The 72089-nt window shown below is 43.1% G+C and overlaps 2 protein-coding genes across 2 annotated transcripts; one reads left to right on the top strand and one right to left on the bottom strand.

Moving 5' to 3' along the window:
• Positions 1-16945: 16945 nt before the first annotated feature.
• FAM181A (family with sequence similarity 181 member A) lies at positions 16946-17818 on the top strand. The gene has a single exon (XM_008492529.2). It carries the CDS (start codon positions 16946-16948, stop codon positions 17816-17818), a length of 873 nt encoding a protein of 290 aa, XP_008490751.1.
• Positions 17819-23698: 5880 nt separating this feature from the next.
• Positions 23699-51483, bottom strand: ASB2 (ankyrin repeat and SOCS box containing 2). The gene is made up of 10 exons (XM_008492959.2): positions 51200-51483; positions 44950-45216; positions 43289-43393; positions 38116-38282; positions 37322-37477; positions 35383-35628; positions 33679-33850; positions 28051-28612; positions 25074-25227; positions 23699-24225 (listed from the first exon to the last, which is right to left on the bottom strand). The coding sequence occupies exons 2-10, from the start codon at positions 45192-45194 to the stop codon at positions 24089-24091; spliced, it is 1944 nt and encodes a 647-aa protein (XP_008491181.1). The 5' UTR covers positions 45195-45216; positions 51200-51483; the 3' UTR covers positions 23699-24088.
• Between the last annotated feature and the right edge of the window lie 20606 nt (positions 51484-72089).

The following is a 72089-nucleotide window of genomic DNA, read 5'->3' on the forward strand; positions in this document are numbered from 1 at the left end:
TGAGTGCCAGCAGCCCCAGGATGTATTCCAGCAGATTTTTGCCCCAGAAATAGGTAGAAACTGAACATGATCCAGGGCACCAGGGGCATAGAGGCCTGAGGAAGAGATAAAGATGCTCTAACACCTTTTACCTCATCAGGCAGTCCAAAATTGCAGCTACACACCAGTATGTGGCTGCTGAGCATACCCAGTGTGTAGAGGGCAGAGAGCTTTAAGCAGATTTCAGTCAAGTACTCAGGATGATCTTTGCTGACTTTCTTTTTGCTTATCTATTACGAACTTTAATTCCTAATCTTCATGAGTATAGTCACTTTCTTCCCTTCACCTGGGGAAAGAAATGAATCATGAGCCACTGAATGTGGTCTTTACTGAGTTTTTCGAGTGAAACTTTGCAGCATTCTCAGTGAGATGTTCTTGAACTTTTTGCATTTTCCAGGCATTTAAAGACCCTGTGAATTACTATGTAATTGAAAAATGAGCCTGTTTCTTAGAAATGAAGTGTAACCAATAGCCCCGGTCTGCTGACTTAATAGAGAAGCTTAACATTGTTATATCTGTATTAATAACCAGACCAGTCAGTCATTAGCAAGAGTTCATTCACTGCATCTCTCTGATGCTTTCCAGCTTGCTTTTTCATGGTAAATGAGCGTTGCTTGAGCTCATTTTCTATTCATATAATTCCCATTAGCTAGATAAACATACGGGTTAAAGACCCTACTTTCCTCTACTTCTAAATAAGAACTGTTAGCAAGGTGATGATAGAAACTATATCAATCTATGACAGAGAAAAAAATAAAGGGAATAAGGACCCATAGACAAAGCAGTGTTGGTGCAGCAGAGCAGAGGAGGATGAGGAGGAGGGACCTGGAGCCCTGACCCAGCGCAGTTCAAGCCTTTCTAGCAGGTCACTCCAAGCTGAAAGAGTCTCACTAATGGAAAGCAGTACTGAAGGGCCTGGGACACAGAGACAGACAGCTGGACTCACTGCATGCTCATTGTGTTTAGTTTTACAGCAAGTTTCTAACTGAATCAATATTAGCCACAAATATTCCCACTGGTCTTTCATTCTGCCCCACAATCTTGTTTTGAACAAACATCTCAGCCTTTGAGAGACATGTCAGACAGCTTGGATGTATTTCATTGACCAGATGCACTTAATATAATCTGCTTAATATAACACTGTGAAGGAGTTGTTCCATTTTCCTTGTCACTGGCAGGTAATAGCAAACAATAATACTCAATAGGTTAGCTCACCTACTTAAAAAAAAAATCACAGCTCTGCTTGAGACTAGGTATTACCAACTCAGCAAAGACATCAGTTTTGTGGTATATAATAATCTCTTCTCCCAAAGGTTAACAGCTAACCCGCTCTGAAGTTAGCTGTTACTCTCAGGGCTGCAGGTTTTGTTGTGCCTCCTCTTGCTTGACTCCTGTTCCATGGGCACCAACCAGCTTTTGCTCAAAGTCACCCAATGCAGTTGTTTAATCAATTACCTCAATTAAATTAAACACAGCTTGAAGCTCGATGCCTGCTTCAGACCTAAAGAATGATCTCTGTGTTTAAAAGCTTACCTGCTTTTCCCAACTGTATCAGTTGCACAGTTAAAATTAATTTCTGCAGCCTTTTGCCTTGCTTCCATCTGCCTGAAGCAGAGCTCTGTGAAATCTGACAAATGGCAGTTTTTAAGGGAAAGCTATTCAGCTTCCGATGTGTAAAATGCAGATGAAACTAAATAAAGTGCAGCCCTGTTTTGTGTTAAATTCACATCAATAAGAATTTATTTTTTCTACAAGCCTTCCTGGAAATGAATTATCTAAATCTTCTCCCTGAAAATCAATATTCCCTCTACTAAGCAATCTCTCCAGAGTCAACAAGTATTCAGACTCCTAATGCTCACCACAATTGCTAAACACCAGGCTGATTCAACATTGGTACTGATGATTAGGGCTGCCTGCACACTGCAAACTGATCTTGTAAAGAGTACTGCTTGATTCATCCATGTTTCTGATACACATACAAGTTACTTCTTAGATAATTCATAGAGAAATTTCCCCTTTTCTCCTTTATGATTGCTGGAGAGATAGATTTTCATGGCTGAAGGTCAGTCTGTACAGAAGACTAAAGCAAAAGGCAGTGAGGTCCCGGTATGTTAAGGCTTCTTTGTACTACAGCTGCAAAAATAGTGCTGAATGGTTGATGTTCATGAAAATACAAAACCTCAATGTTCAATTGTTCAATTTAAAATTGTTTTAATGAGTTTTTCTTTATTTTTACCCATTTTTTAGTAACACAGCTTCCTGGGAAAGGCATTCACATAATATAATTAGATTCATTCCAGAGGCTTTAGAAAGTGTCTGTTAAATAAAAACATCCAGATAATAGTGCTGATCATTTTATAGGGCCAGATAGGGTTTTCTCCTTCAAAAGCTTTGTAAAAGTGGGATGTTTCATTCAGAATACTTGGACAACATCTGCAATGACATTTTCAAACTCCACTTACTCCCTGTGCATTCAGCCCATGGTGTCTGGCTGGACTGGCCTGGATGTAATCTTGTTTGCATAGTCAGCCACACACAAAACCAAGAATTACTCTGCTGTATGAACAGGGTATTCATTACTTGCTACATCCCCTTTTAAAGATTTCTTTCACCCAACCCAGAGACAAAAATGACACAATGTGACCTAGCTGAACTGACATAAAATGAATTAAAGGATGAGCTGGAACCTGGTTTACCTAAATGGTCAAGAAAACCCTAACTGGATAATTAATGGCTAATTCTTAGAAAGACAAGGAACTTTATTTTAGTCTCAAGGAGTTTCTGACTGGTGTGCTTGCATAACTATGAACTAAAGAAACAGCAAAAAGAGAAGAAAGAGACAAGTGCAGTAAGGCTACGATGCCAGATACCATTGGTAGTACTCTACAGAGCCTGTCCTAAAGGTGGCACAGAAAGTTAAACAACAAAAGCTGTCCAGGGACAGTTTTGTTTCTAGGTATTCTGGGATCACACCATGATTATTGATCACGACCATGCCATTTAGAAGCGTCCCCAGTTTAGTTCATAGAGTTGCTTGCACTGATAGAGACCCTCCACAGCAAAGAGGGCCTCCAAGGTATGGCACACAAGGCCACCCCTATTTGAAGGAATACTGCCTCGGGAAAGAGATGGGGCACTCTGGTATTCGTGCTGTTTTTCTTAGCAGGTATCTGGATACACTGGCTACTAGGTTGCACAAAATAAAAGGTGTGTTCAAAATCTTGCAGCAACCTTCTCTGTCAGAAATCCTTTTGTCAGCTTTGGTTTGTGAGGGACACTGCAGAATGACAGTCTTTTTTAACGTGTTGTCGGTTCTGAAAACAGTAGGTCAAAAATAGAAAATCCCTACAAACCACAAGTAAATCAAATTCCTGAAGATGAGGGAAAATTCAATGGAAAGGAAAGATTGTGCTGAAAGAATATTTCCATCTGTAGACTGCTTTTACCATGCCCTGGCTACTCATGCTAATAATCAACTCTGGTATCTCCTCGACACTTCCATACTTGAAAGAATGGTTAACAAGATTCTGCCTGCTGTGCCATAGTCTTCAAAATCTAAATCTTAGAGATGTACATGGGTTCATTAATATTACTTATTTATTTATGTCTCTATTTAAATCTTTTTAGTGAAATTTGTATCACTGCATAGCCATTCCTCTCCCTTGAGGTATTTGTTTTGAGATTGCCAAAGTCCAGCTGCAAGAAAAGGTGCATTTGTGAAGGGGAATGTGTGTTTGGAAGATCTGATAGCTTGTGAGTTATCAAGGCTGAAAAGCTGATGATTGGTTTCTAATGTCTGAAATTAATATTGCTGAAAGGAATATTGCTGGTTTCATTACCAAATAAATCTTCAGAAGTGGTCTGGGGACCAATGGGCTACTTCCTTTTGTGGACAATATTCCTCTTGCTTTCTTTGTCTTTCATTATTTATACCTGCCTGATACTGTACCCCTGATGTTGCTGGTATTCATTCATTAGAAAACAGTGAGAGATTACTTTCAATAATAGCTTTCTCATGTTGCATAAGGTAAAGTGCAAAATGTCTGCTTTTTTGGCTGGAGGGAAAAAAAGAAAAAAAACTCTCTTGTCAGAAATCACTTTCTGCATTTTATGATACTATATATCTCTCAACGCAGCTGCAGTTTAGTGTAGGGATTGCCTCTCTTCAGCAATATGGATGAGTTCTTAAACAGCTGGAGATAAGCACATTCAGAGCCTTACAAGAACACACCATCGCATTTCCATAGCTAATGAGCAAAATGTCTATAGTACTTTCCATCTGAAATGGGCTTTACTGTAAGCTAAAGATACTACTAACCAAGAAAAAATATCATGTCAGGTGGGCAGTGGTTTCCTGAAAGCACAGTGCATCTTGTCCTTACACACTGGTGATCGAATTCATCCTTACAATATCTGCATTAGACACAGATGCTTACTTGCACCTACAAGGGAAGTTTTTCCCATTCCTGGAGTTATAATAAAGATAATTTTGAACCAGAGGAAGGTGTAAGACTGTAAACAGCGGGGGTACTATATGATATGGAGATATAAGAATTACATCTTGTTTTCTCAAGTTCTGTTTCCAGTGTTTATGTGGCAGCTTTTGTCAAGGACTGCCTGAGACAATGTGCTGTGCAGTAGTCTGCATGTGTGTAGGATGTGTTTGCTGTTTCTGCAATAGGATCAGGACTCATGGCACTATGGATCCAAAGGTCTCCCTAAATCACTGAGTTTCTGAGCTGTTCTGTCAGGGCACATACAGGGTCCTATGGTTGGCTGGGGTATAGAGTTCCTGTTTTGGGCAGAGAAAGAGGAGTCTCTTTGGTGACTGCTGGGCTGCCAACACAAGTAAAGCAGGTTGGGTTTGAACCTCCAGGGATAAAGAAAAGACCCCATGCTCTCCAGCCCCAAATGTACTCTTTATGCAGGAGTTAAGAAAGGAAGGAAAACATGACCAGGGCACCATTGTGCTCCCCTGATCCTCATCTTTATTTCCCACTGGCTACAGTAATGTTGGTAGCAGCCAAACAGCCAGCTGAACATACAGTGATGGCTCCTACCACTTCCTTGCTCCTACAACCTCTGACACAGAAACAGGGCAGGCTGAGTGGAGTAGGGACAACATTGCTGAGTCAAGACCCCACCAGTAATTCTTACTAATTCTTCTTCCTGTAATTCTTACAATTCTTCTCTTGCATGAGACATCTTTCTACCTAATTTTTTTTGATGAAGCAATACAAACTACCCTCCACTCAGTCCCTTTTGTAAACATACCTGTGGTATTTGGCTCACTGAGACATACGAAGTGGTCCTACAGCCAAACTTTGGGCTACCCAGACAACTCTCACAAATGTTACTGGCTATTTTTCCTTTGTGAGCACTGCAGCACTGGGCACAGGCTGTGGGCTGACCACACTCTCTGGATTCTCCAGGTCAGCTGATGCAGGAAAATCCACCATTAGCCTCCTACCTCAGCAACAAAGTTCCTCAATCCTTGCACTGTGGGATCAACCTCCTCTGAAATGTGCAACAGAAGTTGAAACCAGGTCCCTGAGTGAATTCTTTGTTTCCTTTTTTGTGTCAAACTGCCCTGGGTGCCCCACTGTCCCGAGGAGGAGGAAGAGGAGAGGAACTCTGCAGTGGAAAGGAGACAGGTTGATGGCACATTTTTTTATTCATGAACCTCACAAGCTAAAATGGGAAATAATAAATCTGTATCTGGATTTACATGAACAAGCAACCTATTGAAACACTTCAGCATTTTCAAAAATCATGATTAAAAATTTGGACTTCACTTCTAGCTCCAAGCAGGCAAGAACTGTAAATAAGACATTGCTGCTCTCCTCTCACTCTTCTATCAGGAGAATTTTACATAAATTAAAATTAATGTATTTTTTCAACTAGGTCAATGGAATGTAAATGTTCTGTTCCAGAGAGGATTATACATTGTAACTTAGTTAAGGGACACACAGCACAGATCAGTCCTGCTGCATTTATCAAAGCTGAGCTGTTTGGAACAGAAAGCAACCAACATTTTCTTACCAAACACTTCACTGCAGTATCTGGATGCTCATGGGGCTAAGGATGGGTATTTGTCTAGCTACTGGGAGATTGCAAAATGGGTGGCATTTGTCCATGTATCAAATGTGTCCTCAAATGGGGTAACGAAATCTGTGTGAATAAAATGGGGCAGCTGAAACAGCCCCATCCCATTGCTTTCTAGCTGTAGTGGGAACAAGTCTCCCCTGTGTGTTGCAACCAGGCAAAGTAGCGAGAGACTCAGCCGCCAGTTGGGTAAACTCGAATTTGTGCTGCCCCATGAACATGGAGCTTGGCTGCTCCTGTGACCAGGACAGCATCAAGCTGCTGCCAGCTGTGTGATGCCCTCAGCACCTGCCTACTTTGTTTATGCCTTGGACCCCATAGTCAGACCTGGATGTAGATGCTGTACCACTCACCTACTGCATCTTAACCCTTGATGGGGTCTGCAAACCAGCAAACGAGAGTGTGGTTTTATGTCTCCCTCTCTGGCTTGAATTTCCTCCTGGGACTCAAATCTGCAAGCATGTACCAAAACACAATCTTCTTGAAAAAAATAACATTTTTAATGATGGATGACACCTTGAATTATATAAGCTACCCTTAGAGCAACCTCGTCTTTCTTCTAAAAAAAGCATCAAAGGTAAATCTTTCTGAGTTGCTGACTTCCCTTTCTGAGCATAAAAAAAAAATAATGAAATGCTATGAATGCAGAATAGCCTCAAACAAACCTGCAAATGGTTAGTGGAAGGAAATATGACTTCGTTTTTCACACATTTCTATTAAATCCTTTCCATGTCTTGCACTGCACAATCATACCTACGATGGATTTCCCCTTTCCTGCTCTAGTGAATGAGATAAAATATCTCCCTAACTAATATCCCACCTCAGATGACAGCTTACATGGATACTTAAGAAAGGACAGAAGGATAGGGAATGTAGACAGTGACCCATACCTGATGTCCTCTTCTGGCTTTTGACAATCCACAGTTCCAGGAATCCCTGGAACTTCAATCCCATGATTGAAGGTTGATGTTTCAGCTTAATAATAGCCCTATATAACATGACTTTATCTAAGTCTTTTTTGAACTTATTTATACTTTGGCAACAAGTCCCATGGTTTAATGCATCATGAGGAAAATTCTTCCCTCATGGTTAAGACCTATGGGTTGTCTCATTCAGCAGTTCCAACTATCCTGTTTGCCTTTGTTGCAGGGCAATGAGTGATGTTTTCAGAAACCTCATACCTTCATTTCAGTTACTCAAGATGTTTCTTGAGTGTTACTATTTAGAGCCTGTCACTACAGATGTGTAAGTACAGTTATTTTTTTCCCCAAGTGCCTCACTTTGCACTTGTCTATACAGAATTTCATCTGGCACTTCACTGTCAGTTTGTGTTATGAGCTCCTTCTGCAACAGTCAGCTTTAACTTTGATTCCTATGAATAATTTTGTATCATCTTAAAATGTTGTCAGTGTTCACCTGCTTTCACATGCTGCATACAGAGATGGTGAACAGCACTGATCCCAGCGTTGGGGAACTCCTCTGGGAAGCCTGCCTTCAGTCCAGAGGAAACATTGCTTTATTTATTCTGTTATTCCTGCCACTACCTATCATATTACTCACTTCTCTTTCTTAGAATGAAGACTGATGCAATCTCTTCTTGGTAACTCCCTGCTTGGTAGCTCAGCAATTTCATATTTGAGCTCTTGTAGCACACTGTGTTGAATGCCATCTCATCCTCTTGGTTTGATCCAGGGCAATTTATCCAAAAGAGCATAATTGCCTGATGCTGTCTGTACTTCTGTTTGAACAAAAACATTTCATGTTGCCATCAAAGCTCCAGCTCTGGGAATAATGCAAGTGTAACAACTTATTTATATGAAAATGTGAATCTTCTGCATCTTCCGGCAAAACTAATCTATAAAAGAAGGTTCTTGTACACACTGGTTATAGATGATGACTCTTAGAAGATGATTTCTCCACCAGCTCAGGCCCGGGGAATTCTTCAGTATCTGAAATTTAGGTTTTATCAGTTACAACTGGATACCTGTTTAAATATATTGCATTGCAAACCTGGAGTGCTAGAATTAGCATTCTGTTGAACACAACACAGAGTAGTAATGTCTTGCTGAGAACCATTGATAAAAGGAGATGGGAGGAACTGACTGCTGCTATTCAAATGTTTACTCAGTAGGGTCCACCTAAGTCTGTGCTGGCATATGCAGAGTTGTGAATAAGCTTGTGCTCATGTGTTCTCCTGTACTGGGATCTGTAGCAACACACATATATGGCTGTACCCTTCTTGTAGAGGAAGGAGACTCCTAGCAGGCCAGGAAGCTGTGTTTTCACACTTCCCATTTACCTTCAGTACAGGCAGCAAAATAGTCTGCAGATCATTCTCTGATAAACAAATGCAGAGCTTCCTTTCAGCCATGCTGGCAACCTAGTCAAGGCCCTGGCTTCTTCTAGTTTACTTTTACTACATCCCTCTGTGCTAGAATAAATGACAGTCCCTAAGCTGGGGATCACCAAAGCTGAGACAAATTACTGTTCGTGCTCCTGTCTTGAAGGATCGATCCACACAACAGTGCAGGCACTGCTATCTTTGCAGCCTGTTTCCACAATGCAGTCCACAAAGAAAATAATGCAAAACCTGACCAAGTATTGTAGTTATAAAAGACTCCTCAGATATAGAAGTCTGTTAGATTTTGTTGTGAAGGTACAAATCACACTGCAAGGGATAGACATTTAAGCTGCTATTAGAAATAGCTGCAAACACTTCATTCACTGTGGGCTGCTTATTATAGAATTTTGTGAGAGAAGTGCTACTTCAAACCATCATCTACCTGAAATGATTTTCGTGGTTCCCATAATGGATCAGACTGGGCTCCCCAATAGCAGTCTCCCCTGTGGAGCTCTGCACGTGCCCAGCACTGCTGCTTGTTGCACTGATCTGGCTTGTGCAACAGTGACAGAGTTTCATACGTAACAGATCCACTGTGGCAGAAAGAAGGAAGACAAATGATTAGATTTGGCAGCAGACTTAGAAAAATCGGTTTGGCCTCCCAATTTGGATGAGATAGTCTTATTGCTATTTGTCATAAACAAATGCAATATTCAATTTGCTTCTTTATTAATGCACCTTCTGCAATAACTCATAAAATCATAGAATAGTTTGGGTTGAAGGGATCTTAAAAGGTCATCTATTCCAGCCCTCTTGCAGTGGATATGTCTAGCTGACATCTTCAACTAGATGAGGTTAGTTAGAGCCCCATCCAACCTCACCTTGAATGTTTCCAGGGATGGGGAAGCTACCACCTCCCTGGGCCACCTGTGCCAGTGTTTTACCACTCTCATTGTAAAAAGTTGCTTGGAGCTTGGAGTGCCGGTGTTGCCCTGAGGTGCTCAGAGCAAGGGTGCACACCTGGGTACCATGGTGGCAGTGAGGATGACAGCAACCAGCAAAGCAGAAAACTGGCTATTTCTCCTGTCAGTGTGATAAGCTCTCCTGGGGAAGTTTCTCCATCTGCACACCCTGCAGAAAAGTGGCACCTGCAAGGCTCATTGTCCCCAGGTTTCTTGGCGAGTGCAGTGTGCTGTACACATTTCTCAGAACTCACCTTCCAGGATCCCTTCTCTTCAACTCCCTTGATCAGCAGCTCCAGCCCTCATCACCTTTCCACGCTCCTATCAAGAATAAGGACAACTTTGGAGACAGGCATTTCCAAAACTGGAATTTCTTATTTTGTTTTTCAAAAAAGAGAAACTAAAATAGTAGTTAGGGGGTATTTTTTATTCTCTATATCAATGTTACATATGAAATACCTCAAACAACTGTGGGTTCAAGGGCAATTTATGCTGCACAAATTCAACCTGAGCCAGAGAAACACCGTATACTACAGCCACACTGATGCCATGCTGGGCATCAATGTGAGAAGAGGAAGGAGCTCAGACACCATTTTTACCCAGACACCCCCTTGCCTAGCTCCCATGGAAATGGGAAAGGCAAAGCTTCAGCTCAAAGCTTCAGACTCTGAATTCCTTCTGTACTGAGCAATGCACCCACAGGTCTGCTCACCCACCAGCCAAACCAAAGCTCTTGGCATGCACTGCATGCACTCTGCAGGCTGTTTGAACAGCACTGATAGACAGACACCATGTCTGGAAGTGCAATGAGAGAGGCAGGCAGATGGAAACGTCAGGGGTAAAACCCCACAGTGGTGCCTTGCTAGGTAGCTGCCATCCTGCAGCCCCATTGCCAGCCTCTGCAGAGGGACAGCTCAATGCCAGCTGCCTGGGGCTGCCTGCACCAGCCCAACCACACAGGGCTGCCCTGCTGCCTGAGCAGCCCCAGCTGGGCTGTGGGGCAGGGGCATGCTCCCTATCAAGGAAATGGAGGTGCAGGAGTGTTTGTCTGGCTGCACCTGAGCTGGAGGGTCTGGTACTGATTTCACTACAGAGGCACCCATGTGGAGAAACAGCATCCCAGAGAGTGAAGCAGGGAACAGGGCTGTCAGCCCGGCCAAAACATGCAGGAGGAACACTACCCTTCTGGTCTTGTATGTCTTTTCTGTACCATAGGCTTGAGATCCAGGCTCTTCTTCTGCCCAGAGCTCACTGTTCATTTCTCTTTTGGCAGCCTTTAAGAGAAGGTCTTCAACTGTTTGCAAGCTTGTATTCATGTCTGTATTTTTAAAATATGATTTGCAGCCCTGTTATTTGTCAATGAACTTGTCACTGATATTGAAATAATAATTTATTCCAAAATTATGTGAAGAAACCTATATTTGGCCCTGCTGCTGCTTCTTAGTGCATACTTGCTGTGTAGGGAGGAAGGATTGAAGCCTCCAGAGGGACTAAACCAAGGCCAGACTAATTTTTAAACATTATTTAATTTACCAGAAAGAGAGGGAGTGAAAGGCAGGCTGGGCTTTGATCATGCCTAATTATGGAATGTAATATTGCCTACATGGACACAATATTGCTATGGGTGGGGTTTTTTCTGCCCAGAAAAACAAAATTTTCCTTAAAGAAACAGCTGTGTCTTGCCTGCAGCCTGCAGAAGAATGGCATTAGTCATGTGCAGTCCAACACGTAGCACAATTGTAAAGTTCACTCTATGAAACTGACAGGAGCTATTCACATCAGCCCCCTCCACCATCTGCCTGAATGGCAGGCGGCTGGGTAGCAGCAGCCCCCCCTCCCTGCCTCTGCGTGGCCTCAGGACTTAGTGCATGCTCAAAGTCTGTCCCCAAGTGCAGAAAATGGGGGATTGAAAGCAAAGAGAGGATGTCGCTCAGATCAAATCAGATTGTCAAGAGGACAAAAAAAAAAAAAAAAAAAAAAAAAAGAAGGGTGGAGAAAGAGTCAAAGTTTCATCTGGTGCAAGAGCCAGGTTACTTCTGGGAGCAGAGCTGTTGGCTCAAACAAGTAGATGAGGACAGAGAGCAAAGAGGACAACTAGACAGCACGAGTTGGAAGAGAAATCCCATACTGTCCCTCTATTTTCCTTCCTCAAGCTTAGAGAACTGCTCCAGAGCAGGATCAGGCTGAGGGAGAGGCAGTGCCAGGATGAGATGTCCCTGCTGCTCTCTGCAGCACTTGCACCCTGGAGTGCATGAACGGATGCTGCAGACTTTGGCAGCACCTCTGTCAGACATCCTTTGGGGACTGGTGTCCCAGACCACAGACCTGAAACCATAGTCACCATTTGCCTGTCCCAGATGCTCCACAAGTCTTGGAGCCAGGTTGCAAGCTTTGCCTGCACCAGTTTTCTCATAGATTAATTTCAGCCTCAGAAATATTTATGAAGGTAAGAGAGGGGTTTATTCCCTCTCAAATGAAGCTTCAAGTCCTGCGATGGGCAGGATCATCTGTTTGGAGGCCTGAACACCATCAATGTTTTGAAGGTCAAACTGGATGGAGGGGAGCTAATTTTCCATCATATGACCTTCTCATTTCCAGACAGTGACATCTCTCCTGGTGGCAGAAATTCCTTCTATCAGTGTCTGATGTGTGTGGCTCAGAGTTACTACAATCCTTTCCTCTCCCACTTAATTCCTAGAGCAACCTAGTTCTTGTTGTATGGTGTTAAATAATATCTTCCATTTTTATGCCATCATTGCATCATTAACATCCCTCCAGTCCAGCCACTGGCAGCAAGAAATTGAAAGGCAGAACCCCTGAGGAAGAGCTTTACTGATCTTCCTCCATCCCAGTACTTCTTTCCAGGCCAGTACTTCTAGTTTCACCATGAGAAATCATCATCTCCACCAAAGCTTCTAGGTCTCCTCAGAACCCTTGCTCTCTTTTTCTGTGTGTGCTCTCAGGAAACAGCAGGTAAGTGAAAAGGTATCATGCAACTGAAATATCTTTGCTTTCATCTGCCCTTAATGGGCAAAGAAAAGGGATGATTCAAAAGTGACTTACCTGGTAATTTTCAAGCTTATTTTGTTATAATGTTGCAAAACAGCTGGAGTCCAGTTTTCCATTTGCTCCAAAGTGTATATTCATTCAAATTAACAAGGAGTCACCACATTGTGGCCCAAACAGGGAAAAATAATTTACATTTTCCACAAAATAATGAAAATTTGGTTTTCTTCTCTCCAACCCAAGCAAGAAAAACCTCTGGTGAATTTCTAAGGACAGTCTTTTGAACATTGTTAAGAAAACTTATTTTTCAAGTAAAAGTCTGAAAAATGGGTTTGTGTTTTTTAAATTATTGGAGATTGCCTAATTTTAGTACCCGTGGGGAAGAGATAAGGATAACAGTGCTTACCATATAGAGATGAACCTTGGGCAAATCAAGGGGAGTAAGAAATCACTGAGTGCTGGTTTCAGTCCAGATCTTCCCAGGAAGTGTAGCGTGTCCTGAGAGTGGGGTGAACCCTGTGACAATACCTATTGCTCAGACTAGGGTGGAGAAAAAGTTCTCTTTTAGGGAAAGAAAAAGAATTTTGAGTAAACTGGAGTCAAAACAGTGACTTCTGTATCATCTCTGTATTGCTCAGCTGTTCACTGAACTGCTCTTTAAAGATCATTGAAACAGTAGCAGTGATTTGGGTGTTCACCCTATTTGAACTACTTAGAGCACCTACTGGGGGACCTGTGAAGTCACTAGGTGGGAGGACCCCTACCCCCAGGTAACAGTACTTGTTGTGATTAGTGGGTTTGCTTGCATGGTCCAGCCAGTCTGGTGCTGGAATACCTTTGCTAAATGGGCCCCCCCAGCCTGGAAATTAGCTGTGGGAGGTGAGAGGTTGACATCACCTATCAGTGACACTTCAAAAAGCACTTCCCAGGTATTTCTGTGTAAGAACAAATCTTTCCTCTCTCCTTTATTCAGTTTTGAAGGAAATACTGTATGTTTAGAAGTCTGCTGCAACTTTGAAATGAGCGTATATATTCTTGTGCTGACTTAAAAAGGAGTTAGAAAACTTTGCATACCAAAAATTCCCAAGAAGACAGCTGTCAGGGAGTGACATATCGGATATGAAGTGGCTGTCCAGCTGGTCCCTGTCTTCATGCTGGGAAGGCATGTGGAGACATTTTTTCAATTGCTGTGCTAGTTTGACATGTTCACAGTAGAAAATGATGTATCATTCTTGAGCCTTTGGTTGGTGGACACTTCAAAGTGCATTGGATCCTCAGAGAGGAGTGCCCTATTGTTAATTGTTCCTTTCACATATACATTGGGATGAACATGGTGAGAGCAGCGAGGAACAAAAGGACTCCGGTGGCCTCTTAGAGAAAACCCTGTGCAGCTCAACCTGAGTCTGACCTTGAAAGGGTGGGTTGCTCTGCTTTTTAAATCCTGCTCATTGGCTCATTCCCCTCCAGCTCCCCACTGTTACCCAGCTGCCAGGGAACAGGATGCCAGAGCAGTGAGCACAGCAGGGCATGGGGAGCCCCTCCACTGCTGCCATGTGGTGCCCAAGGGGCCACATCCTGGGCAAGTGTCCCTCCAGGAGAGGATGAGCACACCTGGAATCTGGGAGCTCGGAGAAGGCTTCTGCAATGTGTGTATTGGAGGAATGCCAGGTTTCCCTTATCTTCTGGTAAGCCTGTGAGCCATATCCACCCTCCTCAGCCTAACTGACCCACTTGCTCTCAGAGCACAGGTCATGAGCCCCTGTGATTGGACATAGGGTCTCATAACACACAGCACGAATTTCCCAGGCCTCTGAAGACACAGTTCATTATCATCCTGAGACAATCCTTCAATGCCAGTACCTGTCTCACTTCTCTCTGTTTCTCCCTCTCACCCCTTGAACAACCAGCTAGCTTTATCAGGAAATTACACTGTGTATTGTGATGCCCAGGTTGGGTTCAAATGCTCAGGAGGCGGTTCTTTTCTGCAAACAAAGATGTGATCCATGGTCTGCGTCTCTTTCAATGAGCTAGACAAAACCTCTCTCAGTAGTCTCAGCTTCACAGAAGGATCTGTGTTGGATCACAGAGAGGCTAGGCCCCTGCTAGACCATCCCAAAATAGATGCTTAAGCAGGTGACTGGAAATTGCCCTTCACAAATTATCCAGATGTAGAAGATTATGCAGAGGTTTCCCTGCTGGCATGAGGAGGGTTCAGGCAGGGACCTGCCCCAGGTCTCCCATGGAATGAATGTCTTCTGAGATAGAAACTGGGAGGAGAGAGGCATATCTGCAGTGGTAATTTTGCCTCAGTGTTGGAGTCTACCATGTGCCAAAGGCTCTGCAGCACCTGCTACAGGATGTCCTGGCCCTGGGGTCTGCCTGGGCCTGAAACATCTGAGCCTGGGTATAAGCACACGTGGCCCAGGCCAGACTTGGAGAAATGATGTAAATAGGGATGACAGCACTGGGTGCTCCAGTACTGGGACAATGAAGGGTCATTCCTGAGGCCTCTGCCCAGAGTTTGGAATAATGGCAAAGTCTGAATCTTGTCTTCCTCTAGGAAAAATCAAATCGTAGAAACACACTAAAATAACTGTAAAAGGCAGCTGTTTTCAACCCTTAGGGATGAGGCCTTTGATGCCTCACATCAGTGAGATAGATCTTACTTGCAGAAAAGCTTGGACTTAAATCCCTGTTTTTCCCAGGCTGTGTGTGTGTTTGGTCCAGAGCTGGCAGCATCTTCCACAAGTTCTGTGCCCCTTTCCACCCTGCTCATCTCCAGGGTGCTGCACGCTGGAGAGCAGGAGCAGTGCTGCTCTGGATGTGAAGGCAGTGGGTCCCATAACAGCACCCGGGCTGCTTCTAGTTCTGTGTGGTTGGCCTGTCTGGTGTGGTCAGCACTTCAGCTCTTCTCTTCCTTTAGGTCTTGGTTTTACCATGCTATTAAGTTATTGCCACCACTTAGGGACAAGTCTGCGAGAAGGCGGAGGGCTCACATAACTCTGGATCAGTAAAGGAAGCAGCTCAATTAGCATTTCACACGCCTTTTCTTCCCTCTCTTCTTACCTTCCCTGCAGCAGGCATGCTTTCCCCTTAAAGGATTGTCCTGTTTCTGCTCCTTGCCAGCGTTGGCAGGGTGACAGTAGTCGAGTGTGCAAACTTGTGCTATTGTCCCCAGGCCAGGGGGAGTCATGGAGACCCACTAATATGACACAGGAAAATGTTTGCTGATGGCAATTCTATGGGCTTTGTCTAACTCTTTCTCCATCATGACGACTCGATTTAAGTCTCTAACTGTTTGACTACAGATGCAAGAGTACTATCCAACTCCATCCTTTTGTCCGGGTAGTTTGAATGGGTAATTCAGCTTTTGTGTAACTCAATTGAGGGGGCAAACATAAAGACAAGATTCTTGAGCGCTCAAGCTCCCTTTCCATGGATATCTGCACATCTCTTTAGAGATTTGTTCCTTTCCTACCTTTTTCTGACATCATCCTCCCCTTGAAAAAAAAAAAAAAAAAAAAAAAAAAAGGCTCTGATGGGGAATGGGTAAAAGTAGGCTAGCCCTGTCTCCCGTATTACATTGTCCTGTGCCAATGAAGCATGGTTAGTATCTACAGTCAGACAGTTTTGGGGTGTGTGAAGAATAGGGTGTCTAAACTTTCCTAACTCATCCTCGGCATTTTTAGTTCAGATTGTGTAATTTTTAAAAAGAAAGGCCTCGGCTGGGCCGAAGAGGATGGGGAGAATAGTAGAAATAGCGGGGAAATGATTGTATTTATTAGCTGTCTTTCTGTGGCTGTCCCCATGGTGACAATTTGTAATGGCAAAGAATGCAAGGAGGGGAGGCTGATGCCTGATTGGGATGCTTTGTATTTGGCAAAGTGGCTTCTGATTGGCCTGGGAGAGCCCCGAACTCGCCGGAGTCGATATTCATTCAGCTTGCTCAAGTGCTTGCTAAACTGCGTCCAAACACTGGCGGGCTCCGGCTGCCTCTGCTGAGGTTGGCAGTGTGTAACCTGCCTAACGAGATTAGCAGGGAAGGGGCTCCTCTCCGCAGCGACACCGCAGACGCCAGCACCGGCGAGAAAAGCCGACGCGCGCTGGGTGAGTGTCTGCCCTTGCTTACAGGGAGGAGGGAGCAGCCGCCCCAGCTCCTTTCCACCTAAGTGCTATCTAACAAGATTAGGCACTGGGCTGACCCGCATTCAGAAGCCATTCCCCACACTGGTGGCTGCCAGGGCAGTTGTGCGGGGCGGTGGGCTGTGGGTCTGCGGTGGCCCCACCAGGAGTTTGCCAGTTCAGAGGCGAGCTCATGGACAACTTGTTTGTGTGGCTGAGAAGTTTGACATGTTCCCCCACTATCTCTCCATTTGCTCAATGCTGTTTGAACCAAGGATTCTGCCCATTGTGTTTTGCAGGTTTGCCAAGGTTTGTCCGAAGGCGGATTATAAACTTTTCATGGGAAACTCTGCACCACGCGTCCAGTGAGATGGCATCAGACAGCGAGGTAAAAACCCTACTGAATTTTGTCAACCTGGCCTCCAGCGACATCAAAGCAGCTCTAGATAAATCAGCTCCTTGTCGCCGATCAGTTGACCATAGAAAATACTTGCAGAAGCAGCTAAAGCGTTTTTCTCAGAAGTACTCACGGATTCCACGGTGTCACCCCAGCAAACCCCCTGAGTGCGGCTGGCACAGGGGGGCAGAGGACCGGGGCCGCGGCCCCCAACCCGAGGCACCTGACCCCAGCCCCCATGGTGGAGCCGCTGCTGAGAGGGGGCTGCAGACAGCTGAGGTGGAGGAGAGCCTCACTGGAGAAGGGGTTTTGCAGGACCAAAACCTTGAGGCCAGCAGGCCAGACCAGGTGCCCATGAGGAAGCGACAGCTCCCTGCCTCCTTTTGGGAAGAGCCACGGCCAGCCCAGAGCCTTCCAGCCAGGGCCTTTTCCACTGGCCCTGAGGGGCTGCCGGCTTCCAGAGACCCTCCTCCCTATGAGGGGAAGAAAAGCAAACGGAGCCTGGATGCTGCCAGCCCAGAGAACCCCTCTGAGTCTGCCCTGCATGCTGGGGAGAAGGACACTGCAAGGGTACTCACTGGCCGGGTGGGTGCCTGGACCTGCTGCCCCTTTCCCTGCCCTGGGCCAGGGGTGTACCAGCCCCCAGGCACATTGCCCCCATCGCCCTTCCCAGCACTGGGGCTGTGGAGAAAGAGCACAGTGGCTGCACTGCCAGCGGAGGTGCCTCACTTCTGCAAGGAGGCTGATGGCACGGGGCAGAAACTCTACAGGCCTGTGGTTTTGAAACCAATCCCTACTAAGCCCACCATCCCTCCACCAATCTTCAACGTTTTCAGCTACCTTTAGCTGGGGGAGCATCAGAGTCATGCTGAACACGAGAGCTCCTAAGAGCGAATTGAAACACCCGGTCAGGCACCAGTCTTGAGCTGCTGGCAGTGTGGAGCAGTGGGGGGAAGGAGGCCAGCAGTCACACCTTCCTCCTTGTGAATGGGCTGGAGGGAATAAGTAACTGTTGGGAAGCTACTCAGGCTCCACTCTCCCTTAGTACGTGGGTGTAAATTGGGAATAAGCCTTATGAAGCTGGTGGCATGGAGTGCGAGGCAAACCAGGGCTCTTTCACTGACAGTCATTGTCTGAGCCGCTGTGAGCGGGGCTGCGGGCCATTCATAGCTGCACTTGTAACACCTAGGAGACCTCCTCCATGTGGGAACATCTTTCCAGGGTTGCCCTGCGGCTGCAGCAGTGAAATGAAATGAATTAAACCCATTCAAAGAGTTTTTGTACTTTAAAGCAATCCCAGAGAAGTCAAGATATTCAGGTCACTTCCTTTTGCGTGCAAGAGACTGGAAGGACAGTATTTAATGTTGAAAACACACTTGTGCATTGATTTAAGCTCTTCTTGTATGTAAATACTGAGAGAATTAAAGGAAAATATTAAGGAAAGAAAGGAAGTGATTTTATTTTCGTGATTCTGCAAATGCAGTCTGTTTAGTTTTGCCCCACTGGGTAGATACAGGTTTGATTCACAACTGGTGGGTAGATATGAAAGCTGAAATCTCTTCTTATTCACAGTGATATAAATAAAACATAGTTACGGGGCTGGGAAATTAGCTACTGGTAAGCTAATACAAATGGAAGCAGGATGAATTTCCACATCAGAAATTGTTTTGCATCAACAGAATAAATGAGAAACCTTATTAGTTGAATACAAAACCATAAAATGTGATAGCAAACAAAAATGCATAGTTGCCTGCCTTGTTTTCTGGTTTACAAACATCTTTTCTTTTGCCTCATATTAAGGTGCTATCACAAAACCCGGCCACAAATTATTTGCCTCATGTTTTCCCCATTCTTTTAGCAAATTCTTTTTTTTAAATAATGAGTATTTTTTATAAAGTAACATTTCTCTTAAACACATGGAGAAAGTCGTCCTAAGGCACAAACCATAAGATCTGGACGTTTCAATACTGCAGGTCAGTGTATCCATTCTGTTATACTAGAGAATCACTAAGCTCAACAGAAATATATCAAGGAAGTAGAAAGAGCCAGAAAATGGTCACCTGTGATCTCCCAGGGGCTGAATCTGCTCTTGCTGAAGCTAATGGGAACTTGTCCTGGGATTAAACAAAAAGTAGCTTTGATGTGCTTGCTCTCTGGCTACTGTAGCTGCCTCTGACTCTTGATATATCCTTAAGGGGAAAAACAGGCAACGCTTTTTTGGAGTGCATTGCAGCCATGAAAAAATTATCTTCTTAAGCAATTGTAGAGAATCATTTGGGAACTTCTGATGGGGCTTCGTGTTACATAACCAGGTTGCAATTCTCATTAGGATATGAATTATTCTCAGGCTAAAAATAGATCATTCTTTCCCCAGACCTCACAGTATATCTCAACACTTAATATGTGTATCAAACATGTACAGACTAATCCTACAAGAGAGAGAGCAGGAAATGGCTTTGGTTGCACAAAACTGCAAGGTGGTAAAGATCTGATTTACAGGTTAAAGACATCAGGTTAGCTCTTGATCCAGAAGTTAAGACATGAATGTACTTAGATGGCTTTTTCTTTTTGTCTTTTTAGGAAGAAAGAAAAAAAAATCCATGAGGAGACTTTGTCCCTTTCCGCAAGCAAACTTAACAGAAAACAGAGACAGTATCCTCATTTAAATTAACGGGAAAAGAACTCTTAATTTGTGGAGCTGTAGGCAAGGAATGTTTTACATGGAAATAGGGGTGCTTTCTCACACCAATAGCTCTGTGTCACTGCCGTAATCCAGATGAAGCCAGATACTGAACCCTGTCTCAATCTTGTCAGTGCAGAGCAGTCTCCTTGGCATTAGTTTGGATTCCCACCTGGGTGACCAGAGCAGATTGTGGAACAAACCACAAGTATTGTAGTGATTCCTGTGGATAAGTGTTGCTGCTTGAGGGAAGAGAAATTTGAAAGTGCTGTTTATCATACCACAATACAGATTTTTATAAACAATTAAATACTTGGCAGAGTGGTTAGCTTCTGTAGAAAATTTATTTCTGAAGAAATCTAGAGAAGGACTAGAGTATAAACACAGATTCTACCTTTTGGGTATTAAATTCTTTGTTTTCTTTATCTTCTTTTAAACTGGTTTTGTTTTGTTTTTTAATGGATGTTGTTGTGTATAGAATATAGTAGAATAGTATGTTTTTAAATTATTATGGATTGAACCATCCATTTGTAACCATTACAAATGAGCTCCAAAACAGATATTTATGCACTAACCCTTAGATTCAAACTGAATTATTAAAATTCTTTGTGACACGGAACTGCCTTTCCCCCTCAGGCCCAGGGCAGGCCGTGTCCCTTGTTGTAGCTCTAAACTGGAGCAGCAATAAAGTAAAACGCAAATGAACAGAAGACAATTGTTAAGTATATTCAAAACCACTGAATGGAGTTGTGTGAGGCTCCAAAAGATTTGCAAAGAATAGCAACTCTGTCTCCTCTCTAGCAATATTTACTGTTCTCTCATCCCTGATATTAACATAAAACTTACAAATTGTTCAAGCTTGGATTGATTCAGACTTTTCCTGGCTACTTAATATTTAGTTGTTCAGTGCTGTTATTCAGGACAGCTGATAACTCTTCAGAATCTACTTATTTATTCATACTTTGAAAGAGGGAAACATAACATTTGAGAGCTTCTATTTACTACAACAATGCAAACTTAAACTGTTAAAACCACAATAGCTTTTATAAATAATGGGAAGTAGGATGTAAATGAAAAAGCTTTCATACAAAATGAAATAAAAAAATCAAAAAAGTGCACAAGAACATCAAGTGAATTGCACATGTTGCAGTAAAAAAGTACAGTAATCTGGTCATTAAATATTCCTAGAACATTTCATATAAAGTCATCACCTATCACACTCAGTACAAAGAAGCCACTTTACCTTGCACTAGAACTACTGATCTGCTTACAAAGCCTGGTGTGTTTGGGTTTTGGGGTATTTATGTTTTCACAGTCACTTCTAGAAAGATGCATTAAATGCATTGAATTTGCGCAGATTCAGTACTGCGCACAAAATACTGTGTCAAGGTCTGGAGTGGGGAGGTAGCGAGCTCCATTTCAGTGCAAAAAAATGTAAACTGTGTGAATATTTTCTGTAAGGATCAAGCAGGAAGGACTTAAAAGCATTGTAATTACCAGATTCCCCCTCTAATAGACTTTTCTCTCCTCACTTTCTGTGCACAGTGTGCCCTTACCCTTTCTACAGTTGAGGTACATTCCCATCACACCAGTGCTGTCCAGCTCAGTGACTCTTCTGTTTAGGACAGATGGTTAAGAGCAACCAGGACATGGGTCTCACAATAGAGATGAAGATCTCTTTGTGGAAAGAAGATATGGTCTTTCCATATTTGTTCTACTCAATTCTGTTTCAACATCTCCAAGGACATAAAAAGAAACTGCAGCTTGTGCAAAAAGATCACCTAGTTCCAACCCCCCTGCCATGGGCAGGGACACCTCCCACTAGACCAGGTTGCTCAAAGCCCCATCCAACCTGGCCATGAACACTTCCAGGCAGGGGGGAGACAAAAACTTTCCTGGGGAACCTGCTCCAGTGTCTCACCAACCTCAGAGTGAAGAATTTCTTCCTAATGTCTAATCTAAATCACCCCTCTTCCAATTTGAAGCTTGTATTTCACCCTCTACTACTCTGTTACACTCATTTAATTTCAAGGAAATTTCTCTTGATTGATATGAATGGAAGACCCAGAACTTTGCTGCTCAGGACCATAAATTGATAGATGGACAAACTTCGCGGGTGATTTTCTATCTCTCAAGATATTGTTCATCAATACAGGGCTTTCACTGGCAAAACTAGTGTAAAGATTTCTGGTTCCTCTTCTCTTTCCCTCCCCCCAGTATTTTTCCATGTCCCACTCCTAAAGCAACTCCCTGTTCATGTTTCAGGGGACAAGGGGATATGTCCCACACTGGTAGTAATGGAAGTCACAGAACAAAATTTCAGCGGTGGAGGAATTTCACCTGACTTTACAAAGCTTTGCAAGAAGATCACTGTTCAGTGTTATTAAAACTGTTGGTTTTTCAATTTCTTTTGTGTGTGGGAAGGAGACAGCTGTGGACAGAGTGCCCATAGCTGTAACAGTTTCTTCTTCTGCTCATATCCTGTCCCACAAGTGCTGAACATATTTCACACAAATCCATCAGAGAATCTGAACATGTGTGCCCAGACAGACTTGCATGTGTGCAACACACTTTTAGTCCTGTGTTATAAAAAGTCCTGTGATGTAAAACTCCACACAAATAAAACTCAGTGCAATGCATTTTCCCTATTTACACTACTATCTGATTCCATGGATGGTACGCAGGCCAACAAACAAAACCAGATATGTCATGTCTCTGGTGGGGAATCCAAACAAACCAAGGTGCACAGCTCCTTTGTCACCTAAGGTAAAATTGAGTGTGCTTCTAGCATAAGATTTGCAAAGATGTAGTTCCAAATACAGACTCTTCCATCCTTACTTAGGTGCTAGCAGGAAAGAGGTACTCATCAAATCAGTGGTTCAGTCAACTGAGCCATAGTCACTGCCAGTAACCATTTATGGGCTTCTTGGCCTCCCCAGCTGTGAGGGAATGTGACTTGTTAGAACTTTCAATAAAAGAATTTCACGGACAATTGTAGCGGTTCAGTTGACAGATCGTAACTTGTTGAGCTGCCATAAATCAGTTGTGGATCTAAGCTGTACCTAGGTAACCCAATTTAAAAAAAAAAAAAAAAAAAAATAAAGAGATAATAACTTTTATCAGTGTCAAAGGGACTTAATAGATACTTCAAATTCCCAAATTCATGAAAATCAGGGCTAAATCCTTAGACTTGTATTCTGCCTCAGTAATATCTGACACCAAATGTGGTCCCATTGGCTTAAGTGGAACCACACCTGGCACAAGCAACTTGGCAGTATTTAGGCACATGAATAAGGATTTGGAAGCCAAATTCTGGGCATTAATTTTCGTAAATCTCAAAGTCTGACTTTCGTAACTTTGGAAGAAACTCTCTTTTCTTCCAGTGGTGATACTGTTATAACTACAGTGGTCCAAAGGGGCAAGAAAGGCTGGGTTTTGTAGGGATAAGGTGTTCTAGGGGAGGACCAGATAAAATCAGGTTAGCAGTCCTGCCCCTAACTATGTACCTTGCCTCTCTATCACCTCACTTTCTGTTCCTTCTCCTCTAGGTCTTTGTTTGGTTCTGACACCAGCTCCATGACAGAGTAAAGCTACTGTTAACAGTGCAGCTACTTCTAATTTACACCAAAAAAACCCCAAACCAAACCAAGCAAAAAAGAAGTTTAGAAAAAAACAAACCAGCCCTAGTTTAGGAAATTGTCTCCGCAAAAATGTCACCTACTTCTTATTGCAAATGTAATACAAAATGAACTGCATTCACTATGTGCAAATACAGTTCTTACATCCTTTTTAAATAAACCTTTCCTTAACTTTTAAAAGGATCCGTATTTCAGGATTTTAATCTATTAAAAAGTTTTGAGATTTGAAAGCTCAGAAGTCAAATACTCTACTCATTAAAAAGGTCCAAAAAATGAAAGTAAAAGCGTTAGCAAGGTGGTGTCAATGTAGCAGAGAATTAGCAACCAGCACACTTAGCAGAAACTTAAATGCTAGAATAAAAACTAAAATAAAAATCTCAGTCAGTGAAGGAAATGTGATTTTTTTCCTCTAATATGTTGACTCTTGACTATTTTTGAATTGTGATCACAGGAAGAATGCTAAGCCTCACCACAACCTCAGGATACCTTTGAATTCCTCACTGATTGTTACTTCAGCACCATTCAATTTTCAGTGCTGGCTTTCACTGCAGATCAAGCTCTCAGGTGAACCTCATGAGTTTTCTCTTGGAAACCCTGACCACAGCTCTGTGTTTAATGTTCTCATCCCTTTTCTTCTCACTCATGCTTCAGAAGCATATGTCTTTTAGATTAGTCACTACAGGGTGCTTGGCCAAGCCAGTAGCAATTCCTCCCCACTGTGCACGATGTGTGCCCTTGCCATGCTGGTGACGCTGGGTGCCGTGCCAGGAAGCCGCTGCTTGTCCAGTGTGCCTGAGGTCACTGTCTGTCATCGTGCTGCAAGTATCGGATCAATCTGTCGGGCAGGGGCAAGGTGTCGAGAAGTTTAATGCGGCTCCTTCCAACCACACTTCGTACCTTGATGCGGCAAAGGTGGGAAAGAGGTCGTGGAGGCTCTGAAAGACAGACAGGTCAGAAAGATGAAAGGAACAAGTTGGCTCAGCCAGGTCAGTGCAAGAGGAAAATATGAGAAGGAGGAATGAAAAAAGGGAGCTTTCTGTAATGGAGGGACAATGCACCTCAGATTGCTTCATCTATTCTGAGGTATGACATAGGGTAGGAGGCAGGGCTGGAGGATGGGCTGCTGTATCCTATCTCAGGGCATCCTAGGAAGATTTAATCAAGCTGCTTCACAGTACTTAGTCTATGCACTGAGGGTTTGATTTTGATCAGATATCAGGGAGGAATTCTTTACTGTGAGGAAGTAGGACTTGAACAGGTTTCCCAGGGAAGTTGTGGATGCCCCCTCCCTGGGTCAGGGTCCAAATGGATAAAGCTTTGAGCAACTGGGAGGTGTCACTGACTACAGCAGGGGCATTGGAACTAAGGTCCCTTGCCACCCAAACCATTCTATAATTCTATGAAATTTAGCCTAGTGCCAGAAAATTAGTTCTGTTAAAGTCTGTGAAAGTTTTTTGGATCCTGAAGGAAAAATGTTTAGAAGATCAGAATATTACTAATGCTTTAAAAGCCAGTGGTGGTGGCTGGGCTGCTGTGGACATGGTCACTCTGCCTGCCTGCCCTGATCTGGCTGCACTCCAGATGTAGCCAAATAGGTCTTCCCTCATGGGTAGTGCTCATTCCCAGTGGGTGAGATTCACTGCTGCTGTACAATGAGCATCGCAGAGTCAGTTTCACCCCAGCAATTTCTAGTACTACACCCTGGCCCAACTGTAATTCAGGCTTGGTAGGAAAATCCTATCAAGTTTCAGCATGTGCCAGGTTCTCTCCTGAGTGACCATACCTGCTTTTTCCTTAATGACAGCCCAGTCCTCATAGCTGTCAATATGCTCTTTGAGCCGGGAACAGAGTTGCACATTACCCACATAATCCAAGAGAACATCGATGATCGGTCCAGCCCAGCGGCTCATCTCTGGAGTAGATACCATCTCACAAAACTTCAAGGAAAATCAGATTGACTACAGTCAGTGGAATCAGGAATACACCCCTGGCAACAACAGCAACATCCCCAACTGCATTGGTGGTCCCACCCTTCCAGCAGTTGTAAGAGCAATTCCCAATTTCCCAGCAGAAAATTTCAACTAAAGCTGCCTTATTTTTTTTTCCCCCCAATTGAGGGTAGAATTCCCTCTTTACAACCACAGAAGAACACAAAACCCTGTTGGAGTCCTAGCTCTGGGGCATGGGAAGGACAGTGAATTGTTTACAGGGTCCAAAGGTCCTACTTCCACAGAGATGGAAGGGCAGAGCAGTGCTCTCAGCTTTGCCAGCAGTCCGTAAGGGAGATGCTGAAAGGCCCATGCCTCCCCAGGTGCTGTGACCCCACATGCTAGGTCCTTTTCCCTTCTTAGGAGGGTCTCTGGGGGGGCAACTGTCCACCAACTAGGCTTAGGGACAGAGGGAAATTTGTCAGAGCACAGCACCTCCCACTACTGTTGAACCCACAGCACCATTTGGGGATCAAATACCTCACTAGAAAAAAGTCTGAGAAAATCTCTGCAGAGGTGAATCTCAGGGAGTTTTACTCAACTTTGGGAGAACTACCCTGGGCCTAAAACAGAGCAGAAGCATCTTCCTTAGTCCTGAATCAGGCAAATCTTCTGTTGTCCCACTGTGAGATGTAGAGTACATAGAGCCACTGCATGGAGGGCTGCTTATGGAGATACTGAAGAATAGACTTAACCTGACTTTAAGCAGTCTCATTTTAAAGAAGTAGTGACTTTCCTTCCTAATTTAACCCAAATTTGTATATCAGAGCAGACAGCTTCATCTAGCCCTGTTAGGGTTCTGCCTACGATGAAGATATCTGTGGACTTATCTGCGTGTGAGCAGACAGAAAATTTAAGATTACTTAAATCACTCTGTGTGGATAAGAATTCAGGCACATGGCCACACCCAACTGAATGACAGTGGCTTAAGCACCATCTATCACTGAGGCTGTCTGCAGGTGCCTTCCAAGCCTATCCCAAACAGGAAAGAAAATTCACCATCTTAAACCTCTTTCAGTTTAAGCTCCTGTAACTAGATCACATTTGATTATACATGCATGAACCCTAACTCAAAATACATTAAACTTTTATGTGGATACTCTTATTCAGAAAAAAAATATTATTATCTTAGAATAATAAAGCTGCAGAAAATGATAAGGCCATTTTATTCAAGGTGAGAACATTCACAAAGATGCTTACTACTCTTCTGACTTTATTTTTTCACTGAGCATCACCATGTAATGTTTTCCAGGAAAATTAGATATAATAATGCTGGGAGAATCCCAGTAGACAAGCCATCTGGACTGCTTATAGGAAGTTCAGTTTAGTGTTCCTGGCTGTCATTCTCCAGCACTTATGCAATTGCCATGCAGTTACCTATAGAATGTGCAAACTGGGGATCTGCACTACCTCCTCCAAGCAGTAACACCTTTTTGTCAGAGTTTTAAGTGAGGACACATGCATAGGGCAACAAAACAATGGATCTTACTGCTCTCCTCTTCTTGTCTCTTCCAGAGACCTTGTCTGCCTTTCTCCCCTATTCACAAGTTCAGCCTACAAAAACATTTTTGGAATAAAAATGTTCGAAAACATATTGCAGGAAATGAACCACAGCAAAATGAAGCAAAGTAATGCAAACCTACAGCTACAGGCAACGGGATGGACTCGGGGACAAAGCAGCTGTGAGCCCAGGACATACTTTGCCTGCAGTCTTGTAGGCCCCTGAATGCCCTCTCGCGGCAGTAGGACACTTCACTCCCCATGTTCATGGTTCTGACACTGCAATTTTGGAAACGTGGAGTGAGACAGCAACCATTTTTCTGTATTCACTTTCTCCAGGGCACACTAGTTTAGTAGCAATAGTAATGATTCATAGTTATGCGTTGTTCAAATCCAGCCCATAGTCTTTATAAAGACTAATCATTCAGACTTACTATCCTTAGGTAATCTTACAGAGGAAATGATGTACATTTTTGTGTGGAAAGGGCTATATTTGCAGAAGATCCTCTATATTTCAGAACACAAAACATATCAAAGTTATATCATGAAGCTGTTCCATAGAAACCATACTTCTGCTAGCCAAATTCCTAGAAGTAAGAAGCAAATTTAAAATAATATCAGAGGGAAGGGTTTGCTTTTTCTCTTGTATGCATTTGTCCCTCCCTGGTCCCTCTCTAGGCACAGATATAATTTTAAACAGCTTTTGCTACCTCTGCTTCCTGTGGTTTGACTTTTGAGGTGATGAAGCTATTTGTGAGTGACCTAATATTTTGTTAGGCACTAAAAGTAGTTTTAGGTGAGATCTGGAGGGAAATAATCTGCTTAAGTGAAAACAGAACTGGTTTTGAGTGCCTAGAATATTATAGAGGGCTACAAACAAACCCTCTCTCCTTACCTTGGAATTTAAGTCCTCTCTTCACTCTACATGCTAGCATAATCATAGTTCATGAACTAGTGATGATATATTTTATTATTTTTTCTTTGACAAAAATGTTGTGTTCTGGAGAAATTTTCTTGTGACAAACACTCTCAAGAAGAATACAGCTCTGTTTGGGATAAAAGATTATTTTGACCGGCTCTTACAATCCTCTTCCTAAAATTTCTTTTTGCTTGTTTGCTTTCCAGATATGTTACTCAAGAGTCTCTTAGAAGGCAAGACTGATAAAAAGGGCAGTATTTCCTGAATACTGACAAAAAATACATTCAAGTTGTCAAGATACATGGGTAGGACACGTCCTCAGAAGTACTGTAGGTAAAGTAGGCAGTGCTTACCTGTACTACAGTTGGCTCCTTGGACAGCTGAGGATCATTAAGCCTGTCCCGTCTGTAATTTATTGCAGGATGTGGGCCATTTCCATACTGACACTGAAAACAAGAATCTGCATCACAGCCCAGATCAAGCAGATACTTCAGCACAGAAAGGTACTTCATTGAAAACATGATAGTAGCTGGAAATGTGGTGGGATGGCTTGATATATAGGCATCAATGTTTGCTCCATGGTCAAGGAGCAGTTTCATGGTCTTCAGGCAGCCATGGCGAATGGAGATGAGTAATGGGTTGATGAGGTCAACATTGGGGTTGGCTCCTGCTTGCAGCAGAAGTTCTGTGGCATAGATGTTGTTGTTAAAAACAGCGAAATAGAGAGGGGTGCTGCGTCTGTCCTCATACAGGCAGGACCGCTCATTAGAGAGGGAGGTGTTGACATCATAGCCAGCATCAATCAGCTCTTCCAGGATGTCATCGTTGTTGCGTTCAGCCGCTAAATGCAGGGGGCTGATGCCACTGCGCTTGACACGGGTGCGGCTGGTGACAGGGATCAGCATGGAGACAATCCTGCCAGACAGAGAATCAGTGAGCAGCAGTGAGCTCTAGGGGCTCTAAGGGATGCACAACCACACAGAAAATTGCAGCTGTATGGCTGTGACCATGAGACAGCCTGCAAACGTGGGCACAGGAATAGCTGCCTCTGAGAGAAAGCAGGGTGTAAACTTGGAACCTGACAACAACTCCCTGCATTCCTACCTTGCCAAAACAGTAACCTGTGTGTCCCCTGCTTCACAGAGGAACAAGATTTTTTCAAATTATCACCCTGTTTCTATGAGGCAATGGCAGCTACAGGGGCAATTACAATGGAAAAGATGACACACTGGCACCTCACCTACTGTTGTAACTCTCTTAGTTACAGCCCAACTGGCAGACACCCAGCCAGGATCTGCCAGACATTCTGCACCTCCATCATCATGCTGTGGGTAGAACTGGAGAAACAGACACATGACCTCTGGCCTGAAGTGCAGGCAGAGAGGTTGCACCTCCCCACCTGCATCAGGATTGCTTTATTGCTCATTAGACAAGGCTGCCAAAACAAGGTATTTTATATTGTCTATGGGGTCACAGCCACAGCAAGAAGTTTATGACCAGAAAGGGGGTGAATCCAAATATTCCTCTGCAGGACTGAAATAGGATGAACTATGTATCTGATTTCCAGTTATTACCTGGGATTAGTCCCCGTCCCAGAGGCCCTCACTGTGTGGCTTTTGGCTCTTGAAAGTACATGGGGCTATCAATGTCCATCCCACATCATGGGGAGGCAGAAACACAATTATGAAAGGATAGAAAAAGAAAAAAAAATACAACTTCCAGGATGGTTTCCATGCTTTAGCCCAGGGAGAAAAAATGTACAGCCAAGTCCTAAACCCCAGTAATTAGGGATTGCTGTTGGAAAGTGTGATGTGGCCTTGAACACAACAACAGAAATCAAGCTTTTCTTGTTATGTAATGCAAAGCTCAAATATATGATATACAGGAGTCTTGCAGTTGCAAGTCTGTGATTATTTTTATGTCTCCAGAGGTGTCATTGGAGCTGCACAACCGGACCCATAGGTTACACCCTCATTTCCTGCTTGTAAAGTTTAGCCAAGGCACCAGGCTGATTATGTAAATACAGACAGGTCACCTTGAACTACTAAGAGACTAGGGACCATCCAAGCTGAGTATGCCTGCTATCTCAGGAGATGCCCATTCTCCCTGTATAACGCCTGTGGATTCGTATCTTAAAAACGAACTTGTGGGAGACACTTTCTGGTCCTCCTCTTCCTCCTATGTGGACTCCTCTGTTTAGCAGTCAACACCTCTTTTAACACAAAAGCATGCAAAATTCAGTTTCCTACAGTGTAGTGTCTCTCCTTTAAAATGCTGTATATCTTCAACTTGACTGCAGTGGCTGGTCCCAACATTGGGTCCTCAAACATATATTTACATAATGAACTAAGGCAAATGTAAGTGCTAATCTCAGGAAAACGTTTACACAGAATGATCCTGTGAAAAACTGAGCCTCCAACACTTCCAGGAGCTGAAATAAAAGTTGAAGATGCATAACACTTTACAGGATTATGTTCCTATTTACATTATGGACTATCGATGTCTCCAAGCTACTTCTGCACCTCATTTTTAAACAAAAAAGGCATTTTAAATTATGTAAATATCTTGATAAAATTAGTGCAGGTTTGCTTTTTCCCTCTGGCTAGGCTCACTAATCTCCCAGTGCTGTGACACTCACCAGGGAGTAGGAGATTTGGGTGCTGGTGAGCTAGCAACTTCCCACTGTTAGCAAATGTTCTGTAAGAGCCCTAATAACAAGAAGGGCACAGAGCACTTTGAGGACACCATGCCAGGTGCCAGCATTACTCATCTCATGAGCAACTATTTTGAAGATTTAAGGGTCTGTTTTATTTTCTCCCACCAGCATATGTGCTTCAGCCAGATCTTCATGTCTGAATTAAGGGGGCACTGCTTCATTTCTGTCTGCAAGGGGGACCTGCACCTTGCCACAAGGGTGTCACACGGAGGCTTTGCATCCAAATGCTGCAGTGTCAGCACACTCCCTGGACCCCAGATTTATTCTGGGAGGAAAAGCAGGAAGCACCAATTTTGTATCGGACTTTTGTAGCTTGAAACTGTCTCTCTCCCTCATCCTTCAAAGTGGGTTGGTTTAGCAATATGGTGTCTTTACCACTATGGCTTTTGCTGTCTGTCTAGAGGAAGAGGGCAGCTCAAGCAAAGGCAGCCAAGACTATACCCCATGTGTATCACAGGGATGAGCTTATGTAGTTTCAAATCAGTGCCACATTTTCCCGTATCCCTGTCACCTGCTTCTGTGACTTCTACTTGTTAGAATTTATAGGGAGAAAGAGGCAGAGCATCCTTAGTATGAGTGTGCCAGTTTATTGACCTGCATTTACTTAATAAATCTGCTCACACTTCACAAAGTCTTCCCTTCTCAGCATTTCAGTTCTGAGGGAGAAAGAGTTAAATGACTGCTTGTGATTGTCCTACAGCTGATGAGTTGACCCTTATGAATTTCAGCTCAGTATTGACAAGGTGTCATTTAAAAGAAACAAACACTGAGCAACAAGAGTTGACAGTTGAGCCTTGGGACCTCATTCTTGGCTTTTTTGATGGTAGGGAGCCTTCGTGCTCTGGCAAAAAGTTGAAGTGTGGAATTCCTGCAGAATTACGTATTAAATCTGCAGGAATACAAAGAGAGGTCATGATGAAGGGTATTATTTTACTGAATACCAAAGGAATTAAGAACGATCATCCAATTGCACTAAAGCTTTGTCATTTAGATAAATATTTATAACAGAAGATATTTTTCTGGTTTTTTTTTTTCAGCAGTTGTGAAGAAAAAATTGTGCTCAGTCTTTTACAAGTGAATGAACTCAGAGTCTGAGGTGAATTCTGGCCTCATTTATGCTGCTTGTTTCTGGGAATAATAGGATGTGAGGTGTGATCAGGTCCTTTGACTCAGGTTGCAGAATTTCCATGTAAATTCCTTTTCAGGTTGGGGTGTGGAACTACAGTGGGCAGGAAAAGAATCAGACAGCTGGTCCTGTCTATATACAAATTAGATTCAGACCAACTTACTGTACTTTCAGGTGAACTTTTTTGAAAGTGAGCAACTGGAACTGAGTTGTCTCTGGCACGTTCCTCATCTACAATGTTTTCAAGAAAATGTCTTGGTAACCCAAACCCCAGAGAAAATTTTGAATTATACTTGCTTTAGTCTATGCAGGGTATTCATGTACATGCTGTAAGTGTATGAACTCATTACATAAATTAATAGAATCATAGAACCATTTGGATTGTAAGGCATCCTAAAAAACATCTAGTTCCAACCCCCCTGCATTTCAACTAGACCATGCTGCTCAAAGCTCCATCTAACCTGGCTTTGGGCACTTCCAGGAAGGGGGCATCCACAACTTCTCTGAGCAATCTATTTCAGTGTCTCATCACTCTCATGGTGAAGAATTTCTTCCTAATGTCAAGTCTAAATCTACCCTCTTTCAGTTTAATGCCATTACTCCTTCTCCTGTCACTACACACCCTTGTAAAATCAGCTTTTCTGGAGGCTCCCTTCAGGTACTAGAAGGCTTCTATTCACACTGGGATGCTCTCTAGAATACACAGCTTGCATAAAGAAACAGGTCCAGTCCAGCCACAGAAAATTAATATATTCAGGTCTGTCAAAATTATTTGAGAAGCTTAACTGAGATTCCCAAGGAAACCTAAGCACTAGGATAAAAGATGCTATGAGAAGGTGTAGTGTTGCCAAAGTTTTCATTGTTTGACATTGTGCAGTATATAAGAATCTGCTCAAGAATTGTTTGCAAAGATAGCTTTGCTATCCAGAGACAGTCTTTGCAGCTGGATATAGTCTCTCCTTAAACTATTATTGAAAGGATTTTGATAAAAGCCATGATAGTCAGAAGAGTCCAGTACAGTCACTGAAAGGGCCTGTTACTGCAAGATGACACTGTTCTGCAAAAACAGCTGTAGGCCACGCACCATTTCATCAGTAAGGGTTTAAAGGCAGGAGCTAAAACTTGCCCTAGGATCAGAAGTGAAGGCTAAGGAGTTCAAGCTCAGAAGTATGCTGCAATGTCCCAGGTCTTCAAGGAGCTAGGTGTACACTGTTTACAGGACAGTACAACAAGCTCATCCCTAGACAACATCTTCTAAACTGAAGTAATTTATCACTAGCTATAGAATTTTTTCCTTCTCTGACCACCTCTGCTTCAGAGGACTGGTAAATCTACCCAGTACCTGGTTATTTTCTCCATTACTTAACGTTTTTACTGTTTAAAAAATGTGCTGAGCTTAATCCCAAACACATTTCATTTCAGAAACAGACCACTGGATCATTTTATGCATTTTTCTGTTACATTTAAGAGTCACTTAATCATTCACTAATAAAGTAGATTTTCCAGACTGTGAGTAGTTCTTGTACTTATTTTCTGAAGCCTTTCCAATTTCCTGAAAGTTTTCTGACAGGAAGGATACTAGAATTGGACACCATATTCTAGCAACAATATCACTAATACTCTAGAGAGACTTGCTTAACCACTTCCTGCTTTCAGCATCTGAGTTATTATTAATAAAACCTGAACACACCAGAGAGAAATGCAGTATGTTCTGCTTGTACAGAAGAACCATAATGGGTTCATGTCGAAAATGACTGCAAATTATGCTGCATTAGTTACTGAGGACTAACCCAACCCCCTATCCCCTGATACTTTTTTATTCCATCTCAAGCATATTTTGTGGAGCACGGTTGGATCAACTGCCAAGACATGTAAGGTTATTTATCTGTACTAGGTGATACCTTGGAAAAAAGTAAAGGAATCTTGTACCCCCCATTCTTGCTTACCCCATCCCCACCTGCAAACACACTCTTCAGTTTATAATTTCTGACCTGACCTCTGGAAGCAGAAAGCTCAGTTCTCAAACAGCAGCTCCCTTGTGTGCAATGCTCAGAATTAGTTCTGGGACATTACATGCTCCTTTTCATAAGGACTTTGGACTCTTTTCTAAAAGATGAAAATGGAATAATTAAAACTTACTCGCAAATCCCTTTTTTGGCTGCTATGTGAAGAGGTAACAGGCCATCCTTGTTGGCTTTGTTAGCATCTGCTCCTTGAGACAAAAGAAACTCCACGATGGGTACGTGTCCATTTTTACAGGCTTCATAAAGAGCGGAGGCATTGTCACTGGCTTGAGTATTTATATCAGCACCTAGAGAGGAAAACATAATTTCAGAAGGCTTTCAGTTAGGCTCCAATTGGGAACTTCTACTCAAAAAAAAAAAGAATAAATATTATTAATCAGCTACTAAATTATTTGGGACATACGCTTCTTGAGCTCTAGTGTGTGATGGTTTAATAAACAAGAATTCAAAAATAATGCAAGAATAAACCAATTCTGAATATCTTTTAGCCACAATTTGGAATCTAGATTTTTCTGTGCTAGATATTTCAGGCCCAAAAGCCTGGGTATCAACTGTCATATACTGTACTAGGATATTCTCAGAAAGGCTGCTCTATGTGTATCCTAAATGGAAATGACACTTGGTCACTGGTCTTTTGCATCTAAATTCCAATTAAGAAGTCAATCAGTCTCCTGTTGGATCATGAAACTCCCTGTCAAAGAGAACATTTCCCAATCACCCTGAACTGAAACATCTGTGTTGTGTTTGGCCCTTTGAAGAGGTTGTAGCTGGAAACATCAGGAGAATTTCAATGACAAAACATAACACAGGACTGTGTTACTAATGAAAAAGAAATTAAAAAGAAGCCCTTTTTATAGTCAACATTGTTCATCATAAACAATGCAGTGATATCATTGCTGGGATTCTCAGAGGAAATCTTCAGGACTTGAAACAATCGTGCAGTTTTATTGGATTTTCTCCTGTGTATTTTTCTAAAAATTAAACTTTAAGGAAATCCCAATATCTATTTACGTTCAACCACAAACCACATTCTGGCCCAGTTTCCAAAATCATAGGCAGTATGATGGGCTAACTGGTCATATAAAACTGACTTGAGAACAAATTTTTTGTTCTCAAAGTCTCAGATCTTTCTTAGCCTTAATAATAGTTTCAAAAGTCTTTAATTTCTTCCCCACTGTTTAGATTTTGCTTCATGAGTGCAGGACCCAGTTCTTACATACACGGAAGATATTAGCCCAATGTACAATGAACAAAACATGATTTACTACTGTGGAGCAGTAAAAGGAATTTTTAATGTAAACTATAATCAAAATCACTCTGTTTATATGTTTGAACACATACACAGGGGGAGGGCTTCTCCTTGGTGTAAATCCATTAACTAAACAATAGTACTTTATCTGTTTCCAGCAGAATTCATTAGAGGAGGACACCTTACCTTGCCTATCACTGCATATGTTTATGACCAAATGAGATTGTCCAACATTCAACTTCTGCCATTTAGTACCACCTACAGTTGTCTTGTATGACTGACTGGATTTTAGGCTACATGTGTGCAGTACTATGGGTTTTGAAAGCTGTCAGGCAATGTAATTAGAGAGCTCCATATTACTTCCCTGAGTAGGTGGCCAGGAATGAAGAAGTGCTTGAGCCTAAACTGTACTCTCTCGACAGACCCTACACAACTCAGCCATCTGGACCAGCAATGTTTCAGCACCTCTGCAGGCTGGGCCTTGCCTTCAGAGCCATGGAGAATTAGGGGGAACTTTGCAATATTAAGAATGAAATCAGTACAGCCATGTAATGGCAAAAGTGCACTCACCACATTTTGCAAGATATCTCAAAGCTTCCAACTGCCCACTCTCGGCTGCCACAAATAAAGAAGTGATCCCATAGGCATTTGCAGACTCAATCTTGGCTCCTCCTTTCACAAGGATGTCAATAATCTCTAGGTCATTTCTGGAGACAGCCTCGTGGAGAGCAGTCCATCCTCGATTGCAGCGATGGTTGGTGTCAGCATTGTACTGGACCAGGAGTCGTGCGGCCTCTGCGTTTTTCCGCTCACAGGCTGTGTTGGAAAAAAGGGAAGTGATCAGGACAGTTTTTTTAAAATATTCTGAGTATTGTGGTATCCATTTCATGTAGCATAAGGCAATATAATACAACTAGACCATAGCAAGTAAGAACAAAGATCTATTTAGGTCAACGTGAGGTTGTTGCTAAATGCCACATCCTGGGACTGGTGATGGATGCAGCAGTGAAGCCAATCTTCAGCCAGGACCTGGGGAAGGCTAAATGCAGGATATGTGCTGAGTATGGTACTGAGGGGAATCCAGCCCAGTACATTGGTACCAACTGAACACCACAGGGACATAGGAAGGTGACAAGGTGTGGGAGGTAATTTATGAAAAACAAACATGTTACAGAAATCACATGACCTGAACTTTCTTCCCAAATTCTGCACAAACTGGCGGTACATCTTCCTGCCCTGGGCTGTAGATAAAGCTCTATATAGGCAAGAAAATTTAAAAAAGCTCAAACCAGCAATGAACAGAAAAGGATCCTTAGAAAGCAGTAGTGGTGTGAGTCATCAGTGCCCTCTTCACCTGCAACAATGCATAGTCAAGGACCATCCTGAGATAAAGAAATTCCCTAGATAATTAATAGTATTTTGTTCATTTTTATTCTATCAGTTTGTTCTATTACTTTCTGAAGGGGGGTAATAGAGAACAATTCTGTTCTCTGGTTTTTGCTCTGCCCAAACTGCTAAGCCATGACAATAGGTCTCTATAGCTTAATTTGCTTCCATAGTAGAGATGAGCAATGTATAATTATTTCTTTTTTTTTTTTTTTTTTTTTTTTTGCTGGAGAACAGACAAGATTTTCACATCAACACAAGCACATGCTTAATAACAGGTTTTCTCTGCCTAACAGTGCTTTCATATTAGTGCTATTAGTCTGAGTACTACTACTACAACTGCTGTTGTGAGTTTAATGCATAGTTGAATATATTTCCTTTAGCTGATTATAAGCCAGAAATTTAAAACTCAGTCATTTTAAACTGAGCACCTCTAATGTCAGGCATCCTAGGTTAGAGGCAAGATTACTGTTGAAACCAGTAATATGTGCTTTTTAATGCTTTAGAGTGCTAAAAATAGTCATGACAGGAGCAGTCAATAAAAGGCAAAGGGACATGAAGGTGCAAGAGGTCATCTTCTTCTCTAAATTTTTGTGACAACTTGAATATAATTCTGTTCTACTAAAGAAAGTGTTCCCTCTGACAAGCAGCAAATTCATACATCCATGTTACTTTATATAAGTTACTGAATTGTTTATAAATTAATGCTAAAGCAAACAGCCTGGCCTGGCCCACACAGTGTATGAATCACTGGCATGTCTACTGTTACTGTACTCCTACCTCTAAGAGCAGCCTAGGTCCTGCTATTAAGAAAAGCATACATATTCCTGTACTATTCTGCTTTCTGCAAATTTCTGACACTGTGCTTAGAGTCTCACTCAGCATCACACACCTACCCCTCAGCACCACATCACAGCCTGAATTCCTGAACACCTTGTCTCTGATGAGGATGAGAAGAGAGGCCATGGCATGGAAGGTGAGATAGAAGAGACACAGGAATACTGGAGGAAGGTGCAAAACAGGAGCTAATTGTTCAGTTTCAGAGCCCCATTGCAAGAACAACTGCAGCTCTGCTGCAGTGGTGCCGAAAGAGCTCAGTAGCCCTTGAAATGCAGCCACTCACCTTTGTAGAGTGGTGTTTCTCTGGCCTTGTTGGAGATGTCAGGCTCAGCCCCAGCTTGCAGCAGGGTGAGCAGGCAGTCCAGGTTGCCCCGGCTGGTGGCCAGGTAGAGAGCTGTCTCCTCATTGAGTGTGCGTTGGTCAATTGTGCCAGGGTATGCTACAAATAAATGGTAAGCCCAAAGTCACTGCATTCAGTAAGTACACAAGTATCTGCAGCACCACAGCTTTCAAAATCCTTGGAGTTTTAGGGGAGGTTTTGTTGTTTATTAATTGTCCATGAGCAAAGTAAGTTAAGAATGCACTGTAAGGTTACTATAACTCAGCTGGAGTATGTAACATAGAGTAAAATGTTCAGCTATCACTGTAGTGATGCAGAAAGCTGCTGAGTAGTTGCTCTTTAGTAGCAGTTTGGAAACACACTGTAGCAGTGAACCACCTTCAATCAACAGCAAATTGATGCTGGGCAGGTAGTGGGGTTTGGGGTAAACACTGTCAGCCTCAGTTGCCGAGAAGCTCATAACAGCAGAGAACTCAACTACAAGGTTCTACTGGGAGAAATCCATGGTTTGGCAGTATATCCCCAGTTAAATTTTTTCCTGAAGATCCTAAGTTTGAGAGGCATCAGTCTGCGAACTTATTCTCAAAGAGAAGGTGAAATTAATATACACTAAGGGTGGTTAAAAAACCCTTCACACACAGTCCCAGGCACTAATTGGACTGCTGCTAATTCTGCTTTTAAGTTTATTCATATTCTTCTTCTCACTGTTGTAATGAATTGGTTTTAACTTCACTGACCTTTTTGCAGGAGGCTCAGGCAGCCCACTTGGCCATAATACGCAGCTTCATGGAGGGGTATCCAGCCGTCCTTATTAGGTTCAGAAAGGTTTTTTCCTGATTTCATCATGTTAAATACTGCTTTTTCATCTCCATCCCTGATTGCTGCCACTACAGGGTCAAGTTCTCTTTAAAACAAGATGAAAACCTGATTACTGCTTCAGTCATTACTGAGAAGCTTTTCTCAACAACATCACTGTATCATTTGGCTAAAATAGTGAACTCCAACTGAGTATATAACAAGTAGTTTGGGCCCTAAGGTGTCTTGCTATAGGGCCTGTGGAGGTAATAATTGTCTGCTCTAATTTGGCCTTTCATAACAGAAGAGTCACTGGCTGAAGGTTCTGATCTCTTTTCCTTGGAAATAAGGAAAATGTGACTAATCTCTGACAAAATGGTTTGTATTTTAAATAGCTGGAGCTGAGGAAGACTACCTCTACCCATGTTCTGTACACTGTTATTACCATGGTTATGCCTCCCATGTGGCAAGGTGTTTCCAAATGAGATGTCTTAAACATCTAAAAGATCTAAAAGATCAACTTTGAAGATAATTGCCTCTTTTCATCCCTGAAGAAAATTTTGATTTGCAGGTAGCTTAGCCCTGAGGCAGAAATTCTCCAGAAAACTTGTTCTTGTATTTTAAAGAAGCTATTTCTCTTGTGCAAGCCTATTTTCAGAATAGCTGGACCAGTTATGAAGAAGAAGTGAGATCTCTGGTTAGATCATATGAACATTACAGCAGTGGGCTTTCCTTTCTTCAGCCATGGATTTTTTAAAAAGAAATCCACTAAAGCAAATTAAATTCTGACCTACCCTTTATGACTGTGCCCCAGAGATCTCCAGCTGTTATTTCAGCGCGAAGAACTCCAATTTTTCAAAATTACAATCACTTTAGACATTATAGACCTTCAAAAATGTGTTTTCGGTGTCCCAGTAAGACATGTTAGGTGTTGGAAACTTCTGAAAAATCTGGGTTTTAGAAGCTTGCTTCTGAGCAGACCCATATTCTTTATCAACAAGTCCTCTCTTGCAAACCTTGCAGCCAGGTTAGCAGTTCCCCAAGTAACTGCAAGTCAAGGGCATCTGGAACCAGCTGTGGGCCTGATGTAAAGTTTTGAAGTGGTTTGTCTTAGAGTCCATTTGAACCCAGCAAACCACTGTCAAGCTCTACAAGGCCAAATAAGTTGTAGGCACATGGGAGTAAAAGAAATGAAAAAATATTTGGAAGAGAGGGAACATTTTAAAGCCTCTTTGGAGTAGAAAGTAATTGAAATGTGTAGAATCACTGAGAAGTGTTAAAGTAGTGCTTCATTTTTCAGCAACAAAAAGGAAAAACCCATGAAAGTAATTTCTTTTGATGCCATCTGAATTCTAAAGCTTTCAAGAAGCATCTCGCTGTGAAAATCTACAAAAAGCATGAAGTGTGCTCTGTGCCACCCAGAAGATAGACACAATGAGCTTTGCTCTGACAAGCCTTCCCTTTACCAAGCACAGGCTGGGCAGCAACCCGCTGCTCCCAGCTTCATCAGAGTAACTGTGGAGCAGGGCTGAGCTGGGCACACCAGCCCCTCTACAGAGCAGCTGCAAGAGCTGCTGAGGGATTCCCCACTCTGATGGAGCCCCCAGCAGCCTGGCAGTCCCCGTGCCACTGATCAGCAGTGACCCAGGACCTGCCTCCACCGGGTGCTCACAGCTCGGCGGGGCTGGGAGCTGGTACCCTGCAGCTGATGTGGGCAAGATCCTCACCCATGGCAGGCAGCAGCTGGGTGTCTGGCAGCTTGCTGCACCTTCCATCCAAGCACCTGCTCCTGCTGAGCTGAGCTGTGCTAGGGGAAGGCAGCCACTGCTTCCTTCTGAGGCACCACACAGCTACACTTCAGGACAGCGAACACTGCAAAGGAAGATTCATTTTTCCAGTTCTAATGGGGACAAGCCAAAAATGAATACAGGCTATATCTTCAGAGGCAGACAACAAGAGTATGTTGAAAATTCAGGGGAGTTTGTGGTTTGAACTAATTGTAAAGAGAAAATCTTGCAGCCTTGAAGGCAGAGAGGCTGGGGAGAGAGATGTGTGTCTCAGAGACACTATTAGCTACACCAGGGAATATAGAATGTGATGAAGTTCTCGAAAGGAGGTGACAATGGGAGCAACCAGAAATTCTGGTTATGACAGAAGGTCTAAAATGCCACAACAGAGTGAAATTACACTGAAAAATATGGGCAGTTCAGCACAGGAGTCCTGGAAAAGCAGACCACAGGTACAACCTCTGCATTTAGTGCAATTTACAGGCACAGAACTGGATTCCATTGCCTCACAGGGGCTGGACAGGTCAACAGCCTGAAACTCACACAGGAGTCATTAGTTTCAGCTTGCCCAGAGTCACCCAATTAGCACCAATTAGTCACACTTGTATTAGCACCAAAAGAAAAGTCACCAAGCTGCTTCTTTGAGGATAAACTCAGGGCCTGGAGAGGAAGCAGGTTAACAAAACGTGTGCCAAGGAGTGGGAAAAGACACCATTTCCTAGGTGAAGAAATATTTAGTGCCACTTGCTCCTTCTCTATAGCTGGAGGCTGTGATCTCAAGACAGCAATCACAAAAATAGCAACACTGGAATGGGGGGGAGATAGGGATGTGAAGTCAGGCATTTTGCCTGAGCTGAGATAAAAGCTAGAGCAGGCAACTGCCTTCCTGGCCACAGCCTACCCAGGAGGAATCGACTTGACCCAAGCTGGGATCCCAGGGGCACTGCTCTATCTCCATACTATTTAGATTACCCTGGGGACTAAAACTAAAATTGCCAGTTTTGTATACATAATGGATTTTTATACAGGCATTTAAAATGGAGCATTTTGTTGAAGTCAGTTAAGAGAAACAATTGGGATGTTTAGTGGGAGAAGACGAGGAAGCAGGGGGGGGATCTTTATCTTTAGAAGCCTCTGGCACAAGGCTGCTGAAGCCATCTGTTGTTCTGTGCAGAGGTTCATCTTACACAGGCAGGGCTGCTCACTGTGACTTTGGGATTTGGGCACTTGATAGAGTTACCAGCACTTAATCAGTCACTGCATGCCAGGTGGGCCACGGTGGGAGTCTGTGTATGGGGCTAGCACCCAGCAAATGCAAGGTGAATCACGTTGGCTGAGACCTCTGTGAAAGCAGAGGGTACTTCGGATCTGTGGTAGGGTTAAAAATGTGTGAATAATCAGTTACTACTCTGCTTAAACCCTCACATGTTGAATGAAGTGAACTTCTGTTGGGTTCCTTGACCTTAAATGATTTCTGAGTAAGATGAGGGGGTTTGCTGGACCAGGCTGCAGATGCTTTAGCCAAGCAAATTCCAGATGAGTACAGAAAATTTAATGAATCTCCATGTGAAATCCTTTTCTGTCTGGCTTGTAGTTGGCTGTTAGAAAAAACACAACACATTCTGCTGCTTGGGTTTCATCAGATATATTATAAACAAGTGTTAGTACTATAGAGGAAGCCTGAAGACCTGATGAAATTATAACCTTTTAGGAGAATCAAAAGAATTACTGGATTTGAAAATAAAGTAGCCAAGATAAAAAATACTCATTGCATAAGAGAGGTATGGTAGGGTCAGTTCTGAGTGCTGCAGAAGAGGTTCAGTGGAGCATAGATAGAAAGGTTCAGAAAACTTCTTTTCCTGTCAGCTTGGTGAGATGCAGGAAGCATGAAGGAACATCTCCTTAGGTGAAGCCAACTATCATTCCTGCCTGGCTCTGAGACCAGGAGTACAAACCACTCATGCCATCATGCTCTCCTGTGACTTTTCAGCCCCTTTTCTGCTCTCACTCAGCAGCAGAGGAGGCCTAGCTTATCCCAGCCTTCTTGTGGACTGAACTCTATTGAACTTTATGATGCAGAAGAAAAGCCTACCTTCCAGTCACCAAACCCAGAGAAGGAGAGAGGCATGCAAGGTGTGTGTAGCACTCTGTGAGAGGATGTTGTCTCAGTGTGAAATCAGGGGAGCTGGTACGTGATGGTGATGAGGCAGGCTTCACATTTGAACAGAAAGAGGTTTTAACATATGCCAGGGAGGGCAATGTCAGTGTAGAGCCTACCACAGAACCCTGATCAGTTGGTGTGCAGGTTAAGGTGGGGGAGATTACAGAGCTGGGTGAAGGATGAAGGGAATAAGAGTAGTGGAGAGGTAGTCACTGCAAGCATGCATCCAGGGAGGAACTTGTATTTTAAACTGGGTAGGGTCACCCCTTTGCTTCTCTGCTTTCTTCATTCATGACACTGTTCACCTAAGCTTATTTACTGTCTCTACCAACAGCAAAATATGGCCAGGAGGATCAAAGCCAGTGCAGCTGGTTTCTTCCTTGGGCAGGTAAGATGTAGTGCAGCTCCCTAGCAGCAGGACAGTGCCAGTATTGCTGGGAACAGGCATGTCATCTTGGGAGCATTTATCAAATACTTAAATTGGAGGACTTTCTTCCCCTGTTTCTATCCTGCAATAAAATGCTTGTTTACCCATTCCTCCTCACTGTTGAACCATGAAATTAACACCAGTGCAGTTACTATCAGCACCTGCCTGCCTCATCTATGTTGATATGGGAGGCAGCCTATATAAACAAACCATAGCACAGGCATCCCTTCCTGCTGTTCTTGTCACCTCAGAGCTGCCAAATGACCTCAGATCCCCAGGACATGTGTACTGGAAGGATGGAGAGGAATGGAGAAGCGTGAAGGGGTAGAAGAGAACAAGGGAGATTTGAGGTGGGTCACTGGAAAGAGCCTGGGCATGGTCTGGTGTAGTGAAATGAGGCAACCAGGTGCCACTAATTGCCAGGTAGTGGGCATGAGCTTGTTAAGCCCACCTGTGCCTGATTAGGGCGGGCCCCCACTACCTGGCAATTAGTGGCACCTGGTTGCCTCATTCCACTATGGTCTGGCATGGTTGGAGGTCAGGAAGGACAGTGGGAAGGAGGGGAGGGTGAGGTATAGGTATCAGGAAGACCCTTCTAAGCAGTTAATGAACTCCTACAGATGAACACCAGCATTTCCCTCCACAGATACCATCATCACACAGAAGAGCTGGCCCACAGGGAGAGTGGGTAGCAAGGCTTGTTTGGACCGCGGGGGAAAGCAGGAGAGGGAGGCACTTACACGGGTTGGGATGTGCTGGACAGGCTCCCGTCGTACCTTCGCCTGACCCCCCAGGCTGCCCCCGAGCTGGATGGCTGAGCACGGCCTCGTAGCTGGGCTACTGATCTGGAGTGGCGATGACATGAATGAAATAAAGAGAAATACTCCGAATAGGAGAAACAGGTCATGTTGAGGCAGAAACAGAGACACACATCCACAGAGATGGAGCGAGCAAGCCTGCTGCTCGGGGCTTTGAATAAAAGCAGATGGCCACGGCTTGCTCTGTGCTGGATTCAGCTGCTCGCTCGGCTCGAGATTATTTTTGGCCCTCTGAGGAAGCGTCAGGGGATTCAAATGACCATATAAGACAACAGTGAGGTTAACCCTACCACCACCACACAGGAAGCAGGCACGAGGTGAGGTGACATTCACCACCTCCAAAGTGCCACATAAGCAGGTCGAAGGTGGGGGTGGAAGAGGACCCACGGCCCCCACATGCTGGCACCGTTTCCAGCCTGGCTCTTGCAGGTGGCACAGGAGGTCAGAAACACTACAGATGTGGAGCTAAAAACTGCAAAGGTTTTCTCTCCAGTGGGAGGTCAGAAGCTGCTGGGTTGAAGCAAATGCAGAACAAGTTAGTGTACAGAAATCTAGAGGCTGCATTTTGCCAAAATAGAAAGTGTCGAAGGACCACTGAGGAGAACAGGACTACAGGGCCAGGGAAGCCTTTATTCTCCCTCACATCAGGTCCCCTCAGCAGAGCTGACAGTACAAGTGCATAGTAAGACACAAAGAAGCCGTGACCTCTGAGGGGGGAAGGACTGCCTGCATCTCAATTCCACAGTATGAAATATGCTTACTGCTAATCAAATCATCCACAGCTTCCCAGTCTGGGAAACCACACAATTACAGGTGGCAATGAGTAAAGAGTTGGAGGACAATAAGAAGGAGGAACAAAACTTCAGTTACTCCCAGCTTATTATTTTAAAAAATAGTTAAAAAGGGTATTTTTGCATGGGTTTGGGGCTACTTTGTAACTTCTCCCCTCCTCCCTTGAGAAATTTGCCTTTTAAAGAACGAAAGGAGAACAATGTCTGGGTTTGAAACTGTCAGCAGGTCTCTGTAATCCACAGCCCATCATCACAGGGGAGGGGGATGCCACCACACTTTTGTGTCTGGAGATGCTCTTGGCTGTGTGTGTGTTTGAGGTCAGGCTCTGATCTGAAACAATTACATCCTTTAAAGACTGCAGTATCTAAAAAGTAGCCAGCTCACCCTGGTTTATATACTATTTATGGCCTCCTATGTTTTCCTATAAGAAGTGGTGTGTCCCGTCTCTGTCAAAACCTAAGTTTGGTGTGCAGCTTTTCCCCACTCAGGAAAGAAGATACTGGCTTCACCGGGGCTTCCATTATTCAGGAAAGCTTGCAGCAGTACCCTTTTCTTATTTTATTTGTTGCTTAAAACAGGCAACGTCAAGCAAAATCTCATTTTGCTGTGAGGGTATAAATTGTTGACCTCATCGGATTTATAGCAGACTCCAGCTTTCAAACTAATGACAGACTTGCAGAGCAGCTGCTTGCTAAAGCTAATTAGAGGGCACGTGTTTAGACAGGGGAAGCTCCTTTGCTGTTCCCAGGCAGGGTGTTTGCTGGGATGGCACAGCTCAGGCAGGCACTCACCTTTGCCAGGGGTAGATATGGTAGGGGGGGTGGTGGTTGCTGGCATGGCCAGGGGCAGCCGCCTCACCAGGACCTGACACCATCGACTTCTGGTGGCTCTGAGGAGCTGGCTGACGCACGGGGTCCTCTTCCAAGCTCTGCTGGATGGCCATCTTTATAAGCTCGTCTTCACTCAAGCTGCTGTACAGACTGTATTCCTCACAGCCTATCATTTGTCTTTGAGTATTTGCTGCCATCGTAGCCATTTTTTAATTTAGTTTTACTTCCCTGTTAAAGGAAATTGTAATCATCAAAATCTGGAAAATGAAACAGAGAAACTTATCTATCTTCTTCTTTGTTCAGCTCTGCCTCTTGATAAGACTAACCAGAAAACACTTCAGAACAGCTCCACCAGGGAGAGAATATTATGAGCTAGAACTTTTATCTAAACTTAATGAACATTTCTATCACAGATAAGTAACTGGTTTCTCTAGTGTTTAAAAAAGAAAAGAGAGATGTTGCAAGCAAGGCAGGTTTTTATCTACTTAGTCTGGTTACCACAGCTCAAAACAAAAACAGGTAAAGGAAATCCTCATAAGATTAAAAAGATACAGCTTTGAATTTTATTTATTTAGGAGAATGCCAGTGGACATCTCTTTTTGTTGTTTTTTTTGTTTTGTTTTGTTGTGTTTTATCTCTTGCTCTAATTGCAGAAAACTAAAGGAAGATGATTCTCAGTTTTCTGCAAGAGCAGGTTCTCCACCACAAAGCGTAAAAAAAGTTTGTGGAGTAATTTTTTCCACAAAATACTCTGGACATCTCTCAAGCAACATGCAAAGCTGGTCTTTGAACTGAATTTCTTTGTTTCACTCAGCTAGGAGAGAACCATGACACTGCTCAGTTTCACTTCTCACTTTTTGCTTTTCACAGAACAAAGTTCAAGATTTATGGTCAGACTCAAGAAAGTTAAGATTTATGGTCAGACTTCTCATCTAAAAACTGATTGTTGAGAAGTGAAAATAAGAAAACGGGAAAAAAAACCCCACCAGGGCAAACTCAGCAATTACAGAATGATTGTGAACCATACTGCAGTGTAGACTCAAAAAAAGTAAAGACAATCCAAAATACTTTGGCATTGCCAGCAGTGATAGGGAGGTACTAATGCCATTAATGATTCAATGCTTTAGCAAGATCTCATCTGGATGCCAGAGAGCACTTTGGCTACCAGTGTTGAAGAACCAATGGGAGGAGATGGAAACACTTCTTTTAAGAAGATGACAGCCAAGGTGTAAGAGGTTTAATTTTTATAAGTGCACCAACAAGCAAGAATTGTGGAAAATAACAGAGAACCCTGGGACAAGGAGTAAAAGGTACAAGTTGCCTCTGGACAGGGCAGGAGTGTGCAGAGAGCCATCAGAAAGGTCCTGTGGAGGCATTTCCCTCAAGCACAGAGGGGTGAGGGGCTGGCTGAGAGCACCAGTGTGTCTGCCAACAAAGCTGCTTGCTCCAGCCCTGGGGCTGTTGGTTCCTGCTGGGCTCTAGCTCTGCACAGCCCTGCCTGGCAGAGCCACATACGTGAGGCTACCAGGGCCACCCAGCCTGATGCTCCTCAGGACATACCCCCTGCTCCAGCAGGCAGCAGAGCCCTCAGCTCCCCTTCCCCCCTCTCTGCCTCCAGATCACCCAGTGCAGCCTGGTGTCCCAGAGATCTCACCCGCCTTGGTGGCAGTGGGTCCAGCAGGCCAGAAGCCTTGTGCTAGGAGATGGCCCTGGTCTGGCAGTTGTGCTGCTACCAAAAGGTAGTCCTGACCTGGAGGAAATGGTAGCTCCCCTGATGGTGACAGAATTAAAAAAAACAAAACAAAACAAAAAACCCACCAAAAACCAAACGATCAAAAACCTAACACAGTTTGAGGAAATCACAAGATCTTGAGTCAAGCCGTAAGTAACATAAAATCTTGGATTTCAACTTTTCACTTCCAAAATGGTGTTGTCTCCTACATCAACAACTGCCTCAGACTCAAGCACTCTCAAGAAGAAGTGGGAAGAGTCCAGGGTAAAGGTAACACAACAAATTTCAGATTAACATTCTGACTTTAACACTGAAGGATGCATTCTACATGAAAAATGCCAAAATAAAACCTGCCTCTGCTGTAAATTATACAACCCAGTTTTGTTGAGTTTTCTTTTTCTACTTTCAGCCAGATTTCTCATGGTTGCTGTTGGTTACTTTCTCCCGTGGAAGCTGCTGTGCCTGAGCTCTGCCATGTCCCTTGTTGCCCCCAGGACCCAAGCCCAGGCATCAAAGGGCTGATAGCTTCACACAGAGTTGCCCACCCTGTGCCCCAGCCACTCCAGTACCTGTCCTTGGTTGTGCTCCAACCAATGCCTGGCAGAGAATCACGACAGCTTTGTTCTCCTAGCAGCTTCTGATGCTGCTACTGCTTGAGCTGCTGAGCTCAAGCACCTCTAAGTCCATCAGCTTGTGGCATGCTGGGCAGCACCTCTAAGTCCATCAGCTTGTGTACTCACTCAGAAACTGGTGCTCTGTGTGAAACCCATGGGCTGGAGTCAGAGGGCTTGTCTGCATCATCCAGCACTGCAATGCCTAAATGTAGGGACCCGGCCACAGTGGTGACTCACAGACCTAAACTATTAACTAGCAGTTAATGGAGAGGGCAGGGTCTGATCTTAAGCTCCTAATGGAGGTGGTGCACAATGAGGCAAGAAAGGAGACCAAAGTGCTCTTCTTCAAGAGCAACCTGCACCTGTGGAGCATGTTACATAGATCCCTCATTTTTATCCCCCCCAGCCCTACTGCTGTCATCTTGAGAGCACAGGAGGCAGAGCAGGCAGTGGGTTCAGCATCACCACGCTTCTAAGCAGGGTGTTGGAATCAGGGCAGTCAGGGCTTTGAGGATCGTGCAGAAGACAACTGCTAATGTGACTCTGCACTCTGGCACAGAGAAGCTACCTGAGGCATCTGCCTCACTACATCCCCACTGTATCTAAATATACAGGCCATCTTTCACACCTCATTGAGGACTAGGGATGGAAAAGGAAAATTCTGAGTTTGGGGATGACTCCTATTTCACCCTCATATCCTTTGTATGAGTTAACAAGGTCACACCCACTCTCAGAGAAAGGGAGAACCTCCCCTAAATGTAGGTAATCCTCACTGATGTAAATATTTTGACAGGCGTCCCACTGAGAACAGAAACAACAGGGCTGGCCTCAGCTCCCGCCACTGACTCATCCCACAGGAAGAAATCTTGTGGGGCCCAAAATAGAAGAATATTTTAGTTCTTCTCATCTAATTGGCACAATCCCCATGAAGGTGTGAGGGTCACGTACTGGGGCTGCAGGAGCTTTTTGGTTGGTCCTGATAGCTTTGGCTGTCTTGTCCCCTAACAGAGATGGTTCCAGTTGGGCTTCAAGCCATCCTTGCTCCCCTCTGCCTCTCTCTGGTACTGCAGACTGAGCTCCCAGACTGAACCATGTGGTATGTCTGAATTTGTAGGAGGTACTATGTGTTTCTCCTCCATACAGCCTACTGTGCTGCAGAGCAGAGCCACCACCCTCCTCCCCCTCCTAGAGATGCTTTTCCTTGAAGTTGCAGAGGCAGGAGGAGGCTCAGGCACTTGTTCAAGTTATTTCTGTAAGGAGCCACAGTGAGCCAGCTGAGCTGCAGTGACAGGCCCAGGGCATGGCCTCAGCTGGAGACTAATGCAACACAGCATGAGTCTATTATTCTATGATTCAGTTTAACCTTTCTTTGCTGCTGCTGAGTTCAGCAGCATTGCCTGGGGCTGCTGCATCTGCTTGCACCCATCCTGGCTGAGCTGACACATCAGGGCTAAGGTAACCCCATCTGTGGGCAGTGGTGAACTACCACAACTTTTTGAAAGCTCACTAGACTAATATGCTGTAAGCTACAAACTTCTGTAATGAAGGTGTGGAAAAAAAAATATTAAAAAAATCAATCTTTGTTGCTAGGAGCTGTTGAACCACTTTGGGAAAGTAAAATATGGCCAAAGTGGTCTTTCAAGATGCTGCTTGAATTTGTTTTGTTTTTTTTTTAAGTCTGCTTACTGGAGGTTTAAAATATTGGAATCGTATTTATACATTAAATGCTGGGTTTACTGTTCATTCTTAACTTCTGGTTCTTGGGGGAAGTTTTAATGTTTGGCAGCCCAAGAGCCCATCTGTATGCACTGGTAGCACACAATGCTGAATGTAGTGTAAGAGCAGAACGTGGTTGATAAAGCTGTGGGTATAACAACCTTACTATTCCTTGGAGATTACTTTGCCTTCAGGTCTGAATGGCTTCATTAGTGATCTCTCTTGGCAGAGACATGTCCTAGAATACTGCTGCCCGTGATACCATTTAATAGTCTGACAAGATCTTCTGGGTTTCAATTTATAATCATTTCCACATAGGGCTCATTCTTAATTTTGCCATCCCTATTCGAGTGAGTGTATTTATTTAGATGCACAAATCAGGCACGTGTAACTTAGCTGCATCCTGTGACCAGAAGATAAGGTTAGAAATTAAATACTTGTGCCAGGGCCAGGCTGTGACACTGTCGCAGCTTAAGGAGCAGCTGTACCTGGCACATCCTCAAAACCAAAGGTACTGCTCACCAGGGTGACTATTAGTAACCACTCACATTATTGCAAAAGCCACAGAAAAACACAATTAGGTTGCTATTATATTTGGACTAGAAGCTCTGTGAACATACAGTGTTTGTGAGAATGGGCCTCTGATCCCTGATGCAACATAAATAAACAACAAGGATTACAGCTGGCTTTGAACATGCAGAACCTCCTTATTCAACACTATTAGCATCTGAAACAACTGGTCCCATTGATAGCACTTTCTTAAAGAAAAGCTTAGCAAGGCTGCCTGTCCTCCTTCAATAGGTCCCAGGCAGCAGAATTAGCAGAATTACTGCTGTCACAGGAGGGTGGCAGGTGAGTGACAAGGTCATTAAAGGAGCAGAGCCAGAGCCAGGGACTTTGCCTGCCTATGCACTGACTTTACGCCAGTCAGCTTGTAACTCAATACAGGGCCTCAGTATTTATGGTTCAGGGTGCAATAAAGTGATTTCTAAAAAGAAAAACAAGTCTTTGGAGGCTGCAAAAGAGAAAAGGGGCTGCTTGCTTATTTTCATTTTTGCAAACAAATGATTGAGGCCCAGCTTCTGCAGATCTTTGCCTTTGCATGTGTTTGCCTTTTAACTTCTGAGAGCAGCAGGAGCACACACAGGGGGAAGGTAAACACAGATGGAAGTTCCCACCGGGAACCAAGCTTCCACTTTAGCTCTTCATGTGGCACCTTTTTGCCACCTCTTAATGTGGCCAGATCCTCTGCTGGCAATGGAAACTAGACCAATTTGCAGCACTTGAAGTCCTCATATTTTTTCTGCATTTTAGGTATGTTTCCAGATAAATCTTTGCAGTTTATTTGCAAAGGATATTATATTGGATAACTACTGCTGAGAAGCAAATTATGTTTCTTTTTAAATTGAAAGAATTCAGTGCCCATCAGATCTGCCAGAGCAGGGACTTTAGAAGAATGACACCTCATGCTGTTCAGCTGCAGCAACAGGCAAACATATTTTGTAATGACAGCTTATGCAGACTGCTCAAGTTCTAGCATAGTGCTGAAGGAGCAAAGCCAGGCTTCCCAAAAGAATCCTCCAAGCAAACAAATCCCCTTGTCCAGGCCCAGCTGTCAAAACAGGTCACCTATCAGTCTGGCATATGTTATGATGCCATCAAAATGTGAATCTGTTCAAATTACTTATTGGAAACGAATACACCTGCAAGTTTTTACTTCTCAGGAAGCATGAATTCACATAGCAATCAGTGCAATGTTAGCTTTGTGTCATACCAGCTGGAAATTTTAAATTAAAAAAATAATTTACCGATGTAATTTCTTTTTCCTTTACACTGCACTTTGCACACTATGCTGTACCTTATCATGTTGTCACAATGACAACTATTTCTGAGCAATCTATTCTAGAAAAAAAGATAAAAGCATCATCTGCAAGTAAAATAAAAAATAAGGAAATGGCAGAGCCACAATCCTGCATAACACCAGTGAGTGTCTTATGGCTTATTTGAAAAAACAACAACCCAAAAGCACACCACCAAAACTCCCCAAATTGTGTTAGAGTGTTAGGTTACAAACTGCTATAGGAACAAATAATTGCAGACATAGCAAACTGACAAACTGAAAATGATAAGTTCAAAACATGCATATTACCTTTATGTTCTGAAATAAAAGGGTAATAATACTGCTGAAATGGGTTAGCTTCTTGATTAAGTCTTAATTCAGAAAATCCTTGCTGCTATTCATCTCCCTGCTTTGCCTGGATGTTTCGATCAACTGCAGGATAGCTTTGAGACACTCTCGCTTTGAAGCCTGCAGTTTATTTCTGGATCACCCCATGATCAGCGATTACAAGCCAAAATATAAGTTGTTCTGAATCTCAAATTTCCTGTTTGAAGATGCACGGCAGAAACTTTTACCCATCCTAAAGTTCTTCTTTGTTGCATTATCTGAAGAGCTTCACTTCATCAAGCATCCTGTAGCTATATGACACAAAGCTGACCTTTCTATTACATCATTATTTATTGTCCCTGACAACTAGACCATATATGGACATGTTTCTGGAACCTAAAGGGAAAAAAAATTGCCTTATAATTTTGAAGTAAAATACGTCGTCCTGGAGAGTTTTATTTGACTTGGGTAAAAGGGAGCTCATTTACTTTTCTTTTAGCTGATGCTTGTTAAACAAAACGGGCAAAGATTATGTGGCTGTTTCCTAATGTTTTAGAATTGTTCATATATTTTAAATGCTGCAAGTTTTAGGCTTCAGGATTCCAGAAGATGACAAAAGCAGCTGTGAACCTGTTCCAAATAGTATTTATAAGGGCTTACTACTTGAAAAGAACTGCTCTTATAGCACATAAAGGGGAATGACAAGACCTTCTCTCAAAGCCATAATTCCTTGTCTAGATTCCTCAAAGCCATAAATATGAAATGGTAATCACCTTCCCCACATCTGGCAGAGGGCAAGCTGCTGGAGAGATAGTTAGAGAGAGATTGAGAGATGAGTTAGAAAAGTTACACACAGGACAATTGTCCCTGTTGAAGTAGCAAGAACACGGGGAAAATACTCAGTTTGGGAAGATTACTATGTATTTGTCCCCCTAGGGACAATGAATTAAAGGAAACAGTAAATAATACCGTATCAAAAATATGTCTATGCTTTTTTCTTCAACCCCTGCTTCACTAATTTCCGTGGCAAAACAATGCATATAAAGTGATGAAGCCTAGATTGTAATGGGTCTGGTTTCCTTTCCCAGTACCTTGTCAAGCCTCAGGCTAGCTGTACCCACCCTGTCAATGGATAAACACCCTCTGCCTAAGGCTTAACAAGAGCAATCTTGAAAGGAACTATTTTAGCAAGATCATACCATCCACTAATAGGTGATCCCTTCCAACTCTCTTGCTTTGCTGTTAGGGTCTTTCAGGACCAGCATCATTTACCTCTTCATTCCTGTTCCTTGATCTAACTTGTTCCAACATTACAAGATGGCTGGGTCTGACCTGTCCACCTTCTCTGCCACTTGCAAAATAATCTGCCCCTCATATCTAGTGATAGGGCTGTTATTTTGTCCAAAAGTAAGTACATTCAGCAGTTATTGTGGCATGCAAAGGAACCCTGGATGTCACTGCCAAGAGGGTGTGAAACTCTTTCGCCCTTGAAAACATGTCAGCCAAACCTCCATGACTTTTAAACAATACCCAGCAGGTTTGGTTTTTTTTTCTGATACTACTTCAGGTTTGTAACCAGCCTTGGCTTAAAACCAAGAGAGAATACCTCCCACATTTAACACTTCTTGCCTCTTGGCAATCTTTTATCATACCCACACCCTTTGCACTCTTATGGCTAGCTTCATGTCCCACCAAGCTCAAGATAAAATGCTGATCTTGTGAGGCAGATATGGTTTTGGCAGAGGCAAAGGTACCTATGTTTTCCAGGATGGACTGATTATAAAAAAAAATACTGGGGCTCAAGGTCCCATCACCTCTGACTGCTGCAGATGGTTGCCCATGCCTTTCACACCAAGTGCACTTCAATTCCTTTCCCTCCAACATTCTTTACAAAGCCCCATGCACTCCTTTGAGGTATATGGAGCTCCTATGAACACTTCTGTACCATTTTCCAACAGAAGTGCAAGATCTATTTTCAGATACCACTAACACTCTCTTTTGTCTTGAGTCTCATTTTCAACACTGGTGAAGGGTAAATAATCAAAATCATCAACTTTAGAGAAGAGTCCAAAATTCCATGGAGATGGGAAGCCAGCAAGACTGCTTATATGGATAGAGATTGCCAGACAAGACCTCTTAGTTAGTATCTGTGAAATACTATGGAATCCTCAGAGGAAGACCTCATGGAAATGTGAAATATTAATTACAGATATATTACTATACAGGAATGAAATCATACATTTTGGGGTTGATTTTTTCCCCCTATAAAACAATGTTGTGGCTTTATTATGACACAACCAAAGCATAATAATAGCAATCATTATGATTTATTAGCATTGCATCATATTTGTAATAGTTACCCTAAGGCACACAGAATTATGGATCAGCAGTTTGAGCTTAACCTCAAAATATTCCGTGAGTTTACAAAATGTCACCTGCAAAAACAAAGACATAAATTTGCACCATTTTCCAGGGCAGATTTCAAACTCAGAAACTACATATTACATCTGTTTGATTTCTTTTTAAATAGAAAATAATGGAAATAGCTAACTCATGCTCACGGGGAAGTCATCTAGAGTCTCACAAATGGTGCGCAACAAAAAACATTCGAATATGAAAGAAGACAAAGAAGGATGACCACAAGAAAAAATGAAATGGTGAAATAAAATGTGAGATTTGTTTTATCTTTCATGTTTCCTCAAAACAGCAGGCAGAAGTCAGGTTAGGAAAATATATTTAACATTTTCTTACCTTTTGCTTTGTTCAGAGTCTCTAGTTCCAGTAGCTGAATTAAATAGCCTCTCAGCTATTCTAAGTGCTCTTTTGTTTTAAGATAAAAGTGAATCAAGCAAATAAGGTTGGTGAAAAACAAAGTTCACTTGAGCATCCTGGGGGAATGATGAGGTTGCTGCAGACTTATTCTGTGTGCAGAGTTGCCCTAGATGTGCCATCACGTGATGAAATGCGGGTGAGAATGGATGTTAGAACAAAGTATTCTTGTCCATAGCTTTAACTACCAACAATAAGTAACTCTAGTGCACCCCAACACTTGCCTCATGGGTGACTGTCCTGAAAGGAAGAAAAACCTGATTGGTTGTGACAGTAAAAGTCCCTGGGCAGAAAATCCTCATAATACTTTGCTACAGAGCAGCATGCTGTTTTGTGCACTAACTACCTGGAACTGTTCCCTTGTTTCTTATATCTTGTCTGAACTTTTTTACAGTAGAAGGATAGTAAGATGTTTTGGGTGGTATTGTTCACTGAGAGTATAGACCTAGGACACACATGTGTGCACCAGTATTCCAGTGAGCAAAGCTTTGCATTCAGTGTTGCCATGCTGTGCTTCCATCAGAAACTCCCAAAGATGAAATGCAAACATCAGAACCAAAAGCAACCCTCCTGTACATCTTTCTGTACAAACTATGTTCAAATACTAAGGAGATGAATGGAAATTCCCACAGGGGAAGAAGGTTTCAATTTCCTTTGCAAGAACTAATGGTTGCTTTGGCCCCAGTACCCTGAGAGAGGCAAGGAACCTGAGGCACTTGTATGGGAAAAGTACAGGATGTCACAGATGCCCAGGGGTGGGGAATAAAATATACATTACTTCTTGCTGACTCTGCTGCTTAAATACTTCAGTGCAATGAAGGAGTTTTGAGATCACTCTACTCTGAACATAATTCCTCTTTCTGGAGGAATTTATCCCACAGTAACACCTCCTGACTCACAGACCTGAGCCAGGTTGGACTTCAGCTCAGTGTACAACTTCCACCTTTGCACAGTAGCTCCTCACAGAAATTTGTACCTTTCAGATACAAACAAAATGGAATTCTCACTCTTCTGGAAATACAATATGAGGACAAAGGGGAACATCCACTTGTCCAGGGTCCTAAGCCCCATTTCAGTAAAAAAAGCCCAGACCTGCTCTGTCAGTGAGCTTGGGAAGAGAGTGCAGCTACTGCAGTCACTGCCTCTCTGCAAATGTCATAATAAGGTCACAGCACTGACTCAAACTGAAAGAAGAATCAGTCAGAGGGAACACGAAATGCTAATATGAAGTAAACACAACCCAAAGACTATATAAACAAATGCATGATCCTTGGAGGAAGAGTGAAAGCATAAATATTATCTTTTGTTTACTCCTTGGTGTTCAAATAGAATTTATCTTATGTTATAAGGCGTATTGGTAAGAATTCTAATGAAAGTCTCGACTTTTTCTTTACCTTTACAAAATCCATGAAACACAGACATGTTGCTGCAACCCCATAGCTCTGAGGCTCTTGCAAGGGAGCAGGAGGATGAGAATAGTAACAGGAGACACAAGCTGCTGTGGTCCTGGGGAAAAGTGACTCCAAAACTGACACAATAGAAAACTGAAATTGATTTTGATGAGGATCATCCTTTCCACAGTTTCTTTAAAGCAATCTTTGGAAATACAAAATGGGTGTTTACTTCTCCATTTGACCCCTAAGGCTGGTTTATGTACAAAGTCTGTTTTGATGCATTTGTCTCCTACCCTCTAATTCCTTTAAGACTGCATTGTTTCTGTTGTGCCTGCAGCATGCAATAAGCCCTGCTGCATTGCTCTCCTTCCCCCAATGACATGAGAACATCAGGTTTTCTAGATATGGATCTGCCTTTGCTTTACTATTGCCACAGATACAGACCTTGATAAACAAAAGGTGCCTCTATTCAAATTCAGATGCATGTAGAAATTACTTTGAGCACAATAAAGGTCAAGGAATGATGACCTCCTATATAACTGGAGTTAAACAAAGGCTATCAGGTTCTATTGGGGTGGCAAAGCAGAGCAGGACCATCCTGTGCACAGCTCCAGGAAGAAGAGCGTGGTTTTGATTTCTGGAGAAATGAGCTCCAGACTGGCTTGGGATGAATGCTGAAGGTGGCTTCTGGAAGTGGGTTTGTTGCCATGGGGCTCAGAAACTCCAAGCAGGGGGACAAGCTGTCATCCACATTGATTCCTGCCGTACTGTGCTAGCCTGCTGCCCATGATGGGATGGCCAGACCTGGGACATCTTTAGTTGCTGTGCAGACAAGAGCAGTGAAAGCAGCAGAACAGACCAGGCTAAAGCACCATCATCTCTATTTACCCAGTGCTTTTGCTGTGCAGTCATATTCTTATGTGATAAATACAATATCTGCAGCCCTGATCAAATGAATTGTCCTCCATGCTGCCACTGAGAAGGCTTTGTTGTCCTGCACTCACCACTCACTGTTTTGAGCACGCATGAGAGAAGATCTGAGGTTTATGCCTCTTTTACAATGCAACAGGTTTGTTTTTTTTTTCCATGGCTGACATTTAATTATATGCCCTACATCTCTCAGGTTAAATTTAGAGCTAAATTCAGGACAACTGTCTGGGCAGAATGTCATATGACACCAGTGTGTATCTGTTGCACAACATGCCACACGAACCTATAACATTCAAGCTGGTTAAAAATAACCATACCTAATTCAGCAGGCTTCTGGACTCTGTCTACTGAGCTGGTAAGCAGACTGTGCAATGATAAGAGTCACGAGTCTACTGAGGGCAGAGAATTAACTAAAAAAATGTAGACAAATAAATTCTGTATTTGTTCTTTGCTTTGTATCATGTAGTAATCACTGTGCCACAGTAGTTTATGTATGACAGTCTAGATTATTTTAAAACAGATGGGTGTGAAATTAAAGTGGAATTGTGAAAAGAATTGTAGAATTTTTTCCCACCAAAGTGAGAGACCTCCGATTCCTCAAGAGCAGAGTTAAGTCGCTGTTAAAGCTCCCACCCTAAGCCTATAAGAGGACAGATTCTTTTAGAGTCAAGATGTAGCTTGATGTACACATGGTTTCCTCAGTTCCAACAGGGCTAAATAATATCAGGCAGTGTGACTGAAGCAGGGAGACCTAGATGTCCAAACTAAGCATCATTGCCTTCCTGAGCTGTGTTTGGTTGGAGATCATAGCTCCAGGGAAAACCTGAACATGGGGAAAAAATCCCTGTTATACAAGTGTCAAAACCACACAGTGACATGGAAAATCTGTTTAACACCTTTACAGATAACATGACAACAAGTATGACAGCACAGATGAAGGCTGGAGTAAAGAGCTGAACTTAAGCCAAGCTGCTTTGATGTTACTGAGAGCTCCAATGATAAGCAGGACATTTTCTCCATGTGAGCTGCTGCTTCACTTCTGTCCCTTGGCATTCATATAGGCCCACCTGGCTGGTAAGGAAAGGTTAGGGTGGTTTCACTAAACTTTGGATGGTGGGGCTGTCAACACTCTGGTTGCATGCTGGTGATGGCCAGCAATGCTGAGCCCTCCTCTGGTGTCAGGAGCCGGCAGCCTCCATGGCTCCTTGCTGCAGAAACATCCTCATAGCACCCCAGCTGGTGCCGGGTCCCCATCCACCTGTATCCCTGTTTCAGCTGAATATTGGTGCAGTTGCAATGTGCAACTCGATTTGTTATCAGGGTGCACAGCAGGACAGTGTGCTCTGCTTGTGAACAGGCACTGGGGGAGTGTTGGGAACCAATGTGGCAGCTCCTATGGCAGCTGAGCAAGGAGAGGGGTTTGTTTCAAGGCATTAGAAATGGAAGAGAAACAACTCCTTGGGTCACTGAGGCAAAGCTGATCCAGACCAAGTGGAAGGGGCTGATACCAGACAGTTGCTCAGTAGAGGATGGAAGCATGTGCAGGCCTAGGTCAGGTGCAGAGGCAGGATCAATGGTCATATCAGGGGCTACAGCAGGCACTGCCCTGTCTCCTCAGCCAAAAATCTCTCACTGTTGGGTGGGACAGTCTCCTGGGGCAAAAGCAAGGGCTGCTATTCTGTCAGTGAAGCAAAATCTGTCAATCCACTTTGTGCTTGCCCTCCAGACACCAAAGCACCTTGCTATCAGCATAGTGTCTTTCAAAAGTGCCTAAGTCATGCTTATAATTTTTTTCCTTTAGTGAGTGATTTCCTTTGACCTGAGATTGCAAGACAAGTTTAAATGTCTTAAGCATCTCACAAGATATATAAGTGTAGGTGGGTCCATGCAGAGTGTCCAAGAAATTTTAATGTAATGCTGCAAAGACTGAGTAATTTCTTGGTTGTTATATTCTATTTTTCATGAAAATGGATTTTCATTCTCTGCTGCAACTGTGCATCATGTATGTCACATTAGTTGTGGTCATAGTTATACAATATGGATTAACCTTTGATTTAATCTTATTTTCTGTTGTTCAGTACCTAGAAAGCAATCAAGCCAGCAGTCAGCATAAACAGAACCCATAAGCTCACTCTGACAGTGGTGGCTTAGAGGCATTTGCAAGAAATTTCTGGCAGGATAAATTGTTCCCCTCTGAGGCATCCTGCCAGCTCATAAAGATTGGTTTCAATCTGCAAAACTTGGCACTTTATAACCATTCCAAATATTTTTCTCATTATTTACTTCTCAACAGTCCCATTTTCATGTATGTTGGATCTGAATTAGAATCTTGCTAAAATCTTTATCTCTGTGACATTTTGAAGCAATGAATCCAAGATCCCCAAATAGCACATTTCTTGTACTATTGTTCTCAAACTTCTGACAGCCTCTTGCTGTGTGCAAGCTGAGACCCACATGTACCTTTGAACACTGGGAGCAAGGACCTTCATCCCATATGGATGCTGGCACTGTGAGCCAGGCACTAGGGAAAGCAAGGCTGCACACACCAACCTAGCTTTTGGCACATAGAGTCCCACAGAAATTACCTTGGGGCATGCTGTGAACATTGAGTTCAAGTTGCACAGGAAACTGTGGCTAGCTTTAAAACATAGTGAAAAAACCACAAATCCCAAGCCCCATACATACATCAAGACTCCACTTCAGCAAGCAGCAGATCTTGATGAACTTACCTGCACGCTCCTTTCATGCAAAGCACACACAGTAAGAAGCAGTCATTCTTTCTCTGCACAAGCTAAAACTCTATTTCCAGATGCTCTGCATCCATCCTTAAGTTCTTCACTGTATGCTGCAAAAGTGACAAACAAGGATGAGAATACAGTATTTTGTATTTATTCTGTAAAGAATGAAGAGATCTTTAGCCGTTATAAATCGGTATATCCAGAGCTCTAGAGTGATATTCTGTGTCTGGTAAGAAACAATCAATAAGACTTCAGGTTCTCTGGAGATTGATGAAAAGCTCTCTGCTTATCCCATATGGCTCAGGGTAATTTGCTGTAACCACAACTGCAAATAGACCTGGAAAGGACCAGCTGACACACTTGTGCACAGAGTCCACTCTGTCTAAGCACAGCATCCATGAAATATAAAAAAATAGATTTCCATTATGCAGGTGGTTAAGGTGAATTGGAATAAGCAGAAAAAACCAATTTACCTTAGTTATCGTGTCTTTATTGTCATGGGTGGACAGGTCAGAGTTCTGCACTGGATAACCATCCTCAGGGAAAAAAGCATTGTAAAGATTAGCAGCACAGGATGCATATTAGCAGAGAAGAAAATAAATTGCATAAAGATAAAGCTACACTTGCATATAATTAGAATAACATAACCCAGATAAATGCATAGGAACCTGCACCTCTTTTGCTTATTTTGTAGAGGAAAAACACACTCTGCCATGCAAACTAAACAGAATGCTTCTGACAGAACTGCAGTTTGGAGACAGAGTTAAAAAGTTGAAATTTGTGTATCTCCGCATATGCTGCAGCAGATACACACACACCTGCAAGCAAAGATGCTAAGGGAGGACCGAGAACTCTGTGTGAAAATGGACAGGACCGAGCAAATTGCGCAGCTTCTGAAAAACCAAAGCAATCCAATCCTAGCCCTTCAGTTCTGTTTGCAGCGCTTGTATTTTAGAGATAACCTGGGAACTGATTATATTGATTTTTTTGGAGTTGATTTTAAAGCTTTAAGGCTGAAATTTTCCCTAAGGTGTTATGTGTGGCAAGGTAGGGACACTTGCCCAAATAAGGCTGTTACAATGACTTGGCAGTTCTCTGCAGGGTGGAATGCAAAAGAAATATTTGCCAGGGCAAGCCTTGGGGGCTGTGATCGCCTGCTCCACCATCTCTGGACACAGCCAAGGCTGCCGGGGGAAGAACGCAGCTCCCCACAGCTCCCTCCCTGCTCAGAGGGGGAGCAGCAGGAAATTTGCATCCATCTTGGAAGTTACAGTGCTCTACATCATAATTTGATATAATTAAAACAAAGGAGGTTAGATTGTGTTGATGCAGGTGGAGCCTATTAAAAACTTCACTCTCCCAAGTCTGTTCCCTCTGTTTGCAGAAGTCCTCAAAATCCATGTGGCTGAGTACACAGCGCACTGTGTGTTGGAAAAGACACCTACAGAGGCCCTGGCTCATCATGAGTGACCCCAGCAATCAGCTACTTGCTGTAGCCACAGAACAGCAAGAGAAATGTTTTGCTGACCTAGATAGGTGAATATGAATACATGTAGGTGACTTGATTTCAAACCCTACCATACCCTTGAAAAGAATAAACCCCTATGGGAATCATGCTGGTTGGAGATTTTCAGAAACAGCTGTGTTTCTAGAGAACTTAAAACAGAAAGGGAGAATGAGGAATAACCTTCCCATACGTGTGAATTTTTACAAGCTGTATCTGTAAAATAAATAAAATCTGTAAAATGCTGTGCATTTAAGGGTGGCATCCCAGAAAATAAAAACAAACTGGTGATGTCAGTAGGCACTGGCTGAATTTAAATCTGTATTGCAGCATGGGGCAGGGGGATTGTAGAAAGTGATGAGATGATTCATCACTGCAAAACCAGAATTTGTAGCAGATAATATGGAGTCAATAAGAGCAAAAAGGCAGAACAATGCCATGCATAATATGACACATATGTGAACAGTTGGTTGACTCAGCCCCATAAAAGGGGGACAGAAGGATAGATTCAAAAGACCATCACACTCTGAATTATCCTGACAAATGTTTGTCAATCTTGCCTATCAGGACCTAAACTCACACATTTTAAAAAAAAACACACATTAAAAGAGAAGTGCAATATAAAGGCTGTCATGTTGGCAGTTTCTGGGTTGAATCTTCCTGATGGAAAAGCCACCCATCTCCTGAATGACTTTCTCCATTGTGCAATATGATGCAATGTGTTGGCTGCCTGGCCTCTGAGTGCAATACTAGAAATCTTTGCAGCAACTTGTCAAGAAGCTGGGCAGGTCTGTTTTATATCCCTCAGTTTCCATATAGTCCACTTTGCCTTCATAAGGAACCCTGCCCTTATAGATACTTATATTTATAAAAGCACCCATTCATTTTTTACACAGAACATTTCAAAGTACAGTCACCTCTGTACACACTGAAACCAAAATCCTTTTAGCAGTGAAAATGCTGATGCCAGAGCAACAAGACTCTGTCTTAACACAACCCTTCTGATCTTTGCTATCAAGTGCACCATAAATCATTACTATTATAGAGGTTAAGAAACATATTAGGAAAAAAATTGCATCAATGCAAGTTAGTATTTCTCATATAGGGCTGCTTCAAGAAGAAAAGTACTGATCTGTTTGTGAACATGCAGTGTAATCTTTCTTTAAAAAGCAAACTTAAATAAAATACATTAGATTTCTTCTTATATTTCCATCTAGCTAATTATTGAATCTAAAATAAATGTTGGAATAACAAAAAAGATTGAAATTACCTTGATTCAGAAAATAAAATCTTCCAAGCAGAGTAATTGCTTTTGGAAACCAATCAAGCTTTATAAAAATCAGATTAAGCCTCCCTTGTCATCAATTTGCAACTTTTTAAACCATCACTGTGTTCAGTATGCTGATGCCATATCTACTAGAGGCAAGGAGATGCATCTTCTCCCCAGCTCTTCTAACTTACCTAATTATAACACTAATGAATTCAGCTGATTCCCTTTCAATTTACATCAGCATCATTGAGCTTATGACTTGGACAAAAATTAAATTGTTTTTTCTCGAAAGAAAATCAGTAAGTTGAAAATATATGAAAAAAAACTCAGTGGAAGTTTTTTCTTGTCCAGTCTTTGGTGGCAAATAAGAAATACTAATTTTTAAAAAATATGTCTACTGAATAATTGGTGGTGTTACCTGCCAGCAGGGAGAGCCCAGTTCTTCTTCAGGAAAATTGCCTTAGCATGGTGTATGGACAGCTGAGGGGAGGTGGTGCCATGAGTACAGGAAGCCAAGAATACAGTGGATTCAAAACTCTGTTCAAATTTCAGCTGAGTCACATTTTTATATGGGTACTTCCCTCAAAGAAAATAATATATCCTAAAATTATGTGTTATGTTATGCATACAGCATCCCCAAAGTATTTATTCATTATGAGAAAAAGCAAATCAGGTGTAGAGAAACAAGACAGCCAGGTGCCTCGAGTTGCCAAAGAGTGGGTGTGAGTCCACCTGTGCCTGATTAGGACAGGCCCCTATTGGTCATGAGCAAGACCAGGGGGCCAATAAAGGTGGGACTCACACCCACAGAGGAAGCTCACTCTTGTGCGAGGCAATGGAGAGGCCAGCAGCTTGTCGAGCCTCAGGAGCAAGAAAGGCTCCTCCTGCTACAATCAGGTATGTAATCATAGAAGAAAAACGTACTGCTTTAAGAAAAAATTGAATCATAGTTCCAAGTCTTCAACAACAGCATCTGTAGTTAGAGGCAGCTCCTGTTTGGTTCATGACATATTTCAAGTGCTCCCTCAGGTACTCCTTCCTCTGTGCAAAAAGTGGGATATGCCTTGGCTCAGCCCCTTTGACTGGATTTGTCCCATGTAACTGTATGCACTTAACGTTGCTCCAGTCTTATCACCTTACAGCCCCCTGAATCGTGAGAGGGAGAGATGTTACCTCCCTGGGCACTAAAGAGCTTGAGTGGCCTGCGCTGACCTCTCAGGATGTTTTTTTGTTCATCAGCTTCAGAGTTGGTCAATCTTCTAAATCTGACACCTCTTCAAAATGCCCAGAGATAACTGGGATGCACTTCTTAAAATTGCTACACTTTTGTTCTGCTTTTGGGTTGCCACCTAAAGTGTATGCCTGTACTGAGAGGGTGAAGGAATGGAACTTGATCATTTGGTCAGCTTTAGGACAAAGATTTATTGTATTCTGACTTGGCTTTATGCAAGCTCAAAGGGATTTGCTGTGTGTCTTTACTGACTTGCAGAGCCAGTTCTGTTGGTAAGCCCCCAGAAAGAGGCTGGAAAGCAGAGCTAATACGGTCCCAGAGATTCTGCTTCTAGAGAGAGAGGTGAAAGTCAATCATGTCACAGTAGAGCTGGTTGCCAGGAGGCAAGAAATTAAAGTGAGGATGGAAGCTGCATCTCAGAGGGGAGCAAAGCTGACCACCAAGCACAGCTAGATACAAACATCATTCTCACTCTGTGCCAGGAGGAAGAAGTCTGGCACTAGGCTTCACCTGCTGATGGCCTTCTACTGGCTGTTCATGGGGAGCGTTTGCACTTTCACATTTGTTCTAATCAGTAGGAAATCTAATCAGCAGGCATAGCCCACTGGAACAAGGCAAACCTGTGAATGATACACTTTGTCCAAAAGAGAACAGCATTTCTGCTGCCTCCCTTTCTCACAAGTGCACAACCCATGTGCTGTGGCCGGAGTGACTTCCAATATTTTACCATGACTTGGGAATCAGTGCTGCAGCCTGTATAGACTGAAGCCTAAGGCTTTGCTTGTGCTGTAAAATCCTTTGGGTTAGGTTCTGCAGTGACAGTGGGGTCAGTTATTAAATGAGTGTATGGTCTCAGCCAGCTTTGTGTGTGTCCATTGTTCCAATTATTCACTTAGCAAAACAACTTAGCATGAGCAAACAGTATCAGTAATAGGAGCAAGGTACTAAAAGAGACTCAATGAATATATGTCTTGTTCCCTGATGTTGTTAGTAAATATTATATATGAACTTCATACAGAATATTACAGGGCCCATCAAAAATAAGCAAGGAAATCTTGGCTCTATACAGTAAGGGGTGGCAAGAACTGCTGAGCTGAGCAATGAAAGTCCTGATGTATAGCAAAAGGAGATGAGATTTGGGAGCTCAGGTTCCTTCTAGAGTCAGTGGAGATTAGGCCATGTTATCTAGCCTGGCAGTCAAGAAAGAATCTTTGTAAAAATGTGGGTAGTGGGGAACTGCCTCCGCATTCTCAAGTCACATTTAAAATACCGTGGCCTGTGATGAATTTTGCTAGGGGCTTAGACCTGACAGCTCATTGAACCCTATGGAGAGAAACCCTCTTCCAGGACATTGTCTGGTGATCAGCTACTTCTGATGGGGCTCAGGTGGGAGCAAAAGCATGAAGCTGCTCAGCCTGAGCAGTGCTGGGTGCATGGGGACATGGAGCTTGCAGCTCCCAGGGAGGCCTATTGAGAGACTGTTCAGCAATTTAGGCAGCTGCAGCATCAGAGGGCTTTCAAAAGGCTGTAGCTTGCAATGACAGGATGCAAAAGGACAGTGGCCAGCACAGCCGTAGCCCTAACTCTTGTTTTACCCACTGATGTACTGCTAAAGATGTCTCTCCTCTGATCACAAACTTTCTTCTAATTGACTCATGGCCCTTTATTTCCTTTGCTGCCAACTCTGTCCTTTAGCTTAACTAGGTCTTTGTTCTGCTGGTGTTATGCCCTTGCTTTTATTTATAGAAAGCACTGCTTTCCACTCTGGAATACTTTCCACCCAGCATTAAGCCAGCCAAGTTCCACTTGTCACAGGCAGGCTCTTGGTTCCCCTGCTCTGCTCAGCATTCCCTGCCTGCACCTGTTTGGTCCAAGTCTGCCTTTTCTGAACACTGCACACAGCATCTGGGAGCAAATCTCCTTAATGTCTAGTAGCACAGGGTGTTAATATTTGCTATTATTAAGTACTATGAATATTAGCATCACTATTATTTAAGGAGGCCATTTGGAGGCTAAACTGTCAGAGCTGCCAGGCTTCCCCTGCAAAGGATAGGGTTTTTTATATACTCCTCAAACAACATGGAAATCCTCTCTGTGTGACATAGCACAACTAAAAGCTGTTCTGACACCAAAGGATCCCTATCATGACCTACTTCATTCTCACTGAACTAACTCTTCTAAAATAGCCCCATGTATTCATTTTCTTCGCAAGCATCAAAAGCTAGAAAGTTGGTAAATATGAAGTATATTAAGATTTCCTACTGTAAACAAGTGACTACCTGACAGTAAGTGTTACTCTAAGTCACCTGATGGCTCTTTTACTGTAATAACAGCAGCTGTCACTGTGTCCCTTTGGTTATGAGCTGTGGTCTGGTGAATGCAGTCATCAGCAACCAGCTGTACATGTGCAGGTGTAGCTGGCTGCTGGTGGCAGGAAGAGCAGAGAGTGAGTCAGTCTCACCCTCCTGGGGCTGTTCCTGTGTGCCCGATCAGCACTATCGAACTGTAGGTAGAGGACAAGGGAGCCAGAGTCCTTTGACAATAGCTTCAGCCCAGTTTGACCATGGGATCTGCATAGCCTGTGATTGGGAGATAGTAACACACACTTCTTCAGCTGATACCAACACAAGGGACAAAAAGCCTCTTCAATTTACCAATATAAATATGCTTGGGAAGAAGTAAGTCAAGACTGCACAGTGCAGCTTAGCAGCATCATGGCAATTAAGTAATGATGCTGTCCACTCAGGAACTGGGTTAGTCCAAGACAACATGAAGGTGCTGAAAGGGTTCACTAAGTGTGTATTTCATTTCTGCTTTGCTGAGCTTGTCCACTATTAAAAGTGTGGTCTAAAGCATGCTCCTTGCACAGGGAGCTCTTAAGACCTGCAGGCTCCAATCTTGTATCGCTGCCAGCAGGGCTGCCGTTCCTGAGGTAGATGGCTGTGATGACCAAAAGTGGTTATTAGCTCTCTAAGCCTCCTGACCCCTTTGCTTTCCATATCCATCACTGGCTGTTATGCTGCTTTGTTCCTGTCTCCACATAACCATACAGCATTTGGGTAGAACCAATCTGAAGAAACCTGCCTGGACATACTGCAATTGAGCTTGCTTAGCACTTTTCTCAGACCACACAGGCACACCCTTGGTCCCCAGGACTTGGGTTTTGACCACGACTGGATTCTGTCCCTCCAGTTCATTGTGGACTTTGCTCTAAAGTGGCTCCAGAGTAGATGCTTGCATGGTAGAACTGTGAATAGGAGGTAACTCTGAACTTCTGCTTCTACCTTTTTGTGAGTGACAGAGTCTGCTTTTTTCCATTATTTTATTAGAGGGTTAGAACTGCAGTAGAAGAGGCTCCAGACTGTTCTATAGCTCAATGTTTTCAAGCAAATTGGTTATGACCCCTGTAAAGCCCCACACAAGGCAACTAAGAGAGTTGTACTATGTCAAAACATTTATTACACTATAAAATGAGTAAGTCCTGTTCCCTGACCCCCCTGCACATGTCTAAGGTCAGCTTTGCTCTGTGAGCTTCTCCAAACAAGCAAGTCAGTCCAACAAGCTTTGATACTTTTTTCTCTTGCTTTTATAACAAATATTCTGAGGTCAAGTGGCTATCTGTGTTAGAATGAAGGGGGCAGCCACCCAGTGGAGGCTGTTAAACATAGATCCTGCTTGCAGAAGGCTTCTTTGGTGCAGATAAACCCATTTGAGTTTTAACGCTTTATTTAAACACTTTGGTTATTTTCTTCTAATGTCACTGATTTGTTGTTTATATGCAAGTAAAAGACCTGTCTATCATTACCAAAGTCTCTAATCCTGCTGAGTAACACCTATGTTAAAGAAGATGGATGAAATGCACTTTAAAAATGCATTTTAAATGCTACCCAAATCCTTTCGATCATACACTAGGTCTTTGGATTTTCAGTCCAGTCTCAGTCTGAAGTGATAATTTTGTACCAAAAGATCTATCACGAAGAGCTATTTAACACCTAGTCAGGTGTTAAGCCTATAAATAGTTTATCTCTTGGCAACATTTAGACCTTGAGCCATGAAAAGTCACTGGCTTGCTATCACTGTGAGGTCAAGTCTGTTTGAAGGAATAGCCTGTTTAAAAGACACAGAACCCCTGTAGAGATTTTTTTTTTTAAAATAAAATTAAGTGAACACAACAAAACAAAAACTCAAACCAAAGAGGTTTCTTTTAAAAACCCATTTCATTCATTGGTGTGAACTCTTCCACTGGATTAAATCCCTTGTTAGGTCACTAAAGATTCTGGCTAAAGGTCACTAAAGAGTTAGGACACTAAGGAGTCTGAGCACCACTTTATTTGGTGTTGAGAGAGGTTTTTTCAAGAGTTTTCCTCCTTTCCATCCTTATCACTATGTTTTTCAGAAATGAGATTCCCTGGGATTAAAATCTTAAAGCCCTCAGTAGCAGAAGTATGAGTCCAATACCTTTCTCTGACAAAACCTTGAAAGAAAATCACCTCAGCCACCTTGCTTGCTTACCTTTCCACATTCTCTGAGTAAAACAGGATCCTTTCACTTTGTCAGACTCCACCAGCAAAGGCACTCTGTGTAATTTTCTCATACTTCAAACTTGCTGATGTTTTAAATTCAGCAGATGAAGCAGTGGTCTCCCTCTTCAGGCAGGGTCAGGAAGGAGGCATGGTGTGTTTTTTTCCTAAGGAATCTGTTTTGAGCCTCTTCAAAGTTTCAGAGAAAGAAACAGAAAATGTGAAGCTCACACTTTTTTAAACTGGCAAGCACAAGGAACTCTCAGTTTCTAGTTTTGGAATTCATGACTGTTGAGATGACCTCCAGGTGCAGTAGAGGGGAGTAAACTGAGTGCTGAGTCCTCCTCACTGGTCATCTTGAATCAATTCCCACTGCTAGACACACTTCCCAGCAGAGAGACTAGGATGTTATGCAGAGATCCTGGTCCTTCATGGATTTTGTAAGGTGAAGCCACTTCTTCAGAGATCCATGAGTAGTCAGAATAACATACCCTAAAGGATATAATCTGTACATCAGCAGGATTTGGCCTCTACTCTGCAAGGAAAGGACAATAAGGCATGTGTGAGAGATAGTAGGTGGCACCTCTATCCCCTTCATGGTCCAATTCCCTTGTGCCCTTCTACTGATGACTTGAAGCACAGTGGGGATCCTGCAGTAAGAGCTAGCATTAGGAAGCACGGGACTCTCAGTTACAAACCAGAGCTTGATAAAGAATTAAGTCACCTGGTCAGATGACTACAAAGAAAAGCCAACATGATCTTGAAACCTTGCTATGGGAACATGATACCATGAAAATTGTAACATTATTAACCATGTTATTTATGGTTTATAGGTTGGTGGTATTTAGGTCAGCAGTCATGCCACCTAAAAATCATATTCATTGTGGTGCTGAATGCCATCTTCTTGCAAGAATTCCTTAAGGTCCAGATTCACATGTAACGGCTGAAGAGGGGAATGACCGTAAATAGGAAATATATCCCCCTCATTTGAACAAACTAGAAAAAAAATCCCTGTTGCCAGATCAGTGGTGTTCATGGCCACTGCACAACCTGGATTCCTTCCTTGTTGGAAGTCTCTCATGGATATCAAGTAGGTTCCTGGAGGGTGGCCAAGTGCAGTCTAGGTCACAGCAACACACAAGCATGGTGACTGAGGACTAATTTTGAGCCATGTTTACAAAATCTTGTTGATGGAGCCAGTTTCTGTGGTTAAAAGATTACTCCCAATATTTCTGGTTAAATAAATCTTCCTTATTAGTTATTTTAATTGGGATACATGGATAAATCTTGACCTTAATGAAAAGAAAAAGTGCCACAAAATTCTGTCTCCTCAGATGTCTGCCCTGGATCAGATTTTCCAGTGCTGACACCAGAGTTGCTCCAGGTTTACCTTGGCATTGGCGGTAAGAAGAGAAGGTGGCCCTGCCAGAAAAGGTAGAGCTGAACCATTGCAAAGCTTTGGTGCTTGTGGACCAGCCAAGCCCACACCTGTTGTGGCCCAGCCACAGAAGCAGGCTTTGTAAATTTGGAAAGACGCTTATAGTTACTTGGAAGGCCATTTGGTAACTGGAAGCCATCAGAGCTGGCCACCTCTCTGCAAGTGAGAAGAATGACAGTGAGACAATGAAAGCAGCCTTTCTACTTGCTTCATCCAGATGCTGTTGAATGACCTTTCCCTGCTCCAGATGATGAGCAACAGCTTATGGAAAAAAATGAAGAGCTGGAGCTACACATTACCCAGGAGAAAGGTAACTTGATAGCAGATGAGAGGCACAACTGGTGTCAAAGAGAGGAAACAGGGACAGGGACAAAAGCAGCAGCAACACCAGGAAGCTCCCAAAAGAAAAAGGATTTCCCAAAGGGATTTGTACTTGACTGGAGCCCTGCTCTGTCACCACAGGAGGAACGACCTTTTCTGGGAACTTGGCAATCCTGAACTCTCTTGAGGAGGCAGATATTCCTGCAGGGCTTTTGTGCCAGTGCAGAGCCAAGAACAAGGCAGTCTGCTGTCAGCCACCCTGCTGTATGTGGCAGGAGGTGAGATTGCCATCAAGCCTGGACCCAGGGCAGGTAAGTAACAAACACACTTGGAGCATGGGGTGTTTAAGACACTCCTGTGAGGAGCACACACAGTCCCATGGCCAACTGAACTCCTGACTTACCCTGCTCCCCAGAGCAAAAGCCCTACCACACAGCCTAGCAGCGCTACTGGCAAGATGAGGAGTATCACAGCAGTGTCTTCCACAAACATCTGGAAACAAGGAGATCCAAACTGTCCCTCAGCTCTGCCAGCAAGTTAGGGGAGATCAGGAAAAAGTCACATAATGCCAGACTTCAGTTTCCCCACAACATTTCTCCACCTCTCACATTTTCTCTGGAAGTTATCAGGTACATTAAACATCTGAAATACTGAGGAGAAAGGTACTAAAAAGGGCTACATATCAGCAGCAGTACGTGCAGCTATGCATGTGTGGTATGCACATTGCACAAAGCATTACATAGTCTCATCTTGCTGCCAGTCTGCAGCACTGACAGGGGTGGATTAGGCTTCTTTGAGGTGATCTGACAGCAGACAGGATACAAAGGCAGCGTAGGGAGACTTGTACTTCTCGGACGCGATATGTCACAACATGTTCTTCAGAGCTGATCTTTTCAGGATTCAGCCTCTGTGAATGTAAACCTGAGGAGCAGAGTATTGTTGGAGAAAGCCACAGAGCATGCAGTCTGCTAGGATAAATAAATCCACTTGGAGGCTAAGTTTAGCTATATATGGGCATTTCTAGAAAGTGAGAACTGCAATGGTTTTTCCATCAGTGTTTCAAGGTTTTTTTCAGCCTCTCCCAAAGCTCTGTATTAAAGTGTTTTAGCAGAACAATTCTATCTTAACAGAGAGATAACAGAGACACAGAGAAGTGCTTGGTCAGAGGGCGAATCAGGGAACGGACCAAGAATAGCATCCCAAGAGTTCCCAAGCTGCTACAGCTTTGAGTCTAACTCTGAACCTTGGCTCAGCTCTCTTAATCTTTGGTCGAAATTCTGGCCCTACTGAGACAAGACAAATTATTTTACCTTGCAAAAATAAAGAGGAAGCAGAAGTGTGTACTATAGCAAGGGCAGGAAATCCTGAAGGTTGGATATGTTAAGCAACTATAATCCCAGTACTGTCTCAGATGAGCTGCAGAGTGGGGTACAGAAACAGACTCCTTTCCTCACTTTTCCTAATCCACTGTGCCTGCATTCCTGACTGCAGCCTGTGTCTGCAAAGGCCAGAACAGCCCCTCAGTGAGACAATGAGGGCCCAGGCTGAGGAGACCAGAGCTGTAGACTCAAAACCTGTTGTTTAGGAGGGGACCTGAGTCAATTAATGGTTTCCTGCATTAATTGAATTCCATTCAATTAATGGAATCCTGCATGGATTCCTCCTGCAGAGGAATAGTCTCTTTTTTATTACCAGGATACATTTCTGAAGAAATTTGTATCATACACAGCCTGATGAATTCAGAAAGTTGCAGTCTGGTTTTAGAGATCAGATTCAGTCCAAAATGCTATGAAGAAGGCACCAAGCAAGGTAGTGGTGAGCAGTGCTGAAGTAATACAATGCAGTGATAAAAAGTAGAAAGCATGCATATGGCACTATTTTAGACTAATGTACTGCTGCTTTAACAGATTAAAATTGTGAACCTCAGCATCAGGCTAACTTGTTTTCCTTCACTAATTAACGGAATGCTCTTTTTCATTTGCTTTCCCTGCATATTCAAGCTTACTTAGATATTACATAGATGAAACTTGCATAACAGAAACACACTGCTGATACAAAGCACTGATGTAACACTTGTGATGAAAATGAGTGAGATCGATGTATATTCTGGTGCACTCTGATTCAAGGCATCCACTTAAAAGTTAGTGGATAACTGATTAGAGCACATCACTTTAGCTCCTTCTTCTGTGGGAGAAAGAAGGAGTTACAAAATAAACAGAGTATTACAGACTAGATCACTGTGGGCACAGTGATGGCTGATGCTACTGGAATCACTCACAGTGCCAAAACTGTATCAAGACACTTCAGAACCTTTCCAGTGGGGCCAGAGGCTTTTGCTCTCTTGCTCTTCCCAACTATCTCATCACTCTATCCAGCTCACTTTGTTTCACGGGTCCCTTAAACTTCCCCCTGAAACTGGAGCCAAACACAGCTCCACAGACTCTGGTCCCCACTCTCCTCCTCCCAGTGCACACATACCCCTCCCCAGTCCATTATTCAAAGGCTGGGATTACCTGGCAATTCCAAAAGCACCAGAAGCCAAAAGAGGAGAATGGGATGCAATTCTCTTTCACTCATCCTCATCCCTACACTCCCACCTTTACAGCAATACTCCCCTGGGGTGCTCCTTAGCTCTGGAGTGGAAGAGGTAGGGGAGGTTGTCAGGAGTAGAGGCTCTCCAGGGCTAGAGGACATGAG

This window comes from Calypte anna, chromosome 5A (assembly GCF_003957555.1).
Source record: "Calypte anna isolate BGI_N300 chromosome 5A, bCalAnn1_v1.p, whole genome shotgun sequence".
Lineage (NCBI taxonomy): Eukaryota > Metazoa > Chordata > Aves > Apodiformes > Trochilidae > Calypte > Calypte anna.

Coding starts and splice junctions, on each gene's coding strand:
- FAM181A (XM_008492529.2), top strand. CDS start 16,946: ATGGCATCAGACAGCGAGGTAAAAACCCTACTGAATTTTGTCAACCTG.
- ASB2 (XM_008492959.2), bottom strand. CDS start 45,194: ATGGCTACGATGGCAGCAAATACTCAAAGACAAATGATAGGCTGTGAG. Junction 28,613..33,678: donor GCCAAAAAAGGGATTTGCGA/GTAAGTTTTAAT, acceptor TCTGTCTGGCAG/GATTGTCTCCATGCTGATCC. Junction 24,226..25,073: donor TGTCATTAAGGAAAAAGCAG/GTATGGTCACTC, acceptor TCTGTCTTTCAG/AGCCTCCACGACCTCTTTCC.